Below are 66,571 nucleotides of genomic sequence, written 5' to 3'. Positions count from 1 at the left end.
AAAATCTAGTCTGCCCTTCCACGAAATATTTAATTAGATTTTTTAAAATGTTGATGAATTTTCAAAAATTCCACCTGACAACCAATCAGACAATAGTTTTAAGTTGAACCAATGCAGACAAGATCATTAACTGATGCTCATTTGCTAGTGTCTTTTAAAATACAACTGACATATAAGGATCGTAATGGTGCAATGTGGATAAATTTATCGGTTTCCAAGAGCAAAATTGGTAGCGCGTCATCCTACAATGGCTTCCCTTTCTACGATTGTGAAAATGAACTGGCGTAATGGGGAGATAATTTCGACGATGTAGAGTCCTGACTGTATATGTATATCAGATGGTAAACATTTTTAGCAAGCAACTTTATATGACTTGGGAAATTATTCTCAAGCCATGGTTAAAGTAAGTGAAGGGGTGTGTTTCGACAAATTATGTGCCAGGGAAAATACAATTCTATTCAAATTAACCAAGGGTAAAATGTTTCGATTTACTTGCAGAGTGTCAGATATATTTGTATTGGGGTTGAATTAAAAAAATTTTTTTTATGGAAAACCGTTTACATGTACTTCCGTCCCATTTTTTCTTCCTACATTACTTGCGACAGTGCTGCATTTTTAGGTGAAATGACTTAAAGGTTTAATCTCGCTGCAAATGTTTGCACCTGTCCTAAGTCAGGAATCTGATGTACAGTAGTTTTCGTTTGTTTATGTAATTTATACGTGTTTCTCGTTTCTTGTTTTTTTTACTTTATATAGATTAAACCGTTAGTTTTCCCGTTTGAATGGTTTAACACTAATAATTTTGGGGCCCTTTAAAGCTTATTGTTCGGTGTGAGCCAAGGCTCCGTGTTGAAGGCCGTACATTGACCTATAATGGTTTACTTTTTTAAAATTGTTATTTTGATGGAGAGTTGTCTCATTGGCACTCACACCACATCTTCTTATATCTATATATAGAAATATTAAATCAAATTCCACAACTTGAGAGGTACTTTATGATAAAATGACATTACAAAAAGAACAACACCAGAATCAACCAACAACATATAAAAAACGAATAAAACTTGCAAAAATTTGAACAAAATCGAGGTCAAAGACCCCATTTGACGCCGCATTGTTAGTGTAACGTCGTGTTGTAGGAACATCGTGCACAACGTTTATAGAACCACTCTTTAAGACTAATCATAGTTTGTCGTTTACGTTTTCTAGTCACATCTCTTACGCCAACTAAGAACGAAGAATTTCCTGTGTATTCTGAAAGGTCGTGCAAGTTTATTGTGAAATGTCATTATTTTGGTTAAAAAAGAAAAATATACCAGACAAGAATATGAAAAATAGCAATTAACTCAAAATAAAATCTATGCATTAAGTGTTTCGGGATTGATATTGAAATAATGAAAGAACGTTAAATGAACATCAAATAACAATTCTAGAAACTCTTCTTAATTATATAAAGCCTTGCATAGTGAATTTAATAACTCATACCTTACATTAAGATATGGACGATCGTAAGCATCGAAATTACGTCTTTTAAAAGCCAAAAATATCCTCCATAATTTTGGTTGTGCAAATAACCCCAACAAATGTATGCAAGAAAATAATTAAAATAATAAAGAAGAAAGAGGGTTTTGAATCTTCATTGCAGATAGTTCACAGAGGAATCTTTTCCCATCTTTTATATATATAGAGTCTATAAGAATCTACCAACCAGTAAACTTAATAGGTATTGGATCATCAAAATTGACAATACTACACAAACAGGAAAAATTATATGAGTCTGAAAGATTGTGTAACAATACCGATAAATAGATGGAAAACAAAACACTAAAAAATGTTGAATATCATTGCACAAAGATGGAAAAACTGAACAGATGATATAAATTATACAATAATTGCAAATATTTCGGCTCAACAAATGGCCTTCTTTGGTGACAAAAGTTTTAACAATAATGATATATAATGTATAAGGTGTAAACATAGATCAGTAATAATACAGGTAAGTTTTGGTCGATTGATTTAATCCAAAATCCTGAATATAATAATATAAACACTAGACTGTAAATTTAATTATTTCTTTCTATTGATTCCATCTGGATGGAGGACACCCAGTATTTTTATCTAAATTACTGGGTGATTGCTGGGTAATTGCCAGCCTTGTGGGGATAAGCGCTGCAAATGTTGCAACCAATTGCAGCATTCATCAACATTTCACAGTAAGACCACAGAAAAGACTTACAAGATCTTCTGCAATCTCAACTGCAAAAGCTCAAACGTGATTTACGTTCTTGAGTGTCCTAGATGTGGTCTCCAATATGTTGGTGAATCTATGCAGCCATTTCACAAACGCCTCAAGGCCACAGGAGTGACCTCACAAAAAAACCGTATATTCCTGTCAGCCAACACTTCAGGTTACCAGATCACAATCTGAAAGATTTTGATCACATGAAGATCCTTGTGATCGAACAGGATTGTACATGGCAAAATAGGCAAAGAGAAAATCGGGAGAAGTTTTGGATAAAAACACTGGGTGTCCTCCAACAAAATTATAGTCCAGTCGATTTGTGAAACAATTGCTCAGATTGTGGTAAAAGCATAAAATTTTGCAGAGTGTTAGTTGAGGTCTTAACTAACATTTATAGCTATGGACCAAATTCAAAAAATCAAAATGGCGGCTCTGGGCGGCCATTTTGAAATCATGTCCAATAAATTAATAAAAATTATCATTAAAAATATGAAAAATATATTACATTACCAATTTTGATAAACTTTCGTATATCTTATGACAAAGAATATCAACTGAGGACTATTGAAGTATTAGGTGGCCATCTTTTTTTTTTTTTTTTTTTTTTTTTTAACGATAACAAATATTTTATTCAATCATTTCCTGCTATATAAATACCTAAGTAGCCCAGGTCGCATACTTAGGGGCCCCTGTATTTTAACAGCCTCACTTGACCAGGGAAAATATCAAATGAGTTTATACAATAGTTTTACATACATAATTATATTTAAATAACCAATACAATTGATTTTCACACCTGATAAGCATCACTGTATAAAATCACTATCGTATATCCGGTTCACTGAACAAACATGTGTTGATTTAAACTGGAAAAACTTTAAAATTTGATTGCGAAAATAAGTTATAGTTTGACTTGAAGAATTTTGATGTGACTGAACAGAATTTGAAAGTATTCTTTAATATATATTTATGGATTATAAAAAAAAGGATAAAGCACATGTGGTGAGTACAAATGTATTACGAAGCATAATATATGTGGTAATTTACTAATGTAACTAATATGCACAGACATAGATTTAAATAATAATTACAATACAAAATATTGTTTTTTCTTTCTGTTATAATAACATATTGTTCACTACTTTATACACAAGATACAATAAGATAAGTATATATATATGGAATCGAACGCACCTTTCGTTTAGAGCAGTAGAACTAAGTACATCTTCCTAAATTTTTTCGATAAAGAGTTTAATTTTCGTTTTGCATATATACTTTATATCCGAGCGTAGCAGAAGAAATTTTAATTCGTTTTTCATGTGCAGTTTTAGCAAAGCCTGTATAGACTGTACATTCAGTTTAATTTTATCGAATTTGCATTTATTACGTATTTTCCAAATAGCCCATTTGAAATAAAGTATTATTGCATTAACAATGGAATTATTCGAATTCTCTGTACAAGTTCCTAATAAAATATCTTTTTCAACGAGAACCTCGTCGCTTATAAGGTTACAAAGTTGTAAATTTCTAACAACCGTTTCTGTCAATGGTTTAACATTGATACATTGATAAAATAAATGCTCAAGAGTTTCAATATTATTAATTTCATCACATAAGTGACATTTTCCATTTGACATGTGCATTATTTTCAGTCTGTTTTCAGTATATATAATCCTGTGTATACATTTCCATTGAAATTCTTTAACTTTTCTATTAATATTCATTTTACTTAGATTTAGCCAAATTTTTTCCCAATTTATATACTCGCTATACAAATTTTCCCATTTTGTTTGACACTTAGGGGTCTCAGTTATGTTAATGTTTAATTGAAGATATTTTAATGTCAAATCCTTGATTTTAATAATTTTATTGTCTGGATTTAAAAATTCAAGGTTTTCAGACATTTTTATTTTGTTGCTTTTTAAAGCAGGTTGATCATCGTTATTTTTTAAAATCTGCATGAATGTTTGTGGTATGGAACTTTTAATTCGTGAATATTCCGAAATACAATTACGTTTATCTATTAATTGTCTATATATTTCATTGCACGATTTAAAATCTTTGGTATTATCGTCCCATATATCACCAATAGTTTTGATATGACTTTTTGAAAAGGAAGAATAAAATAAAGATTTGCCCTGAAATAAAATATTTGAGTTTCCAAATAATCGCTGTTTCTTTACTTCCATTTCGTTAAATATACCCTGTGTGATCTTTGTCAATTTTGACCACGATTGTAGAGCGCTTTTGTAATAATATGGTAGGTTTTTTATCTCAAGACCTGAAAGGTCAGAACATTTACACAGAAAAAGTTCATCCTCAAATTTCTTATCACATTTTTTTAACCAAAATTTACCAATTGCATTCCAACTAGATAATGGCTTATGTAATATCGAATATAAAGATTTGATATATTTACTTTCTATCCAACTATCTAAATTTACCATCCCCATTCCCCCCTTTTTAACATCTAAACAACAAACCTTCCGGTCTACTTGATTCACTTTCCCATCCCAAATAAAATTCCATATTATCTTATTCAATTCTTTTTTGTATTTTTCGGGTATACCTCTTATTTCTAACTCATATCCACACACTGATATAATTAAATTTTTAATAATAAGGACTTTTCCAGAGTAAGTCAATTTTCGACTTTTCCAGACGTGTACACAATTTTGTACTTTTTCTAATATTAATTTCCAAATTTTGTCATTGTCAATGTTATAACCATGGTGAATACCTAGTGTTTTTATGTTATCTGTTGTCCAACTTATCTTTTTAAAAGTAGGTCGTCTGCGTTTATTTGCGCCAATATTTATTCCCTTAGTCTTTTCGTAATTAATTTTAGAACCCGATGCCTTTTCATATTTGTCTAATATTTCAAAAGATTTTTTGACAGAACTTTCATTTTTATTAAATAATTGCGTGTCGTCTGCAAACATATTTAATTTGGTTTCTATTCGCTCCCCATTTTCTTCCCCAGGCAATATAATGCCTTGAATTTCCTTTTCTGCCCTTATTGCACAGGCCAAGGGCTCTGCCTGTAATATATATAAAAAGGGGGCTATAGGACACCCCTGCCTGGCTGATCTAGAAATTGAAAAATATTTTGAGACGTAGCCATTTGTTTTAATACACGTCTTTGCACTTTTTAATAGCATTTGAACCCAACCACGAAAATTGTCCCCAAAATTGAATTCCTTCATAACGAAATCTAGCCATCCCCATTCCATCCTATCAAAGGCCTTTTGTTGGTCTAAAAAAACAATTATACCCTCTTCATCTTCATCATCAATATATTTTATGATATCCTGTATCATTCTATTCGCTTCCGTTATATGTCTGCCTTTTACAAACCCTTTTTGGTCGGGATGTATAAGCTTAGGAAGGACTATTTTTAATCTTTCTGCTAGTATTTTAGCTATAATTTTATAATCGCAATTCAGTAGAGTAAGAGGGCGCCAGTTTCGTATATTTTCCCGTTCCCCGCCCTTAAATAATAATGTTAAAACTCCTTTATATTGCGAGTCCGACAATGTTTTGTCATTAAATATTTCTTGCAATAACGTACAAAATTCTTCTTGTATGATATTCCAAAATAATACATAAAATTCAGATATGATCCCGTCCTCCCCTGGGGATTTATTTGTTTTTATAATTTTTAGAACTTTCATTATTTCCTCCGCTGTAATATCACGGTCAAGTAATTTTTTGTCGTCATCGTTTAGTTTATTTTCGATGTGACTTGTTAAATCTTTAGCACTTTCCAAATTCCATCCCTCGGAGCTAAATAAATTTGAGTAGAATTTAACTTGTTCATTTAGTATTTCGTCTATATTGTATTTAAAATGTCCATTATCTGTTTTAATTCGACTCCATAATTTATTTTTTCCGTTTTGCTTTTCGAGGTTGAAGAAGTAGCTCGACGATTTTTCCCCTTCTTCCGCCCATTTTACACGCGCCCTTATTTTAGACGCCTCGGATTTGTTCTCATAGTAATTTTTAATTAGTAATTCTATTTCTGATATCTTATTTTCAATCTCCCCAGAAGTAGTACTATTTAATTTGAGCTTTTCTAATTTCTTTTCAAGGTTGATAATATAACTTTTTTGAGAATTTTTGTTTAATATTTTACTTACTTCCATTGTTAACTTTTTTATTTGTGATTTTGTTACATCCCACCAATCTTGAATTTTTTCGAACCTACTTTTTTCAATTTTCCAGGTTTCCCACCAAATTTTAAATGCATTATTAAATTCTTCACTTTTTATAGTATTTATATTCATTATCCATATACCCGGACCTCTTTGTATTTCATCAAGTTTTAATTTGAATGACACAAGATCATGATCGCTAAAAGGACAATGCGCGATACCAACATTGTAAACTTTATTTGACAGACTTTTATCACAAAAGATAAAGTCTATTCTAGACTTTGAATTTCCTCTCTGAAACGTATACCGTTTATCTTTTGGATATCTGTCCCTCCAAATATCTGTTAGATCATATTGTGACAATAAAAAAAGTAATTCCTTTGTACCAATGTCATCACGATTATGAGAGGGATTTCTATCAATTGTTTTGTCAAGAGTACAGTTAAAATCCCCTACCAAAATATTGTAATGGTCTACACTATCGTCTGTAAAATTACCAAAAAAATTATGAAATGGTTCAAAAAGCCGTTTCCTCTCGACGCCACTATTGTTGGCATATATATTTGAAATATGATAAATCGCACTTTCCGTTTTGATGCTACATTTTAATATTCGACCGTTTTGCGGGTTACTATTATCAAAAACGATTTCGCCAGGACAATTTTTTGTTTGTAAAATAGAGACACCACGAGAATCACTGGTTCCGCAATTCCAAACACTTTTATTGCCCCCATTTAACTTCCATTCATTTTGCCATTGGGCTATATCATGCACTGTGCAATGTGTTTCTTGTAGACAAATTAAATCATATTTTTTGTTGGCTAACCAATTGAAAACTAAATTACGTTTCTTTTTATCACGTAAGCCGTTTACATTCAAAGTTATGATTTGGATCGACATTCTTTAGTAGTTTTTTTTTTTTTTTTTAAGTTCACGATTTGATTTACATTTTAACACCGCTATGCCTCGTTGATTTAATTGAAAGTTCACGGTCAAAGCCACCGTTTTAAGTTTACTTGCAATTTTACGAGTCATTGACCATGTTGACCAATTATAACAATACACATTTGGTGAACACATTTCAAATTGTCCACCTAAAATAATAACAATACAGATACATCGATACAGTTTGAAGTACAATAGATAGAAAAATAATCTAAAATAATAATTCAAAAGCTGCAAATCAATAGAATAAAACATATGTACATATAACATTTTGGATTGATTTGTTTTTATTGTTTTACATAAAAAGAAGCAAATAGCAAATTTCGGTTTGTGTATTATTACTCAAAATCATCTGGGGAACCTGATTTACTTTGTTTACTGTCTTTCTCTGCAGACATTGGCGTCAGCGATATGTCACTCAGTTTGCGCTTGGTGTCACAAGGACGAGGAGTGTTCTGGATTGGTGACATCTTAGGGTGAAGAAATTCACGAAGTTTGACACGAATTGTTTGGGCTCCTTCAATTGTGATGTGAACTCCACTAGCATCTGTTTTTTCGTAAAACGCCTTAACCACGTTACCATTTTTTATGAAGATATTGTCTACATCAATATAGGTCAGCACTTCATCTTTGAGACACAATTTTTCCAAGAATTTATTAACATGTGTAGCTGTTTCATTTACTGTGTGAATGTGGTTACTGTTACCTTTTCTCGGAATAATACCACACACACCAATATCTGCATTCGGAAAGGCTTGTTTAACTTTGACAATAGCCTGTGTTGCGTACACATTCACCTGATCGCTGTCGTGCTTGTTTTTACTTAAGTCATTAGTACCTAAGCTTATGATGACCTTGCCTACATTTGAGCCATTGCTTTTCACACGATGATTTTCAAAAGCCGCACCCAAACACTGATCTATTTTTTCTAGAGTGGCACCATTTATAGAGGCATTGATTAGATTGTCCTCAAATTTACCAACTCTCAAACAATTTGAAGCTCCTAACATTACATTCGTTCCCTTTGATTTGGTGTGGTATGTGTTAGGTGTTTGTAGATGGTTTGTTGCCACTAATGGGTTGAAGGACTGACTTTCATTTTTGTCGTTTTCTTGAGCTTCTCTACCTTCGAGAATTTCGCTAGCATAATTACCATAAGACTTTATCATAGTATGGTGTTTAAAGTCAGCGCAATCATTACGGACATGACCGCTTTTTTTGCAGAAGGAACATTTGGATTCGTTAAGACAGTCTCGTGCAAAATGCCCAATTTCTGAACAGTTATAGCAGCGCTTACTATGATCTGGTTTGTCTTTACAAGCATAGGACGGGTGGTTTCTTTGTTTACAATGAATACATTCTGTTCGACCATTGTCGGCAAACATTCGGACATCATATCTACCAAATGTTGTTTTGTTTGGAATTGTCGGAGCACAATTAATGATTTGAATGTATCTTGAACCATTTTCTATATTTTTTCCTCGAATATATCCCCGCTTTACTGAACCCGGGACTACTTTGCCATACTGAAGCATTTGTGTTGCTAGATAGCAGTCATTTAGTTCATAAGGAAGGTCTTTGATTGTTATGTTTGTTATTGTGTTGTCTACCTCAATAAATTTGACGGTTCTGTTTTTTATTGTTAGATCACACTGTACTAACCTTTCTTTGGCATCTATGTCACTTAAAGTTACAACACAGCTTTTTTCGGTCAATTGGATGGATTTAACACTCTCTAGTTCTATTTGTTTTTCAAGTTCTTTTATTATTTCATCGTGTGTTATCCCCTTAAAGCCACGAGTATAGAAATGAACCGATAGTGTTCTTTGTATATTGGCCATTTTGAAAAACTGGTGAGTTGAGATCAGATGTCGCACATCTTGAATGGTGGCCATTTTGGCAACGTAAATTTCAAATATATCAGTATTCGCTATCCTAAATTGTTTTTTGAATTAATACTAAGTTTTATATGCATTTACAACTAGTTTTTCTTATCATTTATTTATATGACTGTTGCTATTCATATAGGATATATTCACCAAGTGCTCAAATAAGGCATGCATATGTTAACAAATAAATGTATTTAAAAAATACGCGTAAATTCTTTTAATTGCAGTTTAGCATGTATGGCTTAGTTCCTTTTTTACCACCAAAAGATGCGTATATACAATATAAGTTGTTACCACTGTATGTTGAAAAGGAATAATACGTATTTATTAAGTCAATGGAGCTGAAAAAATAAGAAATAGACTGGAAAGAATTCCGTAACGCCAACAGAGGACACAGGAGGATTTACAATGCCAATCAAATACAAAAAGAGCAGACATAGACATTTGAGCTGGTAATCAGTCATTTCTGTAAGCATATAACTGTTCCAAGTTGATGAAGGCCATGTAATGGGAGAAACACCCCAAAATCACAAGGCAAAAGGTACTTATCATGTCAAAGCAAATCTTAAGATCAAAACATATTTTGTCAGGAAAAAAGTCTAAGATGAGTCACGGAAAATACCAGTAAAATAATCAGCCACGATTGTGATGAATTAATAAGAAAAATATGATTGCAGGATTTTTTTCTTTCATTGTGATGAGGTATCTGACTCATCATTAAGCCTCGACAATTATGTGACTGTCACTTCAACTACTAACCATTGTTCTTTTAGCAAGACTCAGTGCTGGAGATTAATATTTCAGGAGCAGATATCATGCTAAATGTTTGTTAAAACTGCGCGACAGGGCAATTAGACAGAATTCGAGACACAGAAAAAAAGTCAAGAATCTGTTATCCATGGAATGGGGCTGTCAAATTGATAAAAAACAGTGACGGCTCACACTCTGGAACAGATATTGTTTTAATATTTGAAATTGATGATATTGGTAAATTGTACAGTAAACGTTCTTAGTAAATGTGAGTTGTCATGCAAGGAATGATTAATACAACACTTCTGAAAAATAGAATACTAGCTGCCATAGATGATATGCAAGCACACATGACAGGTTTGCGTCTTTCTCCGGTTCTCAACGAATATGTTGGGGAAGTTCTGAAACAGGCCATGTCTTTAAGTCGTGATGATGAAGGCCTCTTCACAGTCAAAGTAACTAGAATAGTTTTAAGAGTTAAGCTTGTTACTATAAATAGGTTTAAGGGACATTCAATGTAGGCTTTCAAAATGAATCAGTTCCACAATCTTTAAGACATCTTACTCTTTATCTAAGGACTGTTAAGTTGCAGTTGTATCCTTTCAACGACGAGTTGCACAATTGAACTATTATAGCTGAGAAATGGTAAGTTTTGTCTGCCACTCAACGATATTTCTGGACTGTGTCTTGATGTTTGGCCTTTCTTACTTTCATGATTTTCTATTATTAATATATTGAGATCAAACGGCCGCCATTTCAAAATGGCCGTCTCTTCCACTTATTTCGATTTTCAGATTGGGTCCATAGCTTAAAATGTTGTCCATGACATATACTACTACTATGCCAAATTTCATGCTTTTACCACAATCTGAGCAATTTTGTCAAAAATCTGCACAAATCGACTGAACTATTATTGTTAAAACTTTTGTCACCGAAGAAGGCCATTTGTTGAGCCGAAATATTTGCAATTATTGTATAATTTATATCATCTGTTCAGTTTTTTCATCTTTGTGCAATGATATTCAACACTTTTTAGTGTTTTGTTTTCCATCTATTTATCGGTATTGTTACACAATCTTTCAGACTCATATATATATATATACTGAGTCTGACATCTTGGCATATGTCGAAAACGAACGTTGATTTCAAAATGTTCCTACTGTAAAGTCTCAATCAGAATAAAACATTTTTATTCTCTCTTGACTGTTAGTGGATGGTAGAGCCTATAAATTACATAATACTATTTATCTGTAGATGGATGTAGGTTATTGTTATTTTATGACAAATCCTATTCCACAGGCCTTAATACCACACTTTATGAAAATTGTCTCTCGTGACTTTCTTAATAAATGGTATTCGACGAACTCACGTAACATCTAAACGTAATGTCTATAAACTCTGATTTTACATAAAAGCTCAATTTGGTTATGCCTTACTTGTGTGGCTTTATAACTATTTTGATCTGAGAATCACTGATGAGTCTTATGTAGACGAATTATAATCCTTGTACATTTGATAACTCTAGGGTATCACCAGACCAGTACCTTTTATAACTGCTTACTAGTTTTTCTTGCTTATATTTTTAAATACTAACTACTAACAAGAACAGTTAAATTCTATTGTTTTTAGGTAAACATCCAAGAAAAAAATAAAAAATAAAGTGTTTTTAATTTTGAAAAACATGGAGATCTAATTCATCATGGTCAAGGATTTTTTCGGGGTGATTGTATCAAGTACTCTAACAATTATAGAAACATATCTACTGAGTATGTTTCAAAGACATAAAAAGCGCCTAATATTTGCAACTTCAACATCACCATTTAGAACTCTTGGTTAAATAACTTCCTTGTGAGCAGCAATCCTCTATCAATAAAATCATGGTAGGAAATATAAGCCCGGGAATATCGAATCAATTTGGAGATATATACTCCGTATGCAGACGCTGCTGGACTCACGTGAGAAGTGTAGCTAGCTATAAAAAAAAGGTTTTATCTGCCGTTTTCTACATAAGAAAATGTCCGTATCACGTCAGGAATATGACATTGTTCTCCATTCTTTTGATAATAAACTCCTCATAGCTACCAGGATTGAAATTTCGTATTTGCGCCAGACGCGCATTGCGTCTACAAAAGACTCATATTGACGCTCGAATGTGTTGAGCTTTTGATTTTGACCTAAGGTACTGACTGTCTGTTTTCAGTTGTATTTTTATTAATTTACTTTTGTTATGGACGTTTTTTCTGTAAGACTTCCCAATTAAACCCTTATCAAGACAATTTAACCACGTTCAACAACATCTGGTTCAGTTGCAGTTCACGTCTTTGTCACCTGCTGCAGATAAGTAATGAACCAAGGCATCACTTTGCTATAGACATTGTTGATACCATTAGATTTTTAATCAAAATAAAAATGAACAAGAATCTAAGGTTCCAACCCCCGAAAGTCAAATTTATGTAGACCTTACATGTTTTGTTTATCGTTTAGGTTTATCATTATAACTTCGTTTCTCAAGTATTCTGATTTTTTTTATTTAGATTTTTGGTTTTCGGCGTTCAAAATAGAAATTCGAGAAAAGCACTCTTAATCAATAGTATGAAAACAAACTCATCATAGATACCAGGACTAAATTTAGTATATACGCCAGACGCGCGTTTCGTCTACAAAAACTCATCAGTGACGCTCGAATCCAAAACAGTTAAGAAGGCCAAGTTAAGTACAAAGTTGAAAATGAGAAGATACGAAATGATTGCAAACAAGACAACTATCCACCACAAAAGTTCAAATAAAGGGAATGTAATCAATTATAAACAACAGTACAGTCTTTAACAATGAGAAGAACACATACCGTATTGTCAGCTAAACAAGGCCACGACATGGGACAAAGACGTAACGAGTATGGCAAAGTTAAACATGCTTGTAATCCTAGAACAACGTTTTAACAGCGCAACATAAGAACAAACTAAAAATCAGATGAAAAGGTTCGACGTAGCATGGTTTACAACCATCCCTAATTCCTAGCAAGAAATAAAGGCAACAGTAGTATACCGCTGTTCAAAACTCATAAATCCATGGACAAAAAACAAAATCGTGGTAACAAACTAAAACCGAGGGAAACGCATTAAATATAAGAGGAGAACAACGACACAACTCTAAAATGTAACACACACAGAAACGGACCAAGCATCAGACAAAATCCCACGAGAATAACAAATATAACATCAAAACCAAATACATGAATTTGGGAAAATAGACCCTACATACAGATTTGAGATTACTTGCAATATCTGGCAGCTAGTACTAAGCTAGCTCAAAGACAATGACAACTAATAAAAAATCATGTATCTAAGACTAAATCAACATCAGTGCAGATCCTCCAGATGGAGTTAAAGTAAATAAGTCATTAATAGTCAGAGAAAAACTAGGATGTCCTATTCCATTTGAAATAAGTTCTCTGCAGGTACAGTCAATGTAGTTTTTGTCTAGTACTGGGTAGATGCCACTCCCGGTGATCTGCAAGCTGCATTCCTTTACAGAAAGGTTTTATATCTTATAAGCACACTTTATAGAAAGATTTGAGATCTAACGAGCACATGTTTTGAGGCAAGAAGTACTTTCATGTATTCTGTATCCTTATATATAGTTATCAAAGGAACCAGGATAATAATTGAGTACGCCAGACGCGCGTTCGTCTACATAACACTCATCAGTGACGCTCAGATCAAAATAATTATAAAGCCAAACAAGTACAAAGTTGTAGAGCAATGAGGATCCAAAACTCCAAAAAGTTGTACCGAATACGGCTAAGGTAATCTATGCCTGGGATAGGAAAATCCTTAGTTTTTCGAAAAAGTTTTGTAAACAGGAAATTTATAAAAATGACCACATTATTGATATCACACCGAAATATTGACTACTGGGCTGGTGATACCCTCGGGGACGAAACGTCCACAAGCAGTGGCATCGACCCAGTGGTGTAGATAGTTGTCAAAGGTACCAGGATTATAATTTAGTACGCCAGACGCGCGTTTCGTCTACATAAGACTCATCAGTGACGCTTATATCAAAGAACCTACATTACATTCACGAACAACTAACTATCGCATGTCACTATAATATATATTATTTGCTGTAGGTAACTTTTTTTTATTTTTGTATGTCTCTCTTTCATTTTTGCTAATGTTCTTTGTCTATATGCCTTTTTATATTTCTTTGATACATATATGACGTGGCTCTGTACTTATACATCCCATCATTGTGATATTGTACTATTGCAAATTTGTGTCTTCTTGTCTTTAAATTTTGCTTATATGCTTGGTCTCTATGCTATTTTGTGCGTCTTTGTTACACATTTAATTGGTTTATATTGATTAAGCTTATAACACAACCTTGACTGCTGTACCCCTCTTTTTGATATTTGTATCTATTATGTCTGTTAGTTTTATTCACACATTGTGGTCAATATAATGGAATTTGATGCAAGTGAGAGTTTTAGCTAGCTTTAAAACTAGGTCTAATCTACCATTTTCTACATAAGAAAATGCCTGTACTAAGTCAGGAAAATGACAGTTGTTATACATTCGTATTATGTGTTTCAGCTTTTAATTTTGCCAATTGATTAGTGACTTTCCTTTTTGAATTTTCCTCGGAGTTCAGTATTTTTGTGAAATTATTTTTTAATTTTTTAATAATAAAACTATTACATTACATGCATTACACATACTGTATGCATTGCATGCGTGGACAAATATAGAAACATTTCAAACCAATAATAAAACAAATTTAATTCAATAATTAAAAGCTATAAAAACTATTCAACAAACAAAGAGGCAACCCGGCTTAAGCGTTCAATATAGACATATACTAATCGCTTGCCCAGTCCCTGTTTTTCATACTAGAACGTGTATTGTAAAATCTAGAAAATGCTTCTCTTAGTTTCTTTTTGGAGTCTTTATCTGGATTACCAGAGAGTCGTACTCTATAATGAAAAAAAAGAAAACAATGAATTATTCATGGTCAAATTTCAAGTATTTATATTTCAATCTGTTTGAATATGGCAATTTTTTTTATCAAATGCCTTTCTGAAGAAATAGGCCTTGTACCCCTGACGATGTATTACAGTCAGTCACGTCCGTTAGATCACATTATTTATCTTCATTTTACTCTATTGATAAGTAAAAAGAACCAGTATGTTACTGATTTCCATGCACATGTGTTTCAAGAATACACTTTACTAGTAACTAAAATTTTACATTAAAAAAAAATAATGAATGTTTCATTTCAATCATGCGAACAGCATTGCACATATTGGGTACAGCCCTTGGATGGTGTAAACTTCCCAAAACAACGTGTATGGTGTAATGGTGTATGGCATATGGTGCAATGGTGTAAGGTGTATGGTGCTATGGTGTATGGTGTAAGGGGAATGGTGTAATGGTGTATGAGGCATGGTGTGATTGTGTAACGTGCGATCGGGAATGGTGTGGATGGTAGTGTACGACCTTTCATTGGTTGCAAACGAAGTTTTTTTTATTTCATTTTTTTCGGATTGTTAGCATAAACATAAGAAAATTCTTAATATTTAAAATTTAATTGCATTATGGGTAATTTCGGATCGTGTAGATAGAATGGGGAATGGTGTATGGTGTAAGGTGTAAGGTGTATGGTGCAAAGGTGTAACGTGTATGGTGTAATGGTACAAGGTGTATGGTGTAATGGGGTATTGTGTATGGTGTAATGGTGTATGGTGCTAGTGGGAAGTTTACACCATCCAAGGACTGTACCATCAAGCATGTCAGTCCGTCAGAAGCAGTGTGAATTTAGTATGACGACGCGTAAATCGAAATTGAGATCATTCATATATATATTTTATCTAAGTTTAGAAATTTTTAGTTTCATGCAAGTCAAGTTCTTAGTACCGAGCTCGTGTTTTTACAGAATTCAAAGAAATACTAGTATAAAAACATCTTTTAAAAACGTATAATTAAACACAAGCCGTCATCCTAATGTCCTCCTATAAATGGTTGTTTGGAGTAAAATGGATGACTTGACGTTTTTATATTTTCATGACGAAAGTTGTCACTGAAACCTATTACAATGTGATATAAACAAATCACAATAATATAAAGACGACAACAATTAGATGCAGCAAAATCACATAACGATTACATGTACATCCCTTCACAGAAAACAACACGAGTTCATGCAGAATTAGACATGCATTAGGTTTTCATACTCAAACAATACATGACAGGTAGGAAGGAATTATTATAGTTAATAACACTACTTAATACAAGAGTCATTATTGATAACATAACGTAAAAGTCGGATGATATTGTTTAATTATTACATTAGATGTATGTTTCATTATAATACATGATTCTGATTGGCTGCTCTGCAATCTCGTGTTATTCCTGAAACAACTTCATTACACAATAGAATTTGTCATTCATGATGACACGAGGTCCCACAATAAAGTGCACAGGTAAATTAAACAAAAACATGAAACAAAATCATCATCCCAGCTAAAAAATGTAATTATAGGTATTGAATGCTTCTTTTTGTAACTTCATTTGGTTGCGCTAATTTTAAGAATGAAGCGCTTCCACGCCTCATACAAAATGTACTTCGGTCAACGCTTTTACACCCCAATGTACTTACAAAAAGAAGCATTCAATTCTTAAATAAATTAGAAGTGGACAATTATTATGTTTTATATCAGAATTGTCTCCCGTCCACCTGATAAAATTTTTAAAGTGTAAAAAAGGTTCAAATGTTTAATATTTTTTATCGCCAAATGAAAAAGTTTGATACGTAAGTAAAGTATAGATTATGTCGCTTTTTGAACGCAGAGACGGATTTAGGGGTAACAGGAGGTCTAAGTCACTTTTTTAGTGCCAACAATTTGGTATATTAAATAGGGAATCACTGAATTATGACTCGAGCGGAGTCCCTCTAAGGCCGTCAGTGGTTCCTCACTTATTAGCATTTATGGATCCGTCCCTGGGACACCCCAATAGAAATGTTCAATGGTATTCATAATGTAAGCCTCAATGTTAAGTACACATGTAAGTACAACAATAAAAAAATGTTTGAACCTGTCAGGAATCTGATGTACAGTAGTTGTCGTTTGTTTATGTAATTTATACGTGTTTCTCGTTTCTCGTTTTTTTTTATATAGATTAGACCGTTGGTTTCCTCGTTTGAATGGTTTTATACTAGTAATGTTGGGCCCTTTTTAGCTTGTTGTTCGGTGTGAGCCAAGGCTCCGTGTTGAAGGCCGTACATCGACCTATAATGGTTTACTTTTTTAAAATTGTTATTTGGTTGAAGAGTTGTCTCATTGGCACTCACACCACATCTTTCTATATCTATATACAACAATAAAAAATACACTTTATATTTATAAACATAAACGCATGCGTATTTAAAAAGCAAAAGCTAGTAAGCGTATCAAACCACATACTTCCCCAACGGTTTCTTCTTGTCAGATTCACGTTTTAGTTCAATATCAACACAAGACACAGACATTTCAAGAGAAGTCAGCCTGTCCAGTTCAACATCAACACCAAACACAGACATATCAAGAGAAGTTAGCCTGTCCAGTTCAACATCAACACCAGACACGGACATGTCAAGAGAAGTTAGCCTGTCCAGTTCAACATCAACACCAGACACAGACATTTCAAGAGAAGTTAGCCTGTACAGTTCAACTTCAAAAGCAGGCATAGACATTTCAAGAGAAGTTAGCCTGTCCACTGTGTTTAAGCGATTATTACGTCATTGATTCAATTAATATTGTAAGTTTAATAAACATTTCTGTAGCCAGCAAATGCAACACACAGGTTTTAATATAAAGTGATTCCTATCTCAATATACATTTTAAATGTTAAAAATATATCTTGTTTCAACATTCAAAATAAAGTAGTTAAGAAAAAATATAAATGCGATTTGTGTTAAAGCCAGATATGTGTATGTAAATGAACTCAATTAAAAACAATGAATGGCATAAGAGAAACCGAGCATCGACACATAGGGGTTGACCTAAAGCGGAAAAGCACAATGACATTTCCAAATTTGACGCTTACAAGTAGCTTTATATCGCTAACGTACTGCTTTTAGAATGCCACGGTTTGTGGGGAAATTGTTGTAGATAATACCTACTCAGAATTACTTCCCGCTGTAGCTTTAAGTGACTGATTACCTAACCACTGACCAGATCCCTGGTAATTCTCCTGTTGTAATTATAAAATAATGAAATAAAAACATTATCATTCAGTTGAAACAAACTTTTCATGTTTTTGTAACTGATTTGTATTGATATGTTACAATGATGATATAAGATTCCCAAAATCCTGCACTGATAATGTATATGAGTCTGTATGCGGATGAGATTATTTTCTAAACCAAAAAGAAAATCTAATATGAACTTTGTTGATATTTGAAATGCGCCCTTTTATGAGTATTTTTTTTTTTTTAATTCTTATACATCATCCTTTGATTTTATACATTCGGCTTTGAGGTTGTGAGTGCAAATCTAGAAAACGATTCAGACGCATGTTATTTATAGTTTTTATGTTCTGTCCTTGTTCTCCTCTTATACTGAATGCGTTTCCCTCAGTTTTGGTTTGTTAACCCGATTTATTTTTTTTGTCCATAGATTTACGAGTTGTGAACAGCAGTATACTACTGTTGCCTTTATTTAGTGTTGTTTTTAAGTTTTACAGCACATACTGTATACCGCTGATGTAGAACTATATGTCTCGGAACTATCGGCCTCTATCAACTTGGTATTTATTACCTTGCAACTGAAATGATTTATAACTAATTCTTTTGAAATATCAGCACTTCGTCTATATCGCTTCCGCGCTTATATAAAAGGTACTTCGGTCAAAGCTTTCACAATAATTTGATAAGACGAAGCGTTCAATTCTTAAATAAATTGCAACCAAACTATTGTTTGGCAGAGTTTGAATTATTCGGGCTTTGAGACATGTATTTTATTAAGTGTCGTCTCAATTTTACAAAAGCAGACGTGAATAGTTAAAAATAGCGATATGAACCAGTTGTCATTCCTTTTGATATAACATTTAAGAGAAAATAAAAAGAGAAAGATGCAATCAAACTTTCTAGGTATGTGACTGTTGTGACGTTTAAAGATAAAAAGGGGGAAAAGGGCTGACACGGACTTTTACCTTATATTTGCATTGTTTTTATTTTGGGTGTTAAATCAAAAGAAAGAAAATCACGAATCTGCTTAAATTTTGTCATATGACCATTATAAGCTATTAAGTCTTATGTCAAAAGGTAAATAGGTTCTATGGGGCAAAATATTTTACCTGGTATCGAATGGAAAAACATCAAGGATTCCGAACGTTTGACACTTATTCCAAAACCTCACCTAAGCACATCCTTAAACTAAAAGCTAGGTATCATAAATGTTTTTTTTTATTTTCAAAAGGTTTTGATCCGAGATTTTATTTGTAGGTTTACATGGAAATTCATGACATAGTAAGCAATACAACAGTTTGGCATTACTTTTAATAACACTTAGTATTCAAAATATCTACAAAATATACATGTATATGAAATAAAATAGGTTTCTTATTTTATATACTTTAGATTTAATTTAGTATCAGCATGTCAGCTCCTGCTGAAGTATTTTACATTTGCATAGTTACTTTATATATATATAAAAGCTATTTTAGATATACTTTTTCACTATTTTGGTCTTTTGGAAAATGTTGTTTGTGCTGCTATTAGACCCTTCTACAACGAAATTTGTTTTACATGCACACGTATAAAAATTGCGGTTTTTATCCAACGCAATCATAGTTTTGAACGTAGTTTTCAATTTAGACTCGTATATATATATATAACTCATCTAAACATAAACCCAACAATGTTAGATCTGTAAATTTGCTTTCGCAAATTCTTTGTTCTTCCCTCGCCGGGATTCGAACTCATGCTACTGAGATATCGTGACACCACATCGCCTGCACTGTAGCCGTCCCGCTAGACCACACGACCACCTGGGCTTCACAAAAATAAAGCTTTCGGTGGCCGTGTGTTATCTTTCCTTGTCAGTTTTAATCTAGCGTCGTACTACAGTACATGATATATAAGGCATGGAGATGTTATTGTTACAGATCAGCTCAATTATCTATAGTAAAGGATCCTAAAAATTAATGCAAGATACAGTCACAGAAAATATTATATTTATAAGTACGTCGGAGTCAGTGACTACTCTACAACAGATTTTTCCATCGGATCACCAGCAATGATGGTGATACATGGCTGTGTACATTATGTGTATACAACTCGTCTAAACATCAACCCAACAATGTTAGATCTGTAAATTTGCTTTCGCAAATTTTTTGTTCTTTCCTCGCCGGGATTCGAACCCATGCTACTGAGATATCGTGACACCAAATCGCCTGCACTGTAGCCGTCCCGCTATACACATATATATATATGTATAGGTTATATTCATCTTATTGTGTATCTGTATCTTAATTCTACTCAATACAACTTTGAACATATGAATAAAATATTTTGGTACTCACCAACATGTAAGATGGTAGCCCTTTTAATGCTTCAGGTGTTTTGATTTGTTCTTTAAATGGTGGTCCTCATAATGTCTTCAAATATAAAAATTGTCTAAAAATTTGGAAAAAAAAAAAAAAAAAAAGATCTGAAGTTTCACAATTTATTTAACAGTCATAATGATATTAAACATCACAAACATAAATAGATAAATTAAATGTGATATTTTCAGAAAGCATTTTTATTATAAAGTTACATGTTTATGAAGCTGGGATAGATGACAAGTTATTTCAATTGATCCTTTCATTTAACGGAGAAACCGTGAGTCTTCTGATGCTTCATTTGAATTCTGATAAGGGCATCTCTTTATAGAACGATCACTGCACAGTTTCCTGAAATGTAACAACAAAATCTTCAGTGAATTGCAAGAAAACATAGATAGACCGGAATATAGTTGAACGACCTTTTTTCATAAAAGTAAATCAAAACGCCAAAGTTAATGATGGTATGGAATAGAAAGGACATAATTTAACATAAACACAGACACACGAACATCAAAACAACAGAAAATTGATCAAACAAGGAATAAACTCAATTATCCCGGAAGGGTAAACCCATCCGGTCATACCCTTTATATTGTTATGAAGTCAAAGCCATTAACTTTGTGTAATGCTCAATATGTTAATATGTAAACCGTTTCTACCTACAATTATGTTCTTTTTATCAGACCTTATCTATAAAATATTTCACCAAATTTATGTATTTATACATAAACTTTTGAAATACTTCCTCTTGTAGATGAATCAAAGTTTTAAAACACATGGTTTAGATACGTAATTAAAAGGAGAGCACGTTTAAACTGATTTGATCACACAGTAGTTTGTGTTAAAGCCACAATAAAGCTTAATGGGCCACATGTTCATTGTTATTAATCTTTGTTTGTACGTATTACTTCTCTGCGGAGTACGATGTTGGTGGTTTCTGTGGCTTGTTGAACGGTCTAAAATTTTGGAAATTTCTATTTACCGTTTTATGCATTCATACTTCATTTAAGCCACATAATTATAAAATATCATTATTAACCAAAATAAACGCATTCACATATCAAAATTAACAAAACTATTCAGAAACTTCTCTAATGTAATTACAAGAACTTTTCTAACTGTGTTAACAATTTACAGTATTTCATTTTTTAAAGCAAATCGTTCCAAGTTCGTGCATCGGAATACATTATTATCTTTTTTTTTCTTTCTAAAAATATGACTTTGGCTCTGACAGGCGTAAACGTTTTGTTAATTGCACATAACTGATAATTTGGAACATTTACAATTATCTCTCAATAATGAGCAGTCAATTCGTTTCAAGATTTCAATTACAGAAAAAATATTTTTTGTTTAACATTCCTCTTGACATTAATCTTTTGTAAACTATTAATAGTTAAGATGAGTCATTAATGAGTCTTTTGTAGACGAAACGCACATCTTGCTCAAATCAAAAATTTCAATCCTGGTATCTATGATGAGTTTATTTATGATATGTTGGATTCATTATTATTCGATATCAAGTTTAGTGAGTACACGTGAACCACGAATTCAAATATCCAGCGAATAACATATTTTCAATAGGCTTTGTATGCAAAATCTCAAAGATTCAAGTTCTCATCAATCCACGAAAATTGATACCGACGACAATAAATAAATCCACAGTAGTGTATTGATAAAATAGCCCTCGTTATCCCTGCAAGCCTTGTAAAATAGCCCTCGTTATCCCTGTAAACCTTGTAAAATAGCCCTTGTTATCCCTGTAAACCTTGTAAAATAGCCCTCGTTATCCCTGTAAACCTTGTAAAATAGCCCTCGTTATCCCTGTAAACCTTGTAAAATATCCCTCGTTATCCCTGTAAACCTTATTATTTAATACTTACTCTGTTACAGTGTCCATTTTGACATTAGCTGCATGGAAGATAAAACAGATTACATTATGTATCGAATAAACGAAATGCAAAGGGAATTTTCATACTCATACATCAAAAAATGTTGGAGGAAATACAAGTAAATTAAGTTTACACACATTTAAAAGATTGTTATATTACACTAAGCACCTGTTTTATTTTTTACTAAATTCTTGGAACAAGTCCAATAACATTTTGAACTAATCAATTCAAAAACACATTTGTCAAAACTCAGAACAGATAAATGACAGGAATATAATTGAAAAAATAAATGACAAAGTAATGCCGCAATTAGAATTAAAAATTCGTAAAATGCAAGGCACTTTGTCTATGGATTTTACACTATACCAATGATGTCTTTGATGCAATAATTAAAGCTTAGTTAAAATGATTATAGCATCTATTTTCCCTTAAAATATGCAGTTAGGGATACCACCGTCACATTTAGATTTGCTTCATATCTTGATTTACTTAGACAATTTGACGGTTTATTTAAGGTTATTTCGTAATTGTTATATTTTGTTTACGTATACCTTTTATCATCATACTACCATGTTTGTGTTTATTTCATTATACCAAGAAATGTAGATTGTCTAAAATTACTTACACGAGAAGAATCAAGCACATTGATACATTCATTAAGAACAAAGATTGGGGGGGGGGGGGGGGGGGCAACCTTTTGAATGATTAATACAAGCTATATGTATTTATTATCTGTATTCATCAAGGATTTCATGATAAATCATGTAACAGATAAAAAAAGGTTAAGGTAAAATACAGAGAATGCTCACATTGTAAATCCTCAATGTATTCATTTATATTTTATTTTGTGAACCTTTTCCAATTTGCATTTATTTCTACATATATGAAAACGATTAGTAAGGCATCAAATATGATCAAAATGAAGAAAAAAAACACCGATATAAATTAAAAGGAAAATGTATAATATCTTATAAGAACAACCGACAAAAGAAATTACCATGGAAAATAAGCTATTATGGATTTCCTTTTCAATTTTTTTTTTTTTATTAAAATTACCCAAAAAATATTTATTTCATATCATACACTTTTTAGATCTGTTGTACATCTGTTGTTTATGCAAATTAAAACGCAAGCTCCACCTGATCAGTCGAGAAAAAAAACAACACATTGGCAACACTAATTGCAAACTTTCACATGTGGCAACTGTTAATCAACTTAACTACTCCGGTAAGTAGTCTCTCGAAAATGTTACTTTATATCAGTCGAGTAAACTCCCGCGTTTCTTAGATAACACTTTTAAAATGCATTGAAAGTCCTATGATTAGACACCTAAAATTCCATGAAGATTAAAATAATTCAACCCTTTATATTCAACTATGTTAAATCATTCTGAATTGATTGAATAGTTTATGCCGTGTATTTATTTCAACAAATACAGAAAAGTAATTTGTGATGTCATTTGAGCGTCATAAAGATGTAATTATTAGAAAAGGACTAACGTGTTGTTTTATATTATTGGAAATTGCCATTTGTAAATGACTTGTATTTCTTTGTCTTGAACTGAACAATATAACCTTATTCGTAATTATGATTGTACAGAAGTAAACAATGAAGATATCAATCACGTGTCGAACAATTACTGTTTTCAAGAGAGAACCTATTTTTATTAACTGGATGACTGTTTGGAACAAACAAGGAAACACAAGTTGAGCTGGCACAACTTATTTATTTAAACTGAAGCAATCTTTAAGTATTCCCGTTACTCACATCAACTATCATTAAAGCACCTAATTGGAACAAGACTTCTTCTTTTATAAGTGTCAGCTAAAGATTGAATGGTAATATTAGCCAACTAAAGTTTTCTGGAATTTCATTAAATAAATGAGTTGATCAATCATCAATCATCAATAATATAACGATTTCTAAAGTGTCGTGTATTAAAGTGGTCTCGAATAGAAGGGATTACCTAACATAGCACTACTTATTTTACATTATTTTAAAGTCTTTGGTTGAATTCAAGACAGACACAAACGCTGTTAATTTCTGATGACTATTTGTTACTAAGACGAACTTTGATATTTGCAATATTTTGTGCAAAATGATTAAAACATTTCCTATTCCAAAATATCATACACAAATTCAAACGACGATTTTTTTCAGCATCAGCTGTTATTTTTAACATTCGGTTTTATTTTCGTCTGCAAATATTTTTTCTATCATAGAATGTTGTTTAAATCTATTCAACTACGTTAAATCAACCATTACCTTAAAACATTAACATAGAATGAAGTTCTATTTTTGTTTTGCTGCAGTTACGATAAAAACATGATTTACACCTGTTTTGTACAAAATTTCGAATGTGACAACTTACCACTAGATCACGGAGGACAAGTTTGTAAACAACAATATAGTGTTTAAGAATGAGTAAAACACATTCCGTATAGTAATGAATGGCCAACATGACAAAATGATGATTATTGAATTTTTACGAGTATTTGAGAGTTGGAGAAGAAAACAATATTGAAGAGAGACAAAACCTGCATTATATTTCGACCGCTCATTATTTTATCTTGTTATTGTCTCGATGAATTGGTCATGACGGTAAAAATATCTAAAAGAAAAAATGAGAACGATGCCATGTATCTGTTATCAACAATGGGTCGATGATAAAATAATGCAAACAATTCAATACATACGTCAAACAATATCTTCAGTATATGGAGTCGATTTAACACTTAAATCTACCTGTTAATGTTCCGTGTCTTCCATGTGTTGGTGCTAAGCCACAAAATTTACAAGCCACACGAAATTCTTTTTTGAACTTTTCTGAAAAACAATATTCGACTGTCATAATACTAGTATGTCATGATTTTCTAATTTCTAATTGTCTGTATTTTATCTCAAATCATAAGACTGATTATACATTCCAGACTTGTTGATTATTTGTTTAGCATCAGCATGTGGTACATTTGATCCCAGTTCTTAAATAGTCGACAGTTAAAACTTCAATCAAATAGTTAAATGCGTGGCAGGCCTTGTGAATTTGAAAATTGAGTTGTCAGAAGTGAAGTAGTATTGTATCACAATCGACGCAGTAGCAGACTATTTCTATAATCAAGGGTCGTGTGTGTACGGAGGGTGTTTTCCAGTTTGTATGGGTTTTAACACCAAAGACGTCGAACTTTTCTAAGTACAACTGGTATTTGAAAATTGAGTTGTCAGAAGTGAAGTAGTTTCGTATCACAATCGACGCAGTAGTAGACTATCTCTATGATCAAGGGTTGTGAGTGTTTTCTAGTTTGTACGGGGTTTTACACCAAAGACGTCTTACTTTTCGAAGTACAACTGGTCATTTTAATTTGCATTTGCATTTGTTTTTGTTAGTGGGAGTATACATATTTATCAGTCGAGATATATTACTACAGAGGACTTTCCCATACATTTACCAGATTTCCATCTTAATAATTTTAGTTTCAATATCTGATATTTGAAATTAAATGGTTAATCATAAAATGATAGAACTATAACAAGAAAAGCTAGCAATTTTTTTGAAAACTGGTGTTATTCGGACTAATAACTTGATAAACATTAGACTTTCATACCGACAAAGTTACCGTAACGATAAAGTACTATAATATTTCAATATCAATATAACAAAAACATTGTCATGACATTTGGCACCAAATACGAAAAAAATAGATATTGATGCGACTATAACCGATAAAACAAAGAATATTACTCTACAGGTTAAAATATCAAACTAGCAAATCTCTATTTATACATTCCGACTTTCACTGACAAATCTGCCTTACTTATACAAATCCGTATAACATTATGCAAAAGTGCATCTTTCTCACCAGTTTATATATATTAATTTCTAATGTTACAGAAGAACTTACCACTCATAAAATTATAAATAACAGGATTGATGGCACTATTGAAATAGCAAAGGAGATGAGAAGTTAAAGTTGTTAAAGCAAGGACATCTTGATTAGTTGTGTTTGTCAAACCTGCATATCTGTAATAAAACATAATATGGTACGTTATAGTTACTGCAGTGACATCTTGATTAGGTGTATTTGTCAAACCAGCAAATTTTCGGTAGGAAATAAAATATTACAATTGAGGATGGAATGTTATTGTCGCTACGAGTATATTTAAATATGTTATTGCATATCTTTAATACAAAACAAAACAATTAAGATGAAAAAAGGTGATCTTCTTTTTCTGTTCTTTATAAGAGTTAAATAGTATACGACTGGGTAATTGTAAGGACAAAGACAATTTACAATGTAGCGTTCGTTAAACCAATAAAAATACAGTGAAGAAAACGAGACGCTGTGTATTGCATGAAACTCATTATATCGCATCCTTTCCACTCAAATCTAAACTATAGGTTTATATTTTTAGTGTTTGTTATAAACGTTACAGAGAGACAGACGTACGTATTAAAGACATGTATGTTGTTTAGTAAGATAAAAAGATATTGTCAAACACTTCACATAATAGTATTAACGAGTCTCATTCTGTTTAAAAAGTAATGTAACAAAAATACTGACCTCCGAGAAGAATTCAAAACGGAAAGTCCCTAATCAAAAGCCAAAATAAAAAACTTAAACTCATCATACGAATGGATAACAACTGATGTTCTTGACTTGGTAAGATATTTTCTTATATAGACAATGGTGGATTGAACCTTGTTGTATAGATAGCTTAACCTCATGACAGTAGCATATGTACTGACAACGATGTACAAACAAAACTAACAGATATAATGTGAAAATAAGGGGTACACACCATACTACATTAAAAAGTATATACATATCTAATCCATAACATGACCAAAGGAAATTATTCATGTTGCACTCTTTTTCAGAATATATAGCCCTATAATTTTAGCATATTTTATTTCATACCTGATACACTATAGTTCTTATATTGTTCTATGTATAAATTGTTTGATTTATTGAAGGAAATATGATTATATCAAAAGTGTATATATTGTAAGCCATTAAGATGATTTTAAATACCTATCTATCTAACATTAGGGTGTCTTTAATTTTCAAATGGTAAATTTAGATGACGGTGGTTGTATAAAAAAATTAAGAACATCTTTTCTATCAAAACAAATCAAGGAATGTTTGTGTACCTTCAACCTATTGCATAAACATCCTCGACCTTAACTTTTATTAATGTCGAGACCAAGTGCGTGTTATATTTAATAGGGAAGTAAAGAAAGTCTGTGCTTATATTGCCATGTTAATAAAATTAAGAATGAAGTGGGGAATGTGCCAAAGAGACAACAACCCGACCATAGAGCAGACAACAACAGAAGGTCTCCAACAGGTCTTCAATACAACGAGAAATTCCCGCACCCGGGGGCGTCTTTCAGCTGGCCCCTAAAAAATGTTCGGTGTGAGCCAATGCTCTGTGTTGAAGGCCGTACATTATCCTATAATGGTTTACTTTTTTTAAATTGTTATTTGGATGGAGAGTTGTCTCATTGGCACTATATCTATATACTAGTTGAGTGATAATGAACGCAATACTAAACTCCAAATTGTACACAAGAAACTAAAAGTTGAAATAATACAAGACTAACAAAGGCCAGAGGCTCCTGACTTGGGACAGTCGCAAAAATGCGGCGGGGTTAAATATGTTTGGGAGATCTCAACCTCCCTCTATACATCTAGCCAATGCAGAAAAGTAAACGCATACCAATACGCACATTAAAATTCAGTTCAAGAGAAGTCTGAGTCTGATGTCAGAAGATGTAACTAAAGAAAATAAACAAAATGACAATAATACATAAATAACACCAGACTACTAGCAGTTAACTGACATGCCAGCTCCAGACTTCAATTAAACTGGTTGAAAAATATGTCTTCATCATATGAATATCAGGCACAAACTTCCCCGTGAGGGGTTTAGTATCATACCATCATAACATATATTAGAAGAACATAAGCTTTATACATAGAAAATAACAGTATTGACACTTTTTAGTGTAATATTGTATATGATAAGTACCATTCAATTAAGACCAATAATTGAATTAGGCTAGAACTTCGTGCGATGTACTCATATGCAAAAGTTAGAAACAATTAATCTTTGTTGGTAATGTCTGCAACGACAGAATAATTACTGGTCTTTTCAGAATTTGCATGATCAGTAACAAACGTCACGTTAACTAATCGAGACTTCATAGTAAATGCATTTGCAGCAATATCTTATGAATATAGCAATTATAATCCCGATAAATATGTATCCGAAACACTGATCATTGAGTTGATACTTTCAAGGACTTTAAGTTCACCAACAGAAATATCCACCCAGTTCTATGTAATAACACTTTATACAATGTATGCTGTTGAAGTACTTTTATGGATTAACCCTTGTTAGAATCGCTCAAAACCAAACAAAACAAGCCAAATAATCATCATCACAGTAACACATGAAGAGCTGTATTACCAAAAGGGATATACAATAATACATCTAAGGTACACGTGATAAGAACCCTACTATATATTTTTATACCTGGAAATATGAAACTGGTATTTGACATCTGTGTACTGTTGTAAGAGATAATAACAATCAAAACAAAAGAGTAAACAAAGACTCACAAAACTAAAGGACATGTACATCAACAGTTATAAATAAGAATTAAGAAACAACACGAACTCCACTAAAAACCGGGAGTGAAATCAGGTACTCCGGAAGGGTAAGCATTTCCTGTACCGTATACGGCACCCGTCGTGTTATTTCTTTGTTCATTTATGTAATGATGGAAGGTTACTATGACTGATGAAGAATATCAGATATGATTTCTGACACACTTCAGTAAAAATGATCAATAAGTTCATGATGGTGACCGTAAAATTTCTTGAGTGATGACCTTAATTTGATTGATTCATAGCCCAGTCTTCGAAACTTTTGAGAAAGCAGTATTCCTTGTTCAACAAAATCAACATATTTTGAGCTAGCTCTAGAGTAACGTATCAATTGAGACACATATACTCCATATACTGGTGCCGCTGGGATGTTGCTACACAGAAAAGGAAAGTTGACCATAGGTAAATTGAAATCATCGCGTTTGTCATAAATTTTGGTATTCAACCTACCATCAGTAGTCATTTCGAGAAAAAGGTCTTAATATGAAGCAGATTTATCTGTGTCGGTAGTAACTTTAATTTCAAGTTCACTTGGATATATTAAATGTAAGTAATATATAAAATTAAACGTTATCGGGACTATTATGGTTAGAGGTTGAGTCTATGTAAACAATGTCATGAACACCATAGTTTTTCTAAGGCGTGGAGAAACCATAGTGTAATAACATTTCCCGATTTATTTGCTCTTTTTAAAAATAATTTTTTATATAAAAAAAAGTAGATAAGACTTGAAAAAAATGCGTATGAGATGCTTGGAGGTAATAACAACAAAGAACACCCTTTATCCAGAGTTATGTAACATTTACCCAATTAAACTTAACCCTTTGACAGAAATAATTTGTGTTAGGTATATAACGACATCAAGGCTTAAAAGATAACTTTTTCAATAGCATTATCAAGCATAAAAAGATCTTTAGTTACCAAGAATCTAATACGCATTTAAAAAAGTATTTTTTAAAAAGAGCAAATAAGTTTATTATATAAAATTATTCTGCGCAGCATATCAGTCAATTACAAAGTTAGTCTCATGTTTATCTAAACACTGTATCAATTATTTGCGACTGATGTACTTTTCCAGATTAACCTTAACCTTGAAGACTCAAGCATCCTTCGAAAGCCAACTTTTTGTTAGGGGGTTGAAACCCTAGCTTTTCGGAAATGATTTTAATATATAAACAGATAACTTGGCACTCGACGTTAAAAAAACATACCAACATCATCAAAATCTCAAACACAATAAATGAATTTGTAACACCTGTTAAGTGCCTGATGTGTTCAGGCATTTCCTGATGATGAAAATAAGAGATTGATGTTTTTATAGCTAGCTTAACCTTCTATAGTATGACAGTATCATACAATTTCATTATATTGACAACCATTTGTTAACAAATTGAACAGGTCAAATTGTTACAAAATACAAAATACGGGTTCAGCCACCAATATTGTGTTATATTTCTAATCTATACAATACTAAACAAATATGTCAACAAAGAAAAACAAAATGGCATATAGACATAGTAAATGATCAACAATGCAGACAAAATACAAAATTTTACAATAGGACAATGAATATAACCAAAATTGAATTCCGAATGGTACTTTTACACTTATAAAACTAAATATGTTGTTTTAGCAAAATCTCATGAAAGTTAAAAGCATATTTTGATACGCCCAACGAACATACGAATCATCAGAGGAACTCGAATCGAAACACTTGTAAAAACAAAACAAATAGGAAAATGAGGTGCATTCAAAAGTAGAGATTTGAACAGATGTATCAAATAAGTTTAAGGTAATGTGTACTTCTCGGAAAAAAAACGTATTATCTGGAAATAATCAAGATTGAATAAATTAGCAATGATAGCAATCTAGTTCGGTAAAAAATTAAAAAAAAAATAGTTATTTCAAATATTCGAAACGTTTTTCTGGATTTATCTTTATTTGAAGGGCACAACAGTTTCTATTGTCGTTGTTTACTTTCATATCTGTTTATCTTCTATAGTCTATACATGAAAGGTTGCAACCATCCGGAAGTCATTTGCAGAATTTCCTATATACGATATAAGCTTAAAAGAAAACCATTTTGTGGCGCATTAACAGTTAATTAAATAAAATAACTGCCATTGAAAACTTTCAGCGTTATTTCAATTAATAAAAATCTAATCATATCAATAGTCACCTAACGAAGTAAACCAATAGTAACGAAGTAAACCAATGGTAGGCTACTTTTACATACTGATGGTATGTTAATCTTGTTCAAGTGTACATGTAATTTAAAACCAAAGCAAATACAAAAGCCAAGTTAGGAATTGACAGTTATTTTTCATTCTTCTTACGTTTCCTTTTCATGTTTTCTGGACTTCAGCTTTTTCGAATTTAACTTTAACGGTACTGATTTTCTGCATCAAAACAGCATTTCGACAAATAATGTCTCTGCAATGATGCCTGACGCCAATTTTCGAAATCCCAAACACAAAACAACGAATAACTTTGAACCTTAGCGTTCAGATTCATTGTCATATTCTACATTTCAATATTTACTAATGTTTAGATTATAGGTTATGCAAATTATTCTTATCATACTTTTAATGTTCTCGGTCATATTATTTTGTGTTTTTACCTGTAGACACTTACATCGGTATATACAATTATATGCGTTTTTCGGAAAATCAAATGACTGTTGAAACCTAAGATCGCTTTATTAAAAGATTTGTGTTAGCACGACCTGCCAGAACTGTAAGTAAAATATGCAAACAAAACAAAGTTCAGTATATAAACCTGACAGCAAAAAGAAAGATATAAAAAAAAAACAAAAACCTGCTTACTTCTCGTGGTAGGTAAGATTACAGTTAAGTCGACACCAAAAACATTCGAGACGTCGATCGCAGTAATAATGAAATAACAATGATTGACAAATTGTTCTAAAAATAAATGTTAATCTTCTAAAGGAAATAGATATTCGTAAATCAGTGCAATCATTCTAAAATAGTTGGTGTTTGGTTGAGATTCATACAGAGAAACAGGAACAATATATCAAGGTTTATGAATTACAATGGACGATGCCCTTAGAAAAGGAAGATTTCTACAGCATCTTAATAATTTGTCCAAATGGCATTATTTGTGTACATTTATACACAAATAAAACTCTGGTAACCAGAACTATTTTCTGTTTAAGGTAATTTTTAATGTCGGGCTTTATCTAATTTACATTTGTACCAAAAAAGGCCAGATAATCATTCAGCATTGATTTCTGAGTGGCCTACGTTTTCTCGATCAATCTCAAAGTTGGTCCCCTTCCCTTTCATGAATGTGACCTACCGAGTTAGACTATTTACCAGATTTGTTATCACATAAGCAACACGACGGGTGCCACATGTGGAGCAGGATCTGCTTACCCTTCCGGAGCACCTGAGATCACCCCTAGTTTTTTGGTGGGGTTCGTGTTGTTTATTCTTTAGTCTTCTATGTTGTGTCGTGTGTGCTGTTGTTTGTTTGTCTTTTTCCTTTTGGAAAAGCCATGGCGTTGTCAGTTTGTTTTGGATTTATGAGTCTGACTGTACTTTTGGTATCTTTCGTCCCTCTTTTTTTAGCCATTTTCTCCTGTTAGTTATAGGCCGATATTACATGTCCAATAAGATTATTGCATAACATATGTGTTATTGGTGTATCTGTGTAATATTCATTCTTTTTTTTTCTTAGAATTTGTTTTGTATGCGAGACGATCAATCTTATCTTACTACAATATGTTACTTCATATCTTATTTAATAAAATTATCAAATCGTTTTATTTATAAATTCGATCAATTTGTACCTTGACCAAATTGAAAATATAATTAAATTGTAAGCATACGAGAAATAAAATAAAGGACTTCAATACACATAGTTATTCTCTATAGAGCAAAAACGGCGACTAAAAGCTATAATATTTATTGCAATGAAATTATTTGTGTTTTTTATTAAATTTATTAAAATATTCTTTTGTTTCTTTGAAGTTTGTTTTTCATGCGATATTATCAATGTTATATAACCACTATAATTTTATGTTGCTTTAATTGATATATATATATAACAAACAAACTCATTAACAAAATAAAAAAACGGTTTAAAATTAGCCTGAACATGATTAGCAATTATACCAAAGTCAATCTATATCCTATTATTGTTTTTTGTGAAGATGCCTAATTAAAATTATAATAACTTCATCAACTTAAATTGTTATCTTCTTTTTATGCATATCTAATCATTATTGCAGAAAACGAAATACACTTGAAATTAACAAAAACGCATTAGAATTACATATTTGTCATCTTAATAGTTCCCATTTATAATAATGTTTGTTCTGAATTGGAGTGGAAATATTTGGATACTTCATGACTGTAAAGCTTAACGGAAGGTATTTAAACTAGAATAAATTTGTTTTCGTCGAATATTGCGTGTTTGAGCTTGTTTATTCTGCTTTAAGAAGTTTTCATTAAAAACCAAAGACAGTTAAATATATGCCATAAAGCAAAGAAGAAAATAGAAGTGACCGATGTAAATAATATAAATACGTATTTACATATTGTTAAGTTCTTGTTCTTGAATCAACTTTTTTTTAATTTATGATTGACTGCAGTATACAAACATGGTCATCCATTGATCTTTTTTGCGATCGGCATTTAAATACTTGTAAAAGTGGTGCGTCTGCTGTGTTGTGAGAAATGTTTAGATACGTCGCCTTTTCCTGTCAGAATGAGAACAGCGATATATATACGATGCTCTATGTTCGTTAACAATCCATGAAATTTTGTGAAGGGTTTGTAGATTTACTTTCATGATCCAGTTGCAGTCTCAATTTCTCACCTATAAATATGGTCAACTACTTAGTGCAGCCTCTGCATACTGTACTTGTTCTCGTCATGACCATGCATCGAATAAAGACAACAGTAATAAACTGTTGTTAAATAGTAATAAATTGATTAAGCGACCACAAATCCGGAATAAATTATTTGCCCACGTGGTAAATCAATTTATTGCTTATAGCTGTTATATCGAAGGAAACTTTTTTTTATTCACACGCACTTTTATCATATATATGTTAACACAAATTGCTAAGTAATGTTTGTCGACAAATGTTAAAACAAAGTACTTAGTACTATGTGTCGACAACTTCCTTTCTCGTGATCAATAACGTATATTTACTATATCTATTCTTTTGATTATTCATTAAAGAGAACTTGAATGAGCTATCATTTCTATTTGCTATCTGACTATAATGATAATGATGGCTTTGTCAACTGTTTATAACAAGCAGACCTGTTATCAACACGGACATGATGTCAACTGTTATCAACACGGACATGATGTCATAATTGATGGATTGACTGTGGAAAAATTTTCCTTCAATACCACTTCAAACGAATTTGTAAAATAACAATATACAAATACCCCATTGAAGCTATCAAAATCGTTGGACAAAACAAAAGACAAAATAAATAACACATTACAATAATACTATATGCATGTTTATATTATTACCCATAACTTTTTTTTCAGTAGAATTTGAATTGTTCGTATATAATCACAGAACCACGAATGAAACAAAAATCAGTGGTGATCATATCAGTTAGGAACAAATTACTTCAAAATTGATAATAAAGCCATAATGCATGAATATATTAAATATTTATGTTCCAAAATCTCGTTCAATTCTTTAATCAAATATATAAAAATTCTTAACAGTTTTTCGTTCTATTCGAAAAAGCACATATAAGTTTTATATCTACTGTTGCCTTTAACATGAGTATTACCTTTCCGCTCTTGAGGAACGACCATAGTCCGTCGGAAAGGGACAATACATAGCTGAACCGTGTGAAGAAAGAGTCATATCTCTTGCACATACAATACGCCCTTGTAGATTTCGAAAAAGACCAGGCTAATGCCGCTACACGGCAGCACTGGCCCCCGCAAAGTGGAAAGGGATTAAGACAAGTTGCCATAACTTGTTTCCCTATCCACTGTAAATAAATATGTTTGAACTAAACTTTTTCGATTTACTTAATAAATTACATACAAGTGAGAGGTTAAGCTAGCTATAACACCAGGCTTAATCCACCATCATTTGCTACGTAACAAAATGTCAGTAGAAAGACAGAAATATGAAAGTTATTATACGTTCGTTTGATGTGTTGTGAGTTTTTGATTTTGCCATTTGATTAGGGACTTTCCGGTGTGAAGTTTTCTTGAATTCAGTATTTTTGACAATTTTCAATATTACAAAATACAACGCTTCTTTTTATTGGATGTTATTTGTTTTATTTTAACAAAATAACAAAAGAAAGATTCAGAAATGTGAGATGATTACTGATACTTTCAGTTTAAAATCCTGACAGCGAAGAATTTGAGAAAAGTATGTTATAAATCATGTCAGTAACAAAGCACTATTTAAACGAATGATTTAAAAACGGAAGACCTTAGCGTCTGTTCGATTTAGATTTTGATAAGGCAGACATTGATTGCAACATGAATTCATTTGAAACGGAAATTCCGAAAAATGCGCAAAATATGTAAGCATTTTTTTAACTTATTTATAACTCTACTTCAAATCAAGTCGGACCATGGTTTTATTTTTTACTTCCATATTTATTAAAGCTTATGCACATGCAATACAATTTAAAGTGAGGTTCAAAACTCAGACAAACTAATGAGATAAAGGTCTTTAATATCTTAAACACAACCCTCATGATAAATCTCTTCTTTTTTTCATTTTTGTTTTGAATCTAGTGGTTTAACGATTAATTGTTTTATATGGCGATTTTACTAAGGTTACGCTTTCACTTTTTAATTGAAAAGGCCGCCGATTTCTTTTTTAAAGTAGACAATGTTCATTTGTACGCGAACAAAAGGCAAAAAACATCGACAATCTACTTACCTACAAACACATTGTTGACATAGCTATTGGTAAATGTACATGATTATTGTTTGGCTATGTATTTTCCTATTCAAATGGCTTATATAATATTAAAAACTATAAGGCTGCTTTGCGAAATGGTAAAGTATTGAAAATTGTGAGGTTAAGGAAAGATGGATTAACCACACCCGGGGCTACGTTTTTTTTTTACACCCTGCTATTAGCCAATCAAAATGTGCGGCATGTACCAAGCTAGGGTTATAATGTTTCTTATATATATATTTTTTTTACATTGGTTGCAATGAATTACATTGATTTTCCAGTTAAATAAAAACCGATAATCTCACATGTGAAATAAACGTGGTTATTTCACTCTCTTACAACAATAGGTGTTGTCATGACGTCGATAACGGCGGATCAAAACAAATTGTGAATGCGTAGAAAAAGATAAAGTTTCTTACATGTTTGACATTAATTTCTTTAAAGAAATCATCGTGTAATCAAAAGAACAACTAATTAAATAATTCAAATATCGAAAAAACTCCTGACCGAACAACACTGATAATTAATCGTGAATTAATGTGTTGTTCGATCACTCGTTGAACATTTTTCTCTATTTGAATTCTTCGATTAGTTATTCTATAAATCTTTTTTTATTTTTTATATTATTTTTTTTAAAGGCCAATGTTGACTCTTCATGACCCTTCTTTACTGGTAGCCTTACCTGAATATATTACTCAAATAAACCGGAATGTAGCAAATAAAAAACACAATAACTACAACTATCAACATCCGGGCAGTTCGTCTTCTCGCTCTTGATTGTATCGTTGCTGCTTCAGATCGACTATCTGAAATAACAATAACTTAAAATAAAAAAAAAACGTAACTGCTTACAAACACATTATAATTCATTTATGATGTATACAGTTAAGATAAAGAGTTATCTGTCATTATTTTCCCAAACGGAACATCATATGTAAGGAGGATTTCATGTTCTTTGATGAATTGCCTTTATAACTGTGCATAATGTAACAAACATGTGAGGAATCTTATTGAAGAATCTCGCTGGTGCTTTTCGCTATCAGTTTATGTTTGTCCGTTGAGAATTTTGCACTAGTAATTGGTGTTAGATCAGACAACAAGTCTACTTCGTTGGATTCACTCACATGACTAGATAGTACTGGTTTACAGCTTGATTGCAGATGTTTGAAGTTGTTTAAGAGAATCGAAAATGAGAATAACTAATCAAATTTGTGTAAGACAAAAGTCTCAGAAGCAATACCACAATTATTATTTCTTAATTCATCCTTTCTAAGCTTTAGCAGTTATCTTTCCTATTATTACTTGATTTATCTTACAAGATAGTAAAGTAAACATCAGTGTTATCATTCGAATCAAGAACAAGACGAATAAAGCCAGATGTATGGTATACTGCACTAAAGACGGCTTTAGAATAGAACACAAAAACGAAAACAATTGTCTATATAATATGTCTATCGCTAAACCGCCACGATCAAAATAAACCATGTTTTATAACAGATAATATAATGAACCTTATTTATAACAGAGAAATATAAAGCAAAAGTAACCAGAGGCCATAAAAAGACCAACAGAGATAGGAATGATGTACCCTCTATATAATAGAGAAATACAAAGCAATATTAACTATAGGGCATTGAACAATCAATACAATCAAATATTAGAATACAGAGAAATGTAACAATTGTGACACATAACAATAGTCGATACGAAATCAAACAATAGAATAGTATCACAATGACGGAAGACAACAATGACAAATAGAATAGTATCACAATGACGGAAGACAACAATGACAAATAGTATAATATATCTACAAGACAGTAAATGATCAAGAGGCAAGGTAAAAAAAATATCAAATTGAGGCTATTAAACGATTAAAAGAAAATATAGGATCTAGAAGGCAGTTCACTCAAGACAATTAAATAATAGTACCTAACGAACAGTAAACGATCCAGACGAACACAATTAGAATCTAGAGGATATTTAGCAATCGAGACACAATAATAAAAAAATAATATCTAGTGGCCGTTAAACGATCGAGATTAAAACATATTATTCAGAGGGTATTAAACGATTCACACTAAAACAGTTATAAATAGAAATTGACAATGAGGGTCGGTTGAAAACAAAACTTTACGACAAAAGAGATGATTTCAGCTTTCCAATTGTGAACTTTCCATTTCTATGTAGCAACATTCCAGCAGCACCTGCATACGGGGTATATATCTCCCAATTGATACGATATTCCCGTACTTGCATTTCCTATCATGATTTTCTTGATAGAGGGTTGCTGCTCCCAAGGAAGCTATTAAACCAAGAGTTCCAAATGGTGAAGTTGAAATCATCCCTTCGTAAATTTTACGGACGCCATCACGAATTGGTTGACCGTTATGGAATAACCGTTTCACACAGATATCGGATATGTTCCTTACGTCGTAACTACAATCCCCTTCCCTTTCATGAATGTGACCTACCAAATTAGACTATTTACCGGAATTGTTATCACATAAGCAACACGACGGGTGCCGCATGTGGAGCAGGATCTGCTTACCCTTCCGGAGCACCTGAGATCACCCCTAGTTTTTTGGTGGGGTTCGTGTTGTTTATTCTTTAGTTTTCTATGTTGTGTCGTGTGTGCTGTTGTTTGTTTGTCTTTTTCATTTTTAGCCATGGCGTTGTCAGTTTGTTTTAGATTTATGAGTTTGACTGTCCCTTTGGTATCTTTCGTCCCTCTTTTATAATATTCATTTAACAAAGTAGAAATTATCATAGCGTATCTTGAAGACAAACAAATTATAAATAGGTATGAGTTTGACATTTTGTACATCAAAACATGTTCCAGGTTAGGAATATGACATTTAATATTTGTTATTCATTCATTTGATGTGAGCTTCTGATTTTCCGTATGATATAATACTTTCCGTTTGCATTTTTCCACAGAGTTCTGTATTTTTGTGATTTTACTTTTTTCGAAAGAAGAAACAAATTCAATGGAAATACATTAACACTGTCATAATAATATGATATACATGTATATCTTACGTATAATATTTAAACAGAACGACTTTAGACGGGTAAATATCGTTGACAAATCAGGAACAGTGGAAGTTATTATCGGTAGGTATCTTCTTAATATTGAACATGCTGGTTTCCAATATATTCCTTTACCGTTGTACTCATATAAAGCTTCACATTAATAAATGCTAAAATGTCATTTGTATCTTGGCCGATCAACTTTATCTTTTTTAAGGTAATACAAATCGTATTTATTTAACTTCGGAGTGAAGAGTGCACAGAGTACAGTATGTAATACCACAAAGAAACGTCGATTTTCAAGATAAGCTTTTGGTCGACCAATATGTGTACTATATCGTTTCATGGACTATTTGTAAATTTTGAAGATATTTTAGATTGTCTAAAAAGGCTGGTTGGGATTATAGTTAGAGTAAGATCTAATCAAAACGGAAATTTGGTTATAAACATTGCTTTAAAGGGGCCATATATTTTTTGTTCAATCATTAATAAAAGAGAAATATTAATTCATTTTTAGCAGCCAGTTTAGTTCTAGTATGCATGTGTCCTTCAATCTAACACATACACTACAGATTTGTTACACATGTATAAGTCGTGTCAAGCTATTTAAAGGAAAATAACTTCAACATTGGCAGTGAAACGAAAGTAACAATTTCGTTGATTGATTCCATCCACATACAATATTTGGTTTACAGGTGTAAATAACGTATTTATTACACCTATAAGATGACAACAAACAGAGCTAGAAAATAACATAATTACAGTTTTAGAAATTTACCTGTGACGTCACTTTTTTGTGATGTTGTTATATTCGTGTGACAGACACACAGTTCGTAATTCTTTTATGTTATTTTTGTGTATGTCCTAAATTAATTTTAGTTATTCGTTGTTATTCTTTGGTTAACTTGTCAAAATGTACTATTGTATTATTTATTTATGTATTTCTCTGACCTGAGTGTTTTGCATTTATTTATAGTGTATTCTTGTCATGTAATACTGTATTTTTAGCGGTACATTTATTATTGCCATAAAGCGCCTGGCTTGGCAAACCACAAAACCCATAATTGTTTCTTAAAATATCTCGTATTAAGTCAGGAATATCGCATTTTTTATCTCATAGTTCGTTCTATGTATGTTGCATTGTTTCATAATCAATGAATGTGTTTATTTAAGTTTATATGGAAAATAAAATTGAGAAATGATATGAGGAATGTGTATAAGAGACAACAACCCAACCAAAAAGCAGACACTTGTTTTTTTTTCATTATACAAAGAATGTTGGCCTATGGTATAAAAACACTCGCGTGTACCTAAAAATCGAGACCGGACGATGACAAAATCCCACAAACAAGCCACATTTCAAGTATAAACGAAGAACTGCACACATATGCATGATCGAGAATAATATTGTGCAAATAAACGGATTTGTATTTCACACTAATTTTTTGAAGACTATGTGACTTAATAATTATTAAGATATTATACAACATTGTATAAAATTAATATTTTCCTTATATTTATGTTAATGTTTATATTATTGTTGTTTTTGGGGGAGGAGTTTACACTCTGCAGTTATCATTTGCAACGCTGTATTTGGCAGTCAGTTTGAGATTTAAAAGTTAAGGGATATATGAGTTCTAATCTTATTCTATTATAATAACAACTTATATTTCACTTTTTCACAAAAGGGAATAAAACAAACAATCAATATCCATCTGTTGGAGAATTTTCAAATCTATTTGGAAATATCAACATCGAATCTTTGAAGTTAATTGACTTTAAACTTCTGAAATTGGAAGAAAAAAAAAACTGATTTCTATTATTTGATAATTTTATTTAATATCAAAAACCCCTTTATGGTATCAAATTTATAATTGAAAGATTTCTCTTGATAGCTATTAAATTCTATGGAATATTTTTGTCGTTGCGGAAATATTTATCTGTAGCTAGCTCATATTTGTTAATAGATAAAACAGAATTGATGCCTCCGCGGAATTGATACTGTTTAAAAAAAACACTTTTCTCGCTACTTAAGATAGGAAACGTTAAATATTATTCTTGACAACACAATCAAAATATTGTTCAAACATTAACTTTGATTCTAAGAATGGTATGAAAATGATTATTCCACCATATATCATAATTTTACTAAATATAAAATTAAGAATGAAAATTGGGAATGTGTCAAAAAGACAACAGACCGACTATAGTTTAAAAAAAAGTACGATTTCTTAAACCTGTTGCATACAATTTAGGTCCGTCTTCTCGTTTAATCGTACATTTAAGTTCTCCACACTTAATACTTTTGTATTGCCATGAGTTACAATTTATGACAAAAATCAGCAAAGACCTATCGAAACAATATCTGATACACAAATTTAATAATATATTTTAAGATATTTGGATGATATTTGAAATTTATCCGGTTGAACTTACTTTAAATAAAGCTAATACTAACAATGACCACTGCCCTTTCATCGATCTTGATATCTACTGTGAACGTACTTTTATTCGTGGGGTACCAATTTTCGTGATTTTCGTGGATGACTTGATCCACGAATTTAAGTGTCCAACGAAATAAAACAACCATTTTCCAAATCAAGACAAGGAAAGATCGCCATCGGTAGGTTTGACTACTTATATGATCTAGAGAATATATTGAATAACGCCAAATCGGAGAATACTTTAATAGCAGTCACAGAACTACAACCGCATGCAGAATAATACCCATTTAATCTTTAATAACCTAAACTGTACAAATTTTGATCATTTAATTCTCATAAAAAATATTATTGATCGATATCATTAACGGAAAGAATAATACTAAAATTTATGATAAAAAAGATGATTTTTCATTTCCTATCGTTAATTATCCATTTTCAGATGGTGACGTTCCATTGTCACCGTCTTACGGTGTTTATATATCTTAACTTGTACGATTCGCTCGTGTATGTATCAATGTTTTAGATTTTTACCAGAGAAATTTAGCATTACTGAAAAATTATAACACCAGGGTTTTCGATATCACAAACGTTTACTAAATTTTATCATTGGTATAAGGACAGCATTCGTAAATATAGCTCAACATGCAGACTATTATGCAGAATATACGTTCAGGTATTTCACATCCAACTTAAAAAAAAAATATTCTTTATAAAGCACAAAAATGTCAGTATTCACCTTATAAGCTAACAATACATTTCAATAGACTTAAGAAGGGATATAGTTACGATACTGTTGTCAGGTCATTGAAGATTGCATATTTTGGAATTAATGGTGATTCACTTATTGGGTCTTTGCATCGGAACTAAATACATTTATCTAAATCCAGTTGTTAGCATGACACGGGTTATTTTCCTCTCATATATGTTATGATAGTATGATACAAAACCCCTAACGGGAAGGATTGTGCCTGATATTCAAATGATGAAGATATATAATCAGTTTAATTGAAGTCAGGAGCTGGCATTTAAGTTAACTGCTGGTAGTCTATTGTTATTTATATATTATTGTCATTTTGTTTATTTTATTTCGTTACATCTTCTGACATCAGATTCGAACTTCTCTTGAACTGAATTTTAATGTGCGTATTGTTATGCGTTTACTTTTCTACATTGGCTAGAGGCATCTTTACGCCTGTCCCAAGTCAGGAGCCTCTGGCTTTGTTAGTCTTGTACTATTTTGAATTTTAGTTTCTTGTGTACAGTTTTGAAACTCATAAATCCATGGACAAAAAACAAAATCTGGGTAACAAACTAAAACTGAGGGAAACGCATTAAATATAAGAGAACAACGACACAACATTAAAATGTAACACACACAGAAACGGACTAAGCATTAGACAAAATCCTATGAGAATAACAAATATAACATCAAAACCAAATACATGAATTTGGGATAGATAAGTACCGTGACACGTCTTATAGTAATGTGAATTCACACTCAAAAATAAGAGAAAACAAACGACACGCGGAAAGACAACGTTAAAATGTAACACACACATAAACGAACTATAATATAACAATGGCCATATTCTGACTAGGTACAGGACAGTTTTAAAGGAAAAAATGGTGGGTTGAACCTGGTTTTGTGGAATGCCAAACCTCCCTCTTTTATGGCCATGTGAAATATAACATTAGAATGACAACACAACATTACAGGATTATATATATATTTGTTTAGGGACCAGCTGAAGGACGTCTCTAGGTGCGGGAATTTCTCGCTGCATTGAAGACCTGTTGGTGACCTTCTGCTGTTGTCTGTTCTATGGTCGAGTTGTTGTCTCTTTAACACATTCTCCATTTCCATTCTCAATTTCATTTACACATGTATTCCTGATTTCAAACGTGTAGACAGGTTAACATTAGTTTTATTAAAGGAAATAATATCAAACGATGGTACTGAAGATAAAAAGTTGAAATGAAAAACATTAGGATTCTAGTCAATTTTTTAAGGAAAATAACCCAATCAAAATCGGGTCGCGTTGATCCAGTGGTCTATGCAGTCGAACTGTTCTATCATAAGCCTGTCAATAATCAATCATAATCAAAATGGTTGTCTTTTTAGGTACAATCCCGCAATTTTTTCGTTTATCACAGTAAAATTATACCATTTCTCTTGCATCGTAATTAGTTCCGCTATAGAATCCAATATGAGGGTGGTTATCAAAGGTACCAGGATTATAATTTATTACGCTAGACGCGCGTTTCGTCTACATAAGACTCATCAGTGAGGCTCAGATCAAGCTAGTTGTAAAGCCAAACAAGTACAAAGTTAAAGATCATTGAGGACCCAAAATTCCCAGAAGTTATGTCAAATACGGCTAAGGTAATATATTCCTGGGACAAGAAAATCCTTAGTTATTCAAAAAATTCAAAGTTTTGTAACAGACAATTTATAAAAATGATCACATAATTGATATTCATGTCAACACTCAAGTGCTGACTACTGGGCTGGTGATACCCTCGGCGACGAAACGTCCACCAGCAGTGGCATCGACCCAATTGTGTAAATAGTTATCAAAAGTACCAGGATTATAATTTATTACGCCAGACGTACGTTTCGTCTACATAAGATTCATCAGTGACGCTCAGATCAAACTAGTTGTAAAGCCAAACAAGTACAAAGTTGAAGAACATTGAGGACCAAAAATTCAAAAAAAGTTGTGCCAAATACGGGTAAGGTAATCTATACCTGGGATAAGAAAATCCTTAGTTTTTCACAAAGTTCAAAGTTTTGTAACAGAAAATTTATAAAAAAAAGTTATTCTAACAATTCAACAGTGCTGTTATAGTTGTTTTATTTTGATGGTGAAGACATGTGCAATATATCACCACAGCAATAAGGAATCTACCCTCTTCGATAAAAAATAATGCCGAAAGAGTATATGAGAAAATTTGTTACTAAGACTAATGTCAAATAATATATAAAGGTAAGTTTGCAAGACGCATTTGGAATATAAAAACGAAGATATATAGTTTTACTATTCCTTATAAATCTTTTAGAACGTTAATCACACACATTAGGATAGAAAGATTACACTTTCAGATGACAGAATATAACTCTGTTTTTCGAACGAGGTAAAAAGTAGAGTAACAAAACATACCAAACTCTAGGGAAATTACAAAACGTCCAAATCAAAAGCTGTAACAAATCAAACAAATAGAAAACGTTCCAATCAAAAGCTGTAACAAATCAAACCAATAGAAAACGTTCCAATCAAAAGCTGTAACAAATCAATCCAATCGAAAACGTTCCAATCAAAAGCTGTAACAAATCAAACCAATAGAAAACGTTCCAATCAAAAGCTGTAACAAATCAAACAAATAGAAAACAACTGTCATATTCCTCACTTAGTACAGGTATCAAAACGTTTCAATCAGAAGCTGTAAGAAATCAAACTCCAAGGAAATTACAAAACGTCCCAATCGAAAGCTGTAACAAATCAAACCAATAGAAAACAACTGTCATATTCCTCACTTAGTACAGGTATGTTTAGATCAAAATGTCCTTAGACTCAAATTCATTTTCTGATGATAATATAATCAGTAATACAGGATATGGATCCATTCCAGTTATGAAAAACTGACTTTAGTAAAAATCAATGAAGAATACACGTATGTATGGTTGGGTTCCAATAGCACCTGATGTCAATATCATCTATAAATTAATTCGTTTTCACAAAGCTTCTGTTAGTAGTTACCAAAGATACCAGGCTTATAGTTCAATTCGACAGACATTTCAATCCGGGTATCTATGATTAGTTAATGAGTCTACATAAGACTCACCAGTGACGCTCAGATCAAATTAGTTAGAAAGCCAAACAAATATAAAGTTGAGGAGCATTTAAGACCCAAAATCCTAAACATTTGTGACAAATACGGCTTAGGAAACTTGTTTAGATGATTTTTTTCTGTTTTGACAACGTTTAATCAATGCCATCTTTGTCGTACATTTTGGCAACGTTTAACCAATGTCATCTTTGTCGTACATTTTGAAGTGTTGCGTCTTATGTATAGGTAATACTCATTCGCTTCGATAATTAATTAGTCATTTTTTCAGAAGCTGTTATTTTTTATAAATTGTACAGTATTCATACTTACCTAAGGCAACAGAGCCAGATGTACTGCTTCTCCATAAACACAAAGCGATCCGAATGTATGTATATGTCATTATAAGGAATGGAATCAGGAAAAATACTACCATAAAAAATATCTGGAATATGTATTCTTGGTTGAAATCGGATGATACACAACTTGTTAGTAATACAATTGATGAAGGAACTAAATCATCATGAATTGATGTCATAAACACCAGATATGGACATGAAGACACAAGAGAAAGTATCCATATTATCACCACAGCAAGGGCTGTTCGGAACCTGGAGCCTCGGAATGACAACGGTCGACAGATAGCTAAGTATCGTTCAACTGATATAGCGGTCAAGGTCACCACAGATACTAGCACACTGACACACTGAAAAATAAAAGAAAGGTATTAGTACATATTTGCAGTATACTTTATTCTACAAAGCAGATATACATGTATTACATCGAGTACAAGGTAAAAGTACAATAAAAAGAAAAGAGGTACTTGATATTTCCACATAGGGAGATACGAAAAGATCACTATGTAAACACAAATCAAATTTCACCCTTGTACAAAAAGCAAATGCACGATTTAAACCTTTGAATATGAAAAAAAGAAGATATGGTATTATTTCTAATCAGACAACTCTTCACAAGTGACACAGAAATCAAAAACAATAGCTCATCGTATGGCCTTAAACAACGAGAAAAACACATAATGCATCATAGTCAGCTATAAAAGGTACCAAAATGACAAATGTAAAACAATTCAGAAAACTAACGGCCTGATTTACATACAAAATAATAAACGACACACTAATATTATATCAACAGCAAACAATAACCACTGAATAAGGACGGGCACATTAGATTATTTGGTTCGAAGGCACCAAACCTTCCTAGACATGTAACAGTAAAGACACAATACAACAAAAGAACAAAATAGAACAATCAGTAGAAAAGGGTTTGATTTATGAAATAAAAAAATACATTTTACAAAATCACAGAATGGACTTGGCAGGGTAGTTATACGTCCCCACCACAAAAAAAACACTTAGTACAGATCTGAGAGTACTCACAGTTACTAACAGCTAATTCAAAACCAATAAAACAAATACAAAATTCTCTAAGATTAAGATAATAACAATAACGCTAAGAGTGATCAAACATTCACGAAACTAAAGGACATTTACATCAACAGTAATAAATAATAAATAAAAAACAACACGAATTCCACTACAACCGGGAGTGAAATAATCAGGTGCTCTCGAAGGGTAAGCATTTCCTGCACCGTATACGGCACCCGTCGTATTATTTCTTTGTACAGTTCGGTAATGATGGAAGGTTTTTATGACTTAGGAAGAATATCAGATATGATTTCTGACACACTTTTGTCATAATGGCCGATCAGGTCATGATGGCGACCGCAAAATTTCTTGAGTGATGACCTTACTTTAAATGATTCATAGCCTTGTCTTAGTAATTGTTGAGAAAGCAGTATTCCTCGTTTAACGAAATCAAAGTACTTTGAGCTAGCTCTAGAGTAACGTATCAATTGAGATACATATACCCCATATGCTGGTGCCGCTGGGATGTTGCTACACAGAAATGGAAAGTTGACTATAGGAAAATTAAAATCATCGCATTTGTCATAAACCTACCATCAGTAGTTATTTCGAGAAAAAGTTCTAAATATGAAACAGATTTATCTGTGTCGGTAGTATCTCTAAAATCGTCATCATCTATTTATGCACATTTGAAGGGGCGGAACTAACTTAGTTAGTTTTTTTCCAAATATACCTAAGGTAAACGTTTTCCTGAGTTGAGCTGACTGAATATCCTATTTTGAAAAAATCACTTCAAAAAGATTGATGAAATTTACTGATTTGTACTGTTTCTTATACCTTTTTTGAACAAAAAAAAATCTTCAATAACAAAATCTGCACAAAACTTTTATTTGTCATCAATCATTATTTTAAGGGTTCGGTATTTAAAATCACGAAAAGATTTATATCATTCATAGAATATTACTATATAATAAAAAAGTACATAACTATTGACTGTTTGGAATAAACTTAGCTCATTACATCATGTCATTTGTATGGTTTAACTGGCAAATCCTTGTTAAAAACATTTCTCTATAAACTTATGTAAACTGCAATTCCTTTGAAAATGGGTCAAGGACACGGTAATTTCATAAATGGTTTTGTTTTCTTTCATTTAGAAGTAAATATGATCAGAGGATCTTCCTTATGAAGAATAACAAGTGTAGATTTAACAAATCTGGTACGAATGAAATTATACGTTCGGTTAATTGAATGAATCGTACCTGTAATTATTTGAATGCTATAAGTTTCTACAAGGATTTCCGAACTTTATCTTTGAAATGAAAATGTCTTTAAAGTCATAAGAAACGAGTGAGTGGTGAAAAATAATGTTCATCCTATTTTTGAACCAATGCATGTATATATCATAAACTTAGTCCTCTGTGCACGATTTTATCATTTTTTACGGAAATATATCGCATAATCGTCATTTTTTTTTCTATCTGTCTGTTATGATTTATCAAATATGGCTACTCATTAAATGTCGTGTTTTGAAGCCGAAGTTTACCGATTGTCACCTTATAGTCAATAATCAACAAAAAGCATGGTTATTTAACACGTGTTTAACATATGCAATCAGGTAATTGTTTATTTTAATGACAGATTCATGCGTATTGCTATCATCGGATGTTTACGAGGAGGGTCACGCTTAGGTCACTATGCATACGGAACATATGTCGGCGAATTGCTTCCTGGCAGCAAGCAATTAGAAATAAGAAAATTTCTTCTAAATGTGGACAAATTAAAGAACTTTTCTCAGAAAAGAGTATATGTACATAGGTTGTATAATGTAAACTGTCCATTTAGTTTTAAAAAACATATGCATATATCTGTTTTGATTTGATGTTTCATATGACGTTAAGTATTGTGTGGTAACAAAACCACCGACTTGCCAATCAAGGAAAAAACCCGTTTTTAGCAGGAACTTGTCAGTTGTGTAAATACTTTCTAATTGAGTGATTTGATGAACTGTTTAAAACGAAACTTGTTTCGATTTTATTGCATAAAAAAAACATTTTATCACCATCAACTGTATAAAAGAATGAAAGTTTATAGGATAACATCTTTTATGTGGTGTAATTACGAAAACTTTCTACTTTTATTACTTTCAATAGGATGGATATCGATGCAGTTTAGTTTACAAATGGACCAATGTAGTAGAGCTGGTCAGATAACACATTACATATCATTCGTCGTAAAGAGTTTATAATTATGTCGAGGATTAAACCACAATCGTTCAATCTATGTAGTTTATGGATAAAATAAAATGTTTTACGACAATTTGACTGAAACTACATCTCCAATTTAAGGACATCAACTATCAGTCTTCATCAGTTTAACTTTTGATATGCAAATGAGTTAACTACTGTTGTCTTATTTTATCAGCTTCTGCAAACCAAAAATACAATACGAGATTTTCATCCTCAGATAATTTCTTAATCCCAAAACCAAATACAGAGTTGTATAAGTCTAGTTTCTCGTACACTGGACCAAAAGTATGGAATGCTCTTCCTAATTCAATCAAGAAATCAAATACAGTATCAGAATTTAAACATAAATACAAATCAATGTACTTTTAACATAACCATGATATTTGTACTGTATTGCCATATCATAATTGTTTATTGTATTTTAAAATTGTATTAAATGTTTATTTATCATTATTATTGAAAATAAATTGTTTATTTTTAATGCAATTATTGTTGTTTTAAGAGAGCCTTATTGAAAATCTGTGTAATCCAGATTAGTTACACTTTCTAAATAAAGATATTATTATAACTATTATTGTTGTATTATACACCTGATTTTGTAATTCATATGAAAATAGTCTATGCTCACTAAATTGACATGTGTTTGTCATTATTCAACATATTCATTAGGGAAAGAGTATTCAAAAAGAAGCCAAGTTATGAATTAATTCAGATCCTTACAATTATATGAATATCTATGGAAGACAACAACTAATAAAGCTCGTGAGGCGTTTTTAAGCAAGCGGGTTATTTTACGTGTGTGTATTGACACACTATAACGCGAATGCATGAATTTCAAGCTGTTTGGCAGTGTGCTTACTTAGCGCACTATGACAGTGTGCGTACTTAGCGCAATATGACAGTGTGCGTACCTAGCGCAATATGACAGTGTGCGTACTTTGCGAAATATGACAGTGTGCGTACTTATCGCAAAATGACAGTGTGCGTACTTAGCGCAATATGACAGTGTGCGTACTTAGCGCAATATGACAGTGTGCGTACTTAGCGCAATTTGACAGTGTGCACACTTATTGCAATATGACAGTGAACGTACTTAGCGCAATATGGCAGTGTACGTACTTAGCGCAATATGACAGTGTGCGTACTTATCGCAAAATAGCAGTGTGCGTACTTGTTTTAGCGCAATATTACAGTGTTCGTACTTATCGAAATGTGACAGTGTGCGTACTTATCGCAATATCACTGTGTGTGTATTTATCGCAATATGTCAGTGTACATACCTCTAGCTGTAGGGTTAGTGCACGCATTTTACCATGGTGTATGTTTACGTGAAAAAGATGTGAAAAAATAGTGTAACATCACAACATAAACTATCAATTGAAATGGCTGAACTCAATCAAAAGACATACTAACACTAGAGAACATAATATTACACTGAACGAATAAATTTGATCTATGATAAAATGAAAATACAAAAGCAATACAAGGATGAATATATAAAATCAACAGTAGTTGCGCTATGAGATGTTAAACAATTTAAAAAAAACAAGAATAACCATTATATACACAGGTACATGAAAATAATATTATAGTAAGGTATACAGTTTAAATGGAGAATAGATATGAAAAAATGAACATTTAAAGTAATACCAAACACTTATCAAAGTTGTTATACAGACGGATATAACCTTAAATAAGTAAACTTTAGATAACGAAAAGGCATTAAAAATAGTATCAACAGGTCAAATCAAATAGAAGGTACGATTTGAGAGTACTAATTAGTACATCATTGCCGTAAAATTTAGTATATGAAATACCGTTTGCTTCAGATACAGCCATTTACTAATCAAATCGTTGTACATATGAAAGAATTTGGTAAAAGGTTTAAGTAATTTATGGTAACGACATCTTTGACTTAATAATTTACCAGTGACGCATTGATTACACTCGTTAAAACTATGATATCACTACACACACGGTCATAGCAAACGAGTTGGGCTATATAAACGTTGTATGGTGGAGCAAAAGGTGTCTGTATTTACTATTCGTTCCTTTGATGCTGTATTTGGTAAAATATTGAACTATATTCAAAAGAAAAGTTTTGAATGTTTAATTGCTTTACACTTTATGAGGACCTCTGCCTAGATATTAATAATAACTTATGGCACATAATAAATGACATTCGACCGCCAATCAAAAAAAAAAAACTCTTTTGTGCACGTCGTAAATTTAGTACAAACAGAATAGGCAGACAGTCACATTATTAAAACCAAAAAATGTTACAATCTATACTACAGAATATTGTTAAAATATATGAGAATTTTAAAGAAATTACAAACAGTATATATTTAAGAACGTCGTTATCTAATTGCATGTCGAGATATGCGGTACGTATTATTTTGGTATAATCCAATTATAATAGAACCTTTTTGGTACATTACTTAAATATTATTCTATATATTAATATTTCCAAAAATAAAATAAAAATTGTACAATTTTAGGTAACTGATCATGTTGTTTTAATGCATCAATGATTATTAAAAGTTAACATATTTTCTAAGAAGTCACTGTAAAGAAATAATGATGACTTATGTGACAAAAGAGGAAGATGAATGACAAAATAGGACACAATAGCTTTTATAAAATCGAAATTTAAATAATTTTATAAGGGATTTTTATCTTTTATTACTATAATACAAAATGGAAAATTTTACTGTTAATTGATTTATTAAACTTAGAATCTCGGAAATACCCTTTTTTTTTTACTATATAGCTACCTGTTATGCATATATTATGAACACTTCTACGAAAACCTAAAAGTTTTTAAATAGTTTTCAATACCACCCTGAAGTAGACCGAGTTAATCATATCAAAAATTATACTTTAACTTATAAAAACATTTCAGCCTCGAACTGTATGAAGTATACCATGATCTGACATTGTTTTGTTGCATCATACTAAAGGTCTTTCTAACAACTAACAATCTACTAAGTATGTGTAGTTTCAAACTTTCCTGATTTATCTGGTTTGAGTGTACGCAAGATATAAAATAACGTAAGTTTAACTACTGATTTCCCTTCATATTTATTGTTTTAAATTATTACTAAGAAAATATCTAGTTCTTTTAAAACTTCTGTTTAGAGCCATGATTAAGTAAGTATAATCTTGTTAGAAATTCTGCATCATTTTTTTACAGCCTAAAATACAGCTATGATATCGTGAACAATAAGATGCAAAGACACAAACAGGATAGATTCTGCCCTTTAACATTACGATAATGAAATATTGATAAGACTTCGCTAATATTGTCTGGTATACGTGTTTCTTCTGATCACAAGTAATTGAAAAACAACAAGTTTTCAATAAATCTATAGTTTCAATAAATATATCTATGTCTCTTTTTCATATTTTATTTATCTTCAATAATGTTCGTGTGATCTGTTGATTTTTTTCCGTTGTATATGATACAGTAATAATGAGATAACTTAAGGTATCTGTGAAATAACGTGCACACTTAAATCAATTAGACCGTATGTCTAGTATCATATATGACGGCAAAATTGAACAGTTTCTGTCAATGTATCATTTTTTTCTCAGACTTCGTCTATTTATTTTCTTTCACTTTTGAACTTTGTAGACCAAAATACAGACTAGAGCTGATGACCTTTCTCGGATTTTCAGAAATTAACCTGTAAGACCAATGGTAGGAATGTACTTTGAATGGCGTGTAATGAACCTGAGAGTATTTTCTAGTTAATTGTTTCCTAGTATAAGTAGAGGTTTACAACAATCAGCACTAAGGATTTGTCAACATTTTATTGTATTAAAGCTGTATTCGGCATTAGCTGATTGATTAATACTTGAGTTAAAGCAGATATCTTCCTCATATCGACCTTGCAATTGAATTTGTTAGAACAAAATACTCTCATTGCTGTCTTTTAATTGGAAGGATTTGTTTTTAAACTTCATGGAAATAATTTTAAAAAATCTTGAAATTTCGAACTAATCTAGTATATGATAAGGAGGTTTAAAATTTTTTAACTTTGTTATTACGTTTAAAAGAGTTCATTTCTCCGTGAAGTTTATTCTAGCATATAGGAAATAGTTATCAAAGGTACCAGGATTATAATTTAGTACGCCAGACGCCCGTTTCGTCTACATAAGACTCATCAGTGACGCTCATATCAAAATATTTATCAAGCCAAACAAGTACGAAGTTGAAGAGCATTGAGGATCCAAAATTCCAAAAAAATGTGACAAAAACGGCTAAGGTAATCTATTCCTGGGATAAGAAAATCCTTAGTTTTTCGAAAAAAATTAAAGTTTTGTAAACAGGAAATTTATAAAAAAAAAAGACCACATAATTGATATTCATGTCAACACCGAAGTGCTGACTACTGGGCTGGTGATACCCTCGGGGACGAAACGTCCACCAGCAGTGGCATCCACCCAGTGGTGTAAATAGTTATAAAAAAATTGTATATGCATGGTTAAGAATCTAGCTTGGTTACATCACCTATTGCAATAAAACAAGTACTAGTACATAAAAAATGGTATTTAGTGGCTTTCATTTTCTAATTCTTTTATTGTCATAACTGAACCTTAAAAACAGCAGGTTACATGGTTCCGATCAAAACTTCAAACTGAACCAAGCAGCAAGATTATTGGTGAAGAAACAAAAAGACGATGTTGATATCCCGATATCCCGATAGTATCTTCTCTACTCTCAGTTCAGTACAAAGCTATAAGTACATTCGATTTATACAGGCCGAAGAAAAGGAGACATGAATCGCTAAATAGAAACATTATATTATGAAGTATTTGTAGTTTTCAAGGATATAATATTATCAAAACGTTTATCATGCTGAGACAGACAACAATGGCTGACATTAACAAGCAGTGCAAGTAACAAGACAATGTTGTTAAATAATTATCATTGTGCGTTCTAATTCCCATCGGAATCAATATTTCAAATGACATTTAATGTAGTAATACCTTAATTGTTGAATTGATTTGGTTATCTCTACATGACCTGGAAGTCTTACTTCTTAATGAAGATAATTCAAAGTTTTCATCATTTTAAGCTGAAGGCAATATGACATGGACTTTAATCAAACATTCTTTTGACAAGAATCTTGAAACCTAATAGCAAAACTTTGCAATTAAGACTTTTCAAAATTTCCAATGGCTTCGAAGACATCAAATCACAAGTTTAATCAACCTCTGTCTCAATTCTAAGATAGACGTACTTCAGAAAAACCACTTGATATCTATAAACGTATTCTACTGAACGCTGTTACCAAGCAAACCTGCACTTTTAAAGTGTAAGACAGAAACTGAATAAAACAAATAGAGTGAAATACATGTTAAATAAACGTATAATACTTCGATTATCAACTGAATGTGTGACCACTCAACCATATAGAAATGGTCATTGTTTTCGACTGAGAAAAATTATATGGCCATCATGACTGGTCATTACCTTGATTATAAATAAAGCATGACAGTAAAACATTTGTAATTGTTTCAGAAATTTTCAAGACATTGAAACATTATGACATGGGATTATTATATGGTATCTAAATCTCTATTATCGTTTATTTGACGATTTATTGGCTTCTCCTAACAAATACAGTCATTCATCCGATGCAATGGTCAATTGGCTTCACCTAACTAACACAGTCACTCATTTGATGCAATGGTCAACTGGCTTCACCTAACTAACACAGTCATTCATTTGATGCAATGGTCAATTGGCTTCTAACAAATACAGTCATTCATCCGATGCAATGGTAAATTAGGTGAACAAACACAGTCATTCATCCGATGCAATAGTCAATTGGCTTCACCTAACAAACACAGTCATTCATCCGATGCAATGGTCAATTAGTTTCACCTAACAAACACAGTCATTCATCCGATGCGACAATTAATTGGCTTCAAATAACAAACACAGCCTTTTCATTCTGTGTAAGTGGTTGAATGTTACAAAATTCATAGTTAAATTGAAATGTTGTTATTGTTTCAAAAATTCAAAGGAAAAAATCAAATCATGCATTATCAATTTCTTTCTGATAAGAATTTAAAAATTTCCGGTAGAAAATCATGCATTCTAATGCAACAACGTTTGTAACGTTCATTTTGATTGGATAACGTCACTTTTTTACATGGCATCAATTGACAATTGATGCTATGGGACGTACACGCAAGCGCAGACGGCATATAACAGATTTTAATTACATGTTTTAACGTTGTTTTCTGTCAGTTTCATTAGAATGGAGATAACAATATTGTATTTTAAGCTCCGACGGCATCAATTGGGGATTTGATGGTCGCAAATACCCGTTTACTGTATTGATGCCATTGATGCCATCGGAGATTAAAATACAATACAGTTATCTCCTAATTAATGACACATTTCATATAAATAATTTCATTACATTACAAAACAGACATGTTTGTAAGTAATTGTGTTTATTCACTAAATGTGTTTCTGTCAAATTATAAAATAAACATATGGCATACAACAATGTACATTGGTACACCGGACATTTGTTTTTGAAAAATAAAAACCGATTTGGTCCAAAAGCTGTCTGGAAAAACTTGCGTTTCTTTAAAAATCTATAGAAGAAAAATTGTTAACTCTTATGAATTATAAGCATGTCAGTGAATATGCACATACTTCTCAGTAAATGGATACTCATAGTATTGTTATAACTAGAAAATCAAATAGGGTAAGGCAAATGAACAAAATCTATCTTCAATGTGAAACATATCTGTTTCAAGGAAGTTTTTCCTTTTTTATTGCGTCATGGAAAAATGATACATATATAACTTTAAAGAATAAATAATGTCGACAGTGGTTTCATATTAAAGTATGTTCAGTTGTGTAGCCTGTACCCGTATGCTGACTTGTCGTTTATTATATATTTGCCATATAGAAGTCAAATTGGCAATATATTTATATACAAAACCAATACATAAGTAAAGTCGACCCGAAGGAAGAGAGTAACTTGTGTTAATTCTTATGCAACTTGTCAAAACTTCAAATCTCTGAATTCAGTCCGTTTTCTTATACACTTGAAAAAAAAGTAAAAACACAAAAATACTGAACTCCGAAGAAAATTCAAAAAGGAAAATCAAAAATCAAAAGTCCAAGCACATCAAACGAATGGATAACAACTGTCATATTCCTGACTTGGTACAGGACCGACTTCACTGATAACGAACTATTTTTAACATCGTACCATCAACCAATGATTGTTTATTTAAATGACAATCAAAAATATGTCAAAATGCGTATTATATACACGTGGTAAAAAAGATAAATCACTTTTGAAGAGTTGTAAACTTTTCATGCATTTCCAAATATACGTGTAACAGTAGAACCAATTCAGTTTGCCAAAAGTATACGTAACAAATTCAATTTTTTGAAAATATACGAATCACTGTCGAACTTATTCGGCAAAATGTCATGGTCATAAATAAAAATCATCATGGTAAACGGAATTACATGGGTCATATGTGAGAAAAGACTCGCTTGGAATTAAATTCGAATGTGTTTTGTGAAACTAATACTAGTATATTTCTTTATACCCTATATAAGGATTTGTATAATATGCAAACATTTGCTTCTCCTAACGATCGTTTCTATTCCTATAATAAGATTTGTAAAAGTTATCATTGTTGTAAACATATTGTTCATTACTAAAGAAATATCTACAAATGTATAGATAAATATCATTTTCGTAATAAAGACAGGTTGAGAAAAGAAATTTATTTACTCTTTTGTCCTGACATCTGCTGTAAAAACTGTAAAATTAAATCGATATCTTAAGAACGAAAAAGTATATATTTTTAAATTAAAACGGTAGTAGCAAAGTAATATTTATTCAGTTATAGGTGTTTCCCTAATGCTATGTCCCTCTTTTTCTTGCACAGAAAGAGATAACTTATTCTAACACAACAATTACTTACCCTTACCGGTTGATATGTAAACAGATAGATAGAGAGAGAGGGAGAAATGATAAGTCTTACCTGTAAATATGTAATGATCTTGCACATCGTCTCGCCAAGGAACCATGTCTGGGCAATATCATGTATAACTGTTGGTGGCAAGCATACAAGTAGTACCAAGAAATCGGCTATGGACAAATTAACCAAGAAAAAGTTTGTCGTATTCCGTAGATGAACATTACTCCATACCGCGTAAAATACTAAAATGTTACCAATTAAACCAAATATAAAAACAATACTAAATAAGGCAATATAAATCCATTCATAAAAATTCGGAAAAATATATTTCATAAGAATTGTGTATGCCTGGTCCGTTTTATTATGTCTGTCCAAACATAGAAGATCAAAGTGATGACAATCCGTGGTATCATTCGTGCCGTTCATTATGAATGATGTTACGTATTGATTAACTCCCTTCTTTAAATACCCACACACTAATCGTCATATATATCAATCAACCAAACATATTTCACAGGAATTTAATTAACAAATTACATCTGTTTCGAATAATTATAAAAAATGCATGTTCATCAACTGAGTAAATAAGATGGTTTGGTAAATTACAGAAATGTTATAGCCGAGTATCTTCACAGAACCCTACGATAAGTGATACTTAACTTAAAGAAGTATTCAAACTGTCAGCATATTGACTTATTACTACAAGGAGTCGAGCTTATGTAAATCGAGGATGCTTCTGACATTAGATATGAAATATGCTCAATTAATACTCTGTAAAATAAATTACTTTAGAAACACAAAACCGTGTAATTGCTATAAAAGCATAAATACTAACCAATATGATAACATGTAATTTCAAATTTGAAATCAAACGAGCCCAGCATTACACATGAGATTAATCTTACAAAATATAGATCTAAAACATATCATAAAATTGTTTTTCTTTTGTGCATGTTGCTTTAAAATTACTATAATTGCATATGTCAATGTCCAATTACATTAAAGACTAAAAAATGCGAATTATTTACGTATGATTTTTATTGAATGAATGTAATTAGCATTCGATGTACGGCATCTGTATATCGAATTTAATTTATAGCTTTTACAACTAAATAAACAAAATATGTTATTGCACTAATCAAAATAGTTAACAAACCTGATACAAATGCCCGAAATACACAGTGAAGAAGACAAATTCATTGTTCTAACAGAATACCATATCATTTTTCTCATAATTCAGTACCGCTACCAGAAGATAATTATCCCCAATCAGTACCGCTGCTAGTAGATAATAATCCCGGAGTCAGTACCGCTATTAGAAGATGATTATCCCCGAATCAGTACCGCTGTTAGTAGATAGTTATCCCGGAGTCAGTACCAACGCTTGTAGATAAGTATCCCCGAGTCAGTTCTGCTCTTAGTAGATAAATATTCCCGAATCAGTACCGCTTTTAGTAGATGATTATGATAGTCAGTATCACTGCTAGTAGATAATATCCTTTAGTCAGTACCGCTGCTAGTAGATAATTATCCCTGAATTAGTACCTCAGCTAGAAGATAAGTATCCCCGAATCAGTACTGCTATTAGTAGATAAATATTCCCGGGTCAGTACTGCTGTTAGTAGATAATTGTCCCTGAGTCAGTACCAGCGCTTGTAGATAAGTATCCCCGAGTCAGTTCTGCTCTTAGTAGATAAATATTCCCGAATCAGTACCGCTTTTAGTAGATGATTATGATAGAGTCAGTACCGCTGCTAGTAGATAATATCCTTTAGTCAGTACCGCTGCTAGTAGATAATTATCCCCGAATTAGTACCTCAGCTAGAAGATAAGTATCCCCGGGTCAGTACTGCTGTTAGTAGATAATTATCCCCGAGTCAGTACCGCTACTAAGAGATAATTATCCGAGAGTCAGTACTGCTACTAGAACATAAATATCCCCGAGTCAGTATCGCTGCTTGTAGAAAATGATCCCCGGGTCTTTACTGCTGTTAGTAGATAATTATCCCCGAGTCAGCGCTCTTACTAGAAGATATTTATCCCCGAGTCAGTACCGCTGCTAGAAGATAATTATCCCCGAGTCAGTATCGCAGGTAGAAGATAATTATCCCCGAGTCAGTACCGCTGCTTGTAGGTAACTATCCCCGAGTCCGTACTACTGTTAGTAGATAATAATCCTTTAGTCAGTACCGCTTTTAGTAGATAATTATCCCCGAATCAGTACCGCTGCTAGTAGATAATTATACTTTAGTCAGTACCGCTGCTTGAAGATAAGTATTCCCGAATCAATACTGCTATTAGTAGATAAATATCCCCGAGTCAGTACCGCTGCTAGTAGATAATTATCCCCGAATCAGTACCGCTGCTAGTAGATAATAATACTTTAGTCAGTACCGCTGCTTGTAAATAATTATCCCCGAGTCATTACTGCTGTTAGTAGACAAATATCCCCGAGTCAGTACCGCTGCTAGTAGATAATTATCCCCGAGTCTGTACTACTGTAGTGTAATTCTGTTAACTGATTTTTTTTGTAATATTGTACTTCCCAATCCCGTCGTTGGCCTACCATAATACTAGTCAAACTAGTAAATTTAATCCTTAATTTGAAAATGATTCCATGAACGTGAAACAAATCATTGTCTGCAGAGATGTACAAAAAGAAATAATGCTGCTTAATAAACATTTTTCAAAGATAAATATGTGAAATAAGCATGCCTAAAATATTTGTCACTGGACCTTTGACAAATAAAACCCATCAATAATTTATCTTTATCCTGATATTGGAAAAGGAAAAATATCTTCTCAATAAATTTACGTAACGTTTCCTTCTTTCTTACAATTTTTGACATTTCTCAAACTACACGTCCTCTATGTGTTTAGAAAGCCGGCAACATGGTATACATCGCACAAGGTTTTGTCGTATTGGTTTTAAAATCAGGCAACAGGGTATGTATGATTCGATCAAGAATGCGTCCTAGTGTTTGTTAAAGCAGGGTTGCGTTCAACATCGTAGCGGCTACGTAGTGCTACGTAGATTTTTGTCTACTGAACTATCAATATCTATGTAGCAGCTAGGCTAGCTACACATTTAATAGTGATAAATCTACGTAGCCATATGAAGCCGCTACGATATTGAACACAACCCAGGGCCGCATTCAATATCGTAGCTACTACGTAGTGCTACGTAGATTTTGACTATTGAACGTGTAGCTATGGACTAGCTGCTACATAGATATTGGTATCGCAATGCGGGTAAATTATCACGTTTTGATTGGTTTAACGCCGTCACGTACATGTAGTGACTCCCTATGAGACCGTAGGGGGTTAGTAAATTTCTAAGGGGGTCGTGATGTGGTAATGGTGACGTCATCTATTAATGTTGTTGTGTTTCTTTGATTATTTTTCAACAAAACGCAGCAGAAAAGTCCAGCGTGCGATACATTCGTTATACGGTTTACTACTGACACCCTACGGATCCATAGAGAGTGAATTAAATCCTCCGGCCTCACCACCTATGGATCTTACCCACCCTCTATGGGTCCGTAGGGGGTCAGTAGCGAACCATATAACTTATAATAGCAGATACGTAGCCGTTATGTAGCTGCTACGATATTGAACTTAGGTAACATGGTACACATGGAACACACAACAGGTTTACATAAAATAAGGTTTGGTATCCATTCCTGCAAGAATGTATTTGGGGAAACACTTCATAAACACATCAATCGCTTTGAATTACTTTGATGAAAATCTCAGGGCAACAATTCTTTTACTTGTAAATTTAAATGTATCATCTTATTAAATCCTACTATAAATATCATGCATGCGTTCAAATTCTAAAGAAAAATAGAAACATTTTATCATAGAAAGTGCTATTAACTTTTGAAATGTGTTTTTGCCCTTTAATGTAGCAAATCAAATATAACCACGCTTTAAATTAAACATATTTGATCCACTAAAAGCTATTCTTTTCGGCAATTAAATACGTTTTTTCGTAAAATCAGTGCTATATATTTAACATACATGTATGCAAGACATTAGGTTCATTCTTCTGTAGTTGCGAGTTACAACTTTCGGTACAGTATTGCACAATTGTGGTTTACAATTCTTGGTTCATACGTGTACAATGGCGGGTTACAATTCTTGGTTTGTAGGCGTATAATGGCGGGTTACAATTCTTGGTTTGTAAGCGTATAATTGATGGTTACAATCATTTTTTGTTCAATTTACAGTGATTTCTACACTTCATTGTAATTGTTGGCCCGTTACAGACAAACAATACTACACAGGACACAACATAGAAAACAGTAACACGAATACCACAAATAACGGTGGTGATATCAGGTGCTCCGGAAGGGTAAGCAGATCCTGCTCTACATGTGGCATCCATCGTGTTCCTCATGTAATTACAGTTAAAAGTCAAGTTTAAATGATATATTGAGTCATTATTTATATCTTTTGTAATTTCGAACTTCGTTTGCAGTTCTACCACATGATATCTAACAGTAATATAAAGATGTTTTCAAACAGATCACAAATGGAATACTACTTAAAAGATTTTTCGAAACGAAAATATCTTTATTAAAAATATTTTATCATTGTAAACCGCAATTATTCTTCTTTTACATCATTTCTGTAGACAGCTAATAAGAGTAGAGGATAATAATATACTATGAGGAGTCATCCCATGATTAAAGTTTTGATGAAAATGTACATAAAGAAACAAGTTTTATAGACACTTAGATTCAGTAGTTAAAATTATTGTTTATGACCTATCTACCTGTCTTTTAGAGGTGTAATTGTTCTAATGCTGACAGCCGATATTCCCCTGTGTATCAAATATTACTATGAGTTAGATTCTAATGTGAACACAGATCCGTTTGATATGCTATCCTTCAGATATAATATCATACTTAAAGTTGCTCTCGCAATTGTGGTATAATTAGGCAAGTGTTGAAACAAATAGTTTTAAATTTCGCGGCCAGTACGTCGATTGAGCCCCGTATTTGGAAATTTCTATAAGAGTTTCTAGGAAGTACACAACACTACATTTTATACATCATATCAATAATATTTTTTACTTTGTATGGTTCAGAGGAATTTGTGCTCAAGGAAATAGGTCTCTTCCTTTAGTAGTTCGGATTATATGAATGACAAAAGTAAAATCTCAAAAATACTGTACTCCGAGGAAAATAGCAAAAAAGAGTATTAAATCAAATGGCAAAATCAAAATCACAGACACAAACACTTCAAACGAATGGACAATACTGTCATATTCTTGACTCGTTCAGGTATTTTGTTATGTAGAAAACGGTGGGTTCAACCTGATTTTATAGGTAGCTAAAAGGAGTCTAGGTCAGTGAGACAGCTTACGAACACTACATATCAATTGAATAAAGACAACCGAGGGTAAAACCACCATGGGTTTCCCTTTGAAATATTTGTTATATAAAAATCTAAAACGTAACTTAACCACCATCACTTCAGGTTAGGTTGAAGGTTGGTACATGAAAATGATAAAAACCACTGCATTTGTTTGTACTTGTCCAAAAACTATAACCTGTTGTTCAATGGTTATCGTTTGTTGGTGTAAGTCAAAAGTGTTTCTCGTATCTCGTTTTATATATAGAGTAGTACATTAATATCCCCGTTAAATGGTTTTACAATAGTCATTGATTGGGGCCCTCTATAGATTGATGTTTGGTGATAGCCAAGTCTCCGTGTTGAAGACCATAATTTGACTTATAATATTTTACACTTTACTAACTGACTTGGATGATGAGTTGTCTAACTCACACTCATACCACATCTTAAACCTCTTATGTTACTCACACTCATACCACATCTTAAACCTCTTATGTTACTCACACTCATACCACATCTTAAACCTCTTATGTAACTGACACTTATACCACATCTTAAACCTCTTATGTTACTGACACTCATACCACATCTTAAACCTCTTATGTAACTGACACTCATACCACATCTTAAACCTCTTATGCAACTAACACTCATACCACATCTTAAACCTCTTATGTATATATGTAGGACTCTAAAGTGCGATGGAGACCCTAAAATGCGATGGCCACGCTAAAGTGCGATGGAGACCCTAAAATGGAGGTCAAACTTTGTTGTGCAAGAATCTGTAAAATATTTTGGGATGCTATGAATAACAAAGAAGCTAAACTCATTCAAGTATGGACATCACAATATAGCAACTAATTACATAACAATTAATTATGTAATAATTATGTCATCATGAAATTATCACAATTTGAAAGATAAATCATTCTTCTTTCTTTTGGTACCTCATTTATAAAATTGAAAGAAGGATGAGTGGAATTACATCAGTTTAAAGATGTCTGATTGGGGATGAAAAATCTTTGTATTGTGCTACCCTAATTTGTGAAATTGTAGAAATAACTTTAATCAAAACAGTCACTTTCTAATTGAATTATTCAATGCAAAAACATAATATATGGTTTGTTATTTCTGTTAAAAGATAAATATACGTCAATTAGACAGCAACCTAACAAACAGATGTGTATATGATTACCAATACGACAACTATCTATCTTCGACCTAATGTCATTGAAATGTGCAACTTTAAGTATGACCTTTTACACGGGGCATTGTCTTATAATATATTATTCTATTGCTAAAAAACGACTTCCACTAAATTCCAGATGCACTAACTATATTGCAGTGTAACCATTACACCTTTTGGACAACTATCGTACTTTAAATAAACATAAGAAAATGTAAAATAAACTATCCACCCAATCCCAAATGCTGTTCATGTATGCAGCTAATATTCATATGGCCGTCAACGTAAAGCCTTGGTCCATGCCGCAACTAGCTATATAGGGTTACAATGTATAGAATGACCAGTGTAAAACAATTCAAAAGAGAAAGACTATGATTTGACACATAATTTAAACAATAAACGAAAATGTAATAGGACGTCAGCAAAAAAAGAAAACCATTGCCTGAACCACATTCCCGTTATACCATCGGACTTTAGCGTGTCATACCATCGCACTTTTGCGTGCTTTCTGATCGCACTTAAAAAACAAACAATCATCGCACTTTAGCGTCTGACACCATCGCACTTTAGCGTAGACCATCGTACTTAAGCGTGACCATCGCACTTTAGAGTACCATCGCACTTTAGAGTCCTACATATTAAAACAAAAAAGTAATGAAAATATATCGAAATGATATGAGTTTTGTAGTCGAGCATTGTAGTCGAAAACTGATTATATCATCCTTACCAACTCTGATGTTCTATTTCTTTCTTTTGAAATGCTGGTATATTTGCTCTACATACATCAATCGTCACAATACAAATTAATATCTAGTTTATCATAGGGGCTAATTTATCACTTTTTAGTTTGAAATTAAGTGCATAAACAACGATAATGCAAATATCGGGAACAATATAGTTACAATATTCCTGACCAATGTTTCAGTTGAAGAGGTGATATTGTCTAATGTACTGTTGTTATTTTGTTTGTCTAGGATTTAATAGAAAATCAAATTTGCCATGATTACTTTCCTTTGTGTGTTAGATAATAGTTTTGTATCCAGTTATGTGTTACACCAAACAGCAAACAATTTATACAATGGACAAGTATTTATATTAATCCACCATTTTCTACATTTGAAAATGCCTGTACCTAGTCAGGAATATAACAGTTCTTGTCCATTCGTTTTTGATGCGTTTTGTTATTTGATTTTGCCATGTGATTATGGACTTTCCGAATTGATTTTCCTCTAAGTTCAGTATTTTTGTGATCTTACTTTTTATACCTCCTATTTTCAATTAACTTTTTCCATGTAGACCAAAAGAGTCAACACAAAAAAACGCAGAAGGAATATTGATGAAACATTATCATCTTTTTGAATGTAATCTCCAGGCTGATAAAGATAGATATGTCTGTTACTTGTAGTACATAGTGTTATATCGATAATTTAGATATAATGAAAGTATAGAAATATTTGTTTATATCAAAATAGCAACCAGCTGTAATGGTGACAAGTTATCAAGCCAAGCCATACAATATAATAATTTATCATCGTCATTTCTTCTCCTTGATATAATAACCAATCATTTTAAACGTAGTAACATAAAAAAAAGAATTTTAAATCTAATATTTGTATTAGATATTGCTTATAAAAATTTAATATTGGTGACATTATCTCGGTACGTTTTAAGTTCTAGGTCATTCATACATATAAAAGGTCTAAAATTCTTCCAGCATTATTAGAAGCATTGTAGCATATAAATAAGTCTACACTGATATATTTATTGTTGTAAAAGTATAGAATGTTTATAAATGTTATATGGTTTTTGTTACAATGATTTTTTTTACAAATGTTAGTAATGTCAACAACTAACGTCAGTAATATACATGAAGTGTGAATATTGTTGAAGTGTGCGTGTTTACCTTTCGAAAACGTTTGACTATTTTTGCAAATTTACCGGCTTTTTTTCTATTGTTCTTTTTCTAACTTATTTGGTTATGCTATCTCTAAGACCGTTATTATAGGGTTGAGTACTTCTACAGTTTTGATTTTACTTATATTCCTGTGTGAACCAACTTATTTAAGTTTTTAGATATTCCTATGAGATATTTAAGTCCTAAGGTTTGTTTTTGTGTCTCTAGTTAGGAGAGATTTTGTAAGAACATGCAAATTCCTGTTTCGAGATGGTCTCAGAACAATAATACAGTTGTTTTACTTTTACTATAATATGATACAACAACTATTTACTAACAGTTCTGATGAATTATTAAAGTAGACATTATAATGAATAGAAGACTTTTAGTTTTGTCAAATGTAACTTATTAACTAAGTAGAGTACCTTTAATGAATTGTTATGCTAATTGGAAACTTTAACATTTGAAGAAAAAAATAAATGCGATCAAAATATGAATATCACTATTGATTTATATGAAAAGGTCACATGTTAGACTTCATTACGCTGCATATAAGTACATGCACTCACAGCAGATCTTCCTATATCTATGTAATATGTGCAAAATTAGTCTTATGATTTTTGGAAATCCTGACATACTCGATTTTGTTTGATATACAACTGATTCATTATATGATATCATATATGATATCATATATATATAAAATTAACAACACGATGACGTTACATATAGTTAGATATTATTTATCTGTCCTGCTTTGTCAATAAAATAAGACAAAATTGATGACGGATAACTTTCTCCTTATATAAAGGCAACAGTAGTATACCGCTGTTTGGAATTAATAAATCGATTGAGAAAAAATACAAAAAAGTAAAATAACAAAATTACTGAACTCAGAGGAAAATCCAATTGGAAAGTCAATAATCACATGGCAAAATCAAATGACAAAACTTACAAAAGACGAATGGACAAGAACTGTCATATTCCTGACTTGGTACAGGCATTTTCAAATGTAGAAAATGATGGATTACACCTAGTTTTATAGCGTTAACCCTCTCACTTTGTTGACAGTCTCATCGAATTCTGTTATATTTACAATGGTGCATGATCTAAACATAATAAATAATATAGTCAAAATATGGGTGCAGCAGTCATCATCG

General features: G+C 32.0%; 1 protein-coding gene across 3 annotated transcripts; it reads right to left on the bottom strand.

Annotated features, from left to right (window-relative positions):
- Positions 1-14,746: 14,746 nt before the first annotated feature.
- Positions 14,747-57,547, bottom strand: LOC143058851 (orexin receptor type 2-like). Of its 3 annotated transcripts, XR_012973260.1 has the most exons (8): positions 57,031-57,547; positions 45,693-46,065; positions 36,740-36,863; positions 26,355-26,473; positions 25,201-25,281; positions 20,543-20,617; positions 18,141-18,211; positions 14,747-14,955 (listed from the first exon to the last, which is right to left on the bottom strand). XR_012973260.1 is itself a non-coding variant. In XM_076232329.1 (7 exons), the coding sequence occupies exons 1-7, from the start codon at positions 57,391-57,393 to the stop codon at positions 20,830-20,832; spliced, it is 1,173 nt and encodes a 390-aa protein (XP_076088444.1). In that variant the 5' UTR covers positions 57,394-57,547; the 3' UTR covers positions 20,672-20,829. The 3 variants fall into 3 exon arrangements, 2 of the variants coding, with proteins under 2 accessions (XP_076088444.1, XP_076088452.1); XM_076232329.1 differs by lacking the exons at positions 14,747-14,955; positions 18,141-18,211; positions 20,543-20,617 and adding exons at positions 20,672-20,914; positions 22,447-22,474; XM_076232337.1 differs by lacking the exons at positions 14,747-14,955; positions 18,141-18,211; positions 20,543-20,617 and adding an exon at positions 20,672-20,914.
- Between the last annotated feature and the right edge of the window lie 9,024 nt (positions 57,548-66,571).

This window comes from Mytilus galloprovincialis, chromosome 1 (assembly GCF_965363235.1).
Source record: "Mytilus galloprovincialis chromosome 1, xbMytGall1.hap1.1, whole genome shotgun sequence".
Taxonomy (NCBI): Eukaryota; Metazoa; Mollusca; class Bivalvia; order Mytilida; family Mytilidae; genus Mytilus; species Mytilus galloprovincialis.
The sequence above is the reverse complement of the archived record's forward strand: the minus strand, read 5'-3'. Positions and strand labels throughout refer to the sequence as shown.

Excerpts from the sequence above, each read along its gene's own strand:
- LOC143058851 (XM_076232329.1), bottom strand. The coding sequence starts at position 57,393 with ATGAACGGCACGAATGATACCACGGATTGTCATCACTTTGATCTTCTA. Across the intron at positions 36,864-45,692 it reads ATCTGGCTCTGTTGCCTTAG|ATAGTCGATCTGAAGCAGCA; the intron begins GTAAGTATGAAT and ends TTGTTATTTCAG. Across the intron at positions 25,282-26,354 it reads TATTTATAATTTTATGAGTG|AAAAGTTCAAAAAAGAATTT; the intron begins GTAAGTTCTTCT and ends ATTGTTTTTCAG.